Genomic DNA, 72,089 nt, shown 5'->3' with positions numbered 1-72,089 from the left:
AGTGTGATTAAATTTCAATCTGCGGCAATTAGAAACAAATACAAGGTTATTGACAAATGTGCTATCGATCTTTCAATATTCGCTCGTGCTCGTTACATATGAACGACTGTGTGTGGCAAGTGTCTACCTGAGTGTATGTCCAGCTTGATCCCTGCCGAAGGTTTAGCGAGACATTTCCGTCCTTGACATATAGGTGTTGATGGTAGTTCCAGATCTGCCCATTGTCACGCATGCACCAAAACTGAAGGTAGAGACAGATGCAGATAATATTATTATTATTGAAATGTTCAGGTGTGATAATTGTGTGTGTGTGACCATGTGTGTTAACTTCGCAGTCAAGCAATATTCAATATAAAACTATATAATTTTTTAATTTGAACTTTACACGATAAACGGCTTTTCCATTGGACGAGAGGTCGGTCACATGACCGCGAAATTGACGTTCATAAGTGTATGAACGACACAATTTGACGTTCATACGTTTTTCACGAGGCCATGTTCTTGAAATGACGTAAACACTGACGGACTACTTCCACATTCCTGGGGAACCCCCTGGGAATTCCCTAGCACGAAAACATGCATAAGCGTTCCTTCCGATCATTTAGAACCTTTATTCTTGGTCTCAGCGTTTCAGTATACATTGAGAAATGTCAGAGAGCGTGACTACATGATTGTTCACGAATATCCTCGCTACGGCCCATCCTAATGAACAAACGATGAAATGCACATCTAAACTATCGTAGTATCGACTCGATCCGTGCCTAGGCTGACATTGACAGTCTCCAGCAATCTATGAATTTACCTTAGTGTCTGTTTGACGCATCTTTATTCACCTTTCAATGATCGGCCAGTTGATCAATAATGACTAACACATGTAACCGCCACAGGTTCATTAACAACTTCGGAAATCTCTCCCGTCACGTTTATCGTGTCGGCCATTTTGGCGTCTTGTACTTGATGTAAATGTATTACGACGCGCTGTCATTGTGACAGACTTACTTAGGTAGTTCTTTACAGACCTTTCTCATCTAATGAGGATATGATTTGAACACATGTGCTGCGTAAGATGTTTCTGAAGAGCAAGTTGTGCATCCATACGCCCATGTCACCTCTCTTTTTGAGGAACTATTTTACTCCGCGATATAGCTGGATGTTGTATGGCTCTCAGTGTAAACATGAAGTCACACGTACTTAATAAAATTGTGTTTACATCTTGACCTACATCCTTTGAGGTAAGAAATTGTGTTTAAAAATTATAAGAATTGACTTTCACTTTGTGTGAGTTCATTGGAGAATGAACCTTCATAGAGTGAGGGCCAAACATTGTATGAACGTCGTCGCAAGCTCCGACGTTCATACAGTTTGGCCCTCACTCTATGAAGGTTCATACTCCAATGAACTCACACAAAGTGAAGGTCAATTCTTAAATGAAGGTGGCCTGATGGAGTGTCAACCAGACAATCCAGTTATTGATATTACTGAGCAATGATCCTTGTCGTTGTGATACGTTGACACAATCAACCATGTCAACGAGCCTAACCACCTGATGTCGCCTCTTGGTTTCTTTCTACGGACCAGATCTAACACGGAATCCTCATGGCTGCCCAATTGTAGTCGCATCTTAAGCCTAGGAATGGGGTGCTGGGGATACATTCTAGCCCTGGTCACCATGGGTTTAGGTGTGATAGCAAAGGGTTATAATAAGCTAATTAAATAATATTTAGTTTGATGGAATGTGTTTCTGGACAAAGCTACAACACAGAGTCAAAGGAATACATAGTGACGGGCTACAGTCATTATATACCTACTTATGTAGACACTAGTAAATCAATGTCATTTCGCATACACAAACAATATATAGTCAGTACACGACAACCAAATGGAATGGTAACCATGTAGATGTCTCATTGAATAAGCTGCATCAGAAAGTGAACAGAAGCATCAGTTGTCTTATTGATTGGACACATCCATCTGACGGGAAGAACTGACCACCACCTGCCAGCATCCACCACGCCGAACTCTACTGATGAACATCGCAGGACAGAACCACCTCACGGCTTATCGTTGTTAAGCTACAGTAAGAGTAACCCTGAACTAAGTCATGATAATACTTTACTTCCAGTTACACCCTGAATAAGTTTGTACTGTAAAGGCATATGGTTCATTATGATCGTACCTGATTGTAACCCTTGCCCGTGCATGTAAACATATCCGGCAGCAGGGAGTGCCGCCCCATCGAGTCTATACAGTTATTGTAGGCAGCGTTCCGAATCTGAAAATGAAAATAACCTTGAATAACACAGCTTCCTCTTCAATGGTGAACAGCCATTACAGTAAGCGTCCGGTGTTGGTCACGGTGTTTGACAATAAATGATGTCAGTAATGAAATGATATCATGCAAATGAACTCTCGTAGCTTGCTCGTTTGTCCACTTGGATCATTAAAAAAGGAGCACCTCCCATTTTGTCCACCACCATTTTCAAGCTTCAACCACGTCTGTGTAGCCCCACCGGCTGCAGAACGGATTGAAACTTACTTCACTGGAGAATACAGATGGACACTCGTACCTCTCCTACAGTCAGACAGTCTGTTGGCACCGGTAGTTCCGGCAGCACATTATTTAAGTACCACTCAAAGTCTTGGCAGTTTAGGCTGCGCCGCAATTCTTGTCTTTCCGAGATATCTCCAACAACAACCTAAAGAGAAATGATATAATGACATAAGAAAAGCCCCAGTAACTTAAGCAGATTCTGGCCAACAGAAATGTGCAACCTGCCTGGTACCGGTGAATTATAGTTTATGGAGCCACCAGGAGTTGGTCCCAGTCTGTACCCGTTGCAACGGGATATCTACCCTTTCCCCATATGAAACAGATGTAATCCAAGAATGTATACCATACACCTGTCTCTGACTTCAATATTTCTACGTATCACCGACCTCTTCAGTATTTCTACACATGACCAACCTCATCATTATTTTTACCTATCGTCAGCCTTCAGTATTTCTACCTGTCACCAACCTTATCAGTATTTCTACCTGTCACTGACCTTCTTGGTGTTTCTACCTGTCACCAACCTTCTCAGTTTTTCAACCTGTCACTGACCTTCTCCGTATTTCTACCTGTCACCAACCTTATCAGTATTTCTACCTGTCGTCGACCTTCTCAGTATTTATACCTGTCACTGACAATCTCCGTATTTCTACCTGTCACCAACCGTCTCAGTATTTCTACCTGTCGTCGACCTTCTCAGTATTTATACCTGTCACTGACATTCTCAGTATTTCTACCTGTCACTAACCTTCTCAGTATTTCTACCTGTCACTGACATTCTCGGTATTTCTACCTGTCACTTACATTCTCGGTATTTCTACCTCTCAGTGACATTCTTGGTATTTCTACCTGTCACTGACATTCTCGGGTGTTTGTACCAATTACCAACCTTATCAGTATTTCTACATGTCACTGACCTTCTCAGTATTTCTACCTGTCACTTACATTGTCCGTATTTCTACCTGTCACTGACATTCTCGATATTTCTACATGTCACTGACATTCTCGGTATTTCTACCTGTCACCAACCTTTTCAGTATTTCTACCTGTCACTGACATTCTCAGTATTTCTACCTATTACCAACCTTCTCAGTATTTCTACCTGTCACTAACATTCTCGGTATTTCTAGCTGTCACTGACATTCTCAGTATTTCTAGCTGTCACTAACATTCTCGGTATTTCTACATGTCACTAACATTCTCAGTATTTCTACCTGTCACTGACATTCTCGGTATTTCTAGCTGTCACTGACATTCTCGGTATTTCTACCTGTCACCAACCTTTTCAGTATTTCTACCTGTCACTGACATTCTCGGTATTTCTACATGTCACTGACATTCTCGGTATTTCTACCTGTCACTGACATCGGTATTTCCACCTGCAATTGATCTTCGCAGTATTTCCACTGAACCTCACTAATCTACCCATCAACCTTCTCAGTATTTCTACCTGTCACTTACCTTGTCAGATCCAGTAGTCTCATAGAAGAACTTCTTGTAGTCATCCATCCACACCTCGGCTACTCGAGCAGCGTTCCTCCTTACACTGCCGGGGATGGGCCAGTGGATGGGGTTGTTGTGGTGGAAGATGTGACCGACATGTGAGCAGGGCAGCAGCTCCACGCTGCCGTTACACATCCACACCTGCACCACAGACAGAGAGCAAGAACATACATGACGCAATGGATGCAGCCTCTGGCTAACTTGTTGAAACATTCATTGTATGTGACAGAGCTCTACTAAAGAGTTATTGCCATCTATGTGATCTTGTGTACTGTGGTATTAAGGGTGATGTGAGATCGTCTTTACAGTATGCATGCATACCATGGAGAATTTACCACGTTGGACTAAAGTGATTTGAAATCACACCTGCATGTATTTAGGTCAACATTTCCTTTAACCGTTACACATAACTGATGGGTACTCCTTCAGCCAAACCTTGAAAGACAGTTCGATGTTCTCCCCTCCCCAATAGTCCAGCCCTGGGTCGTAGGCTCCCAGCAGAGTGAAATAGGCCCGGGATATCGCGAACAACCCACCAGGCATTGTGGCGGATCTGAAAATACACACGGACACAAGTTTTGGTTGGAACCATCTGAACATCCTGTAACAAAGACATATCTAACCATGTTAGTGATGACTGTAGCCATGTTGACTTACTTGATGGGTGCAGTTTGGGAACGGGCGGGTTTGGTGCGCAGTTCGTGGATGCCTATCCATCTGAAGATGAGATTTGCCCAGGAGAATGTCCCAACGCTGAGGGGAACATGGGGCTCGACAGACAACGTGTCCGGCTTGATAGACTCTATTTTTGGATATGGGACGGCATGAGGGTTCTCAGCAATCCGGTCCAGCAGGGGTTCGAGCCAACCTTACAAGAGATACCAAACCATTCACGATTGTCATGTTATCTTGCATTACGATATCTTTCCTTCATATGTAAATACAGAGACAGGTTACAACAACCACTATGATGATGCAACAATCCGAGTCTACCTGGGAAACACTCGATGTGTGAGTCGAGGAAGACGAGGACGGAGGCGGTGGCGTGTTTGTAGCCCAATAGCCTTGCTCTTGTCAGCCCCTCACGCTGACCTGTCCGCAGTATCTTCACTATGCTCAGCCCAGACATGTACTTCTCCAGGGCTGCGCCAAGATGGTCTGGACAAATATGATACACGGTTAATGTAAAGCGTCAAGATGCGTCAAGCAGCGCCAAGCTGTCTAGATCGTTAATTCTTTACACAAAGTGTGTTTGAATGACAGTGGTAGGCGAGGTTGCACGTTCCTAGTTCAGATCGGCAGTGGTTGACAGTTTTGCACGTACCTTGGTGTGCGTGGCAGTGGTAATGGAAGTGCTAAACGCAATAAAACGTACCTAGGTCGGAGGCGTCGTCAACGAGGATAATCTCCTGGAGGAGGTGTGGTGGCGAGCGGTTGATGATACTGTGCACAGAGCGCAATAGGGTAGACCATGCTTCGTTGTGGAAACACATGATGACACTCGCCCTATGCCTGCTCTGATGACTCAATGACCGACATCTACAACAGAGTATAAGCTATGGGCTGATTCACATTGGAGGTCTTGTTTCAATAAATTTGCCACTGCTCATGAAACCTTGGTACACCTCTTGGTTTCCTGGGTTCCAGGGAACACAACCTGCAACACTTACTGTGGTGGACCTGGATCCGGAAGTCGGCGGGTCACGGAAACGATGTCACTAACAAACTGGTTGAAGCTGTTTTTCTTGAGACCTTCATCAAACGACTGGTTTGTTTTAGCTGAAAGGTGGTTTGGGAAGACAGTCACTGGGCGCCCATACTCACCTATAACCAAAGACAGATTACAATGAGTCAGTGCAAACACCCGCGAGTATAGACAGCGAGTACAAAAAGGTTCGTTTTCATAGTTACTAGTATACATGATATACATGTGATGTATCTGAATATCGTCAGTCATAAAAGTGAAAAGGTTCGTTAGCGCATTTTTCTAATTAATCCTTCACCAAACATGACATGCATGATGAACTGGATGTCTTGTAAACGTTTGTCATTAAAGAAATCTATTTTAGATGTGTGTTTTTTCGTAAAATAAAGTACAGCATATATCTAAGATGTCAACGGTCTATTAAAACTATACCTCTTCCATGAGGGGGACTTTCAGTAACAAATTGAGGATACATGACGTCATCTGGATCATTAGACCAGTTTCCAATGTTCATTAAGGGTTGATGCAGACCGCCCACGTGTTGGTCAAACACGTCTTTGGGTGACGTTCTCCCACTCTCCCCCACCCTCGCCGTCAGCCCGGGCCCCTGAGTTGGACTTGTGTGGGGCAATGTCACTTGGGACGCCGTCAAGTAGATGACCCCGACACACAGACCGCACACGAACATCATCGGTCCCACCAGCCGACGTGGTCGAAGGAACCGCAGCAGCACCATGTCAAACTTGAGTATCTTCATCAGTTAACGGCCGGATCAGCAACTATACAAACTGGGAATAAAGACATATATAACCAATTATGCTTTCAAAACACTAATTCAACCGTTACTCGGAACTATGAGTAAATTAACAACATATCAATAAACGCAAGTCTGATGTATTCGTTTAAATATGATTCTTCTCCGTTTTCTTCTATTTGTTCAAAAAATTCCCACCAAGTGGTTGACCATATTTTACATTGTGTTTAACATATTAACTAAGGAAATCCGTTAAATAAACTCTATTAAACGTCAACACCAGAGAACAACCAGTCTCGATTAAACAGATTTCATGGGCATAAGAGGTAGAGTAGCGGTGATATTATTCTCCATTAAAGATAAAGGTAGTGCATTGCAGACATTCACAGCCAATATTTCTGAGATGAAATACAGTTACCTACAAATTGGCCATTATATCCGTATCAAACATCTGTTTCTTATCAAACTCCAGTATGCAATTTCTGATGAGATCGAACTGGGAGTGTAAGTGAGCACCTGGTTACCCGAGCAACCTATAGCAGTTAGTATCAAGAGTCGGCGACAAGTATAAACGCGCCAACTTTGGGGCTGTTCTATGTTCATACTGTGGTTTACATGACTGCTAACAAGCTTTTCATCTACAGATAAATAATTCACATTTAAATACAATTGTACTCTTTACACGCCCAATATTTGAATGTTTCTTATTACCACTCTTGTACCCTACAAACTTCATTTTGATCACTGTTGAAAGCAGTGTGATATATCAGAATGAAACTACATGGTCCAGATCTCTCATCTAAGCCTTTCTTGCACACTTACTCACCGCCTGTTGACCACTGCAGCCCCCACCCGGAGTAGGCCGGAGTAATGACCACTCACACAGTGGCGCCACTGAGCATAGCCACTACATAAAATCATACTTATTTGACTTAAATAGACGTTATGTCTGCAGACGAACAGAACGTGTCGTAACTAACGCATATATATACCTTTATATATACCTACCATACCTTTACTGTCGCCACAAATATTGAATTACTATTTCATATATCATTAAATGCTGATACAACAGTGAGACTATGGTTGCCATCAATCATGAGACATTGCCCACCCTGACTATGTGTGTGCTCTCTGCGTGTACAGTGTTCCGTACATCTCTACATTCAGCCTGAGAGTGTTATCCATCAATCAGATTACAATGAGTTGTGGCCAAGGCCCCGTTCCTCAAAGCGATCTTAGTGCTACGTTGATCGTAGGCCTATGATGAAGTATGGGAGTTACGACCAACTTAACACTAAGATCGCTTTGTGGAACAGGTTCCTGGTCGCTATTCGTCAAGTGTTGCTTGCATTTTAGCCGTAAAACTACAAACTGTGCCACCAGTTCAAAAGTGGGAAACATCACCTGTACCAGCATGTGTGTGAGAGTACTAGCTCACCTGGATGAGGAGAATCAGACATGAGAGTGATATCGATCAATGAGATTTCAGAGTTGTGGCCTGGTTTCGGGTATTTGTACAAGGCGTTACATCCATTCCTCACTTTGTAGGTAAAACAACAAATCGTGGAACAAGTCTAGTTTAGACTCAACTGATGTGTGACAGTTTCATTAAGGCTGATAGCTGGCTACATAGAAAGGCCACGGAGGAACATTGTCAGGAACCCATCTGTATAGAAGCATCTGACTGCAACACACTAAGGACTCTCCACTACTTTGACATGCACTAAAATAATGTTCCACAAACAGGACGTTCAAGCATCGTGATGTGATAGATATGACAGTACAGTTATCGGCCTTGGTCATTCAGCTGTCTTTGAGTCTCATCCCACAGGTGCTCAATGGGATTTAAATCGGGAATGAGGGCAGGCCACTGCATGATTCTGATGCCATTATGTTGAAGGAAATCTATTGTTGATCTCGCAGTGTGTACACGGGCGATATCAAGCTGAAACTCGTGGTTGCGGCGACGCGCCAAATGAGGTATGCCGTGTGGTCTCAAGACTTGATCAATGTACCGAGCTGCTGTGACACCAATGCCTATCCCTAGACTGCTGTTCTGGAACACCACAGGGCCGACCCTCTGTGCTAGACCAATTCCACCCCACACCACGATGCTCGGACCACCCAACGAGTCTCTCCCAAAAACACAAGCATCCGAATAACGTTCCCCACGGCGTCGCCAGACTCTCCCACTGCCATCTGCTGTTGAGATACAGTAACGGCTCTCGTCTAAGAAGAGGACTCTTCTCCACTGCTGGTGGCACCAATGCTGGTGCTGTGTTGCCCACTGAAGATGTTCCGGCGATAACGTGGTGTCAGGATGGATCCTCGGTGTGGCCTGTGACAGTGGAGGTGTCTGATCGTCCATCGTTGACGCACGGTGTTTGCACTAATGTGTTGCTGGTGTGTCCCCATGGTCTGTCGAGCAGTTTCCGCAGCAGTTACAAAGCGATCTTGAAGATGCTGTCGCACAATCTGACGATCCTATGGTCTTCCACTATATGGTCGGTCATCTGTAGTGTTGGTGGTCTGGTACCGTTGCTGGAGCCTGTATATGGTCCTCACATGGACTTGAAATGCATTGGCTACTCTTGCCGGGCGGTTTGTCCAGCTTGCAATCGTCCAAGGGCTTGGTGTCGCTGATTTCTTGTCAATCTTGGAATGTGGTTGCAATTCTATAACGAATGAATGTTATCCGACCTGGGTGCATCTGCTTTGTTCTTTTTATCATCAAATTTTCATTTTGAGGGGCGACAAGGCGCGGACGTCGGACTAGGAAATCCCTTGAACTTTGTTACAAACTTTAGTCCAGTACCACGTGGCAGCATTTTAACTAACATCAATAATAAGACCATCATTATAAGGTGCAATGTTTGCACTTTAAGAAGATGTTTTATATATGTAACCATCTTCTGTATACAGTAAAGGCCCAAATAGTGTAAGGGAAGTAAAACCCGGTTATGCCTAGGCTGCAGTCTACTCCCTTTGGTTGTGGAAACGTATGTTTAAACTTTGCTTCTGAAATCACCTCAAGTCGCAATCAGTTGCGGCACACTTCGGCTGTGTTTCTACATGTTAGCTATGCCCTACAATGTACTTATGGAATGTTTAGAGCCAGAGATTAAACTGTAACAACTTTCTATGGAGACATGCATTTCCATCCTGTTTCTTGCGGCATGCGATTTGAGATAACCATACCATGTACGGATAATCAAATGTGACTTATTTAACCCACTACTATCCACGTAGTGTTGTTTTATTATGTTTTAAACAAAGAGTGTCTCTTAACGGAGCAGGCAAATTATCATGCAGCAAATCATGCTTTGTTCATCTAAAATATCTGCTCAAAATGTGTTATGATTTATGATAAATCCTTGTGTTGACATGATTAAACATAAAACAAGAAGAAAGAATAAACAATTTAATAGGAATCTTTCATGCAGCAGATCATGCTTCGTTCTACCAAAAAACTGCTTCAAATTTAATATAATTTATGAGGAATCCTTGTGTTGACCTCAAATACTACCAGTATATATTGTATGTCAGATGTGGGCAGGTACACATTCCACACATAGTGTAATGTAGCCACAACAGCCACCACTCACCTGTACGCCTGTAGAGGTAATGGATGATGTATGGTCGGTGGAAGTATTAGCTAATCTCCGTATGTGATGGCAAGAGATAATAGGAAAATCTACTTCATGTCATGTTAACCATGGATTTAGCTGAATAATGTTTGTCTTGTTCATTTTTTTTAAATGTCATCATAAAAAATGTCACCAAGCGACACTTGCCAGTGTGTGTAAGATGGTAGTCAGTTGCAGGCGTTGTGTAGTGAGTGAGTATGGTTTAACGACGCTTTATAGCAATATTCCAGCAATATCACGGCGGGGGACACCAGAAATGGGAGTTTCTTGTGCTGATTTCAACCTTGATAGCTGATCTATTACTGAACAACTAACGCCTGCCTTCATACTGTGGACACAATACCTTCTTTCTTGTATTCATTTATGGTATAAATTGTAATGATGGTGATAATCCATGTCTTTGGACAATACAAGCCTCTTCCTTGACATTGTTCCTGTTCTGTTTTAAAGAACAAACAATGTTGATTGGTAACCTTCCTTTTGCTTGTATTTTTATCAAAAAAAATTACTTGCATGATATGGCTTCCTGAAATTATTATCAATAAATATTAATAAAGTGTTAAAGGCATACCATCTAATGCTCATGTCTCGATGTCAACGATTAGGACTTTGCTCACGAACTACTGCGTATTGATGAGCATAGCTATATTTTTTTAAGACTAATATTTTTTCAAGCAGATAGAGGCTGAGATTTTTATTATTAGCCTCTGTTACCTACCGACACCCTCTATAAACAAATAGTCTGTACGATACAAGACAAGATTAGTACAGTAACTGTATATGTCCCATGTCTAAACTGCGGGCATTTAGAAGGCCTAGAGCATTAAGTATAACGAATACACCGCATATCAGAATCATGTCTAGAGACTAGTGTCACCAGATGCTAACATGGTGTTGGTGATGGTACTGAGACTGTTCCGTGACATCTGAACTGGAGGATGAAGAGGACACCAACATCTTGTCCCATGTCAGCTGATCAATCTGCAAATGACTGAGATATTGTATGGTCCACCCACTATATCTTATCTGTCTCTCTATGTCTGTCACTACATCCTGTTGGAATAATGGGTTCGCCTTGCTTGTAGCACAATCCGATGAACATAGAGTACAGTGACCAGTTTGTGTACTCTTCATGTCATCTACCACACTACTTGAAATTAGTGATACTGTTGTGAAGCCCTCATATGTCCTGCCTAGACTCAATTACTTACATGCAACCGTGAACCAATAGTACAAATACATGTGGCGGTAAACACCGTGAATTGTTAAGGAGTCAATCATGCACTATTTAGCTCTCACGTAAAATTATATATAAATCCCAATTGTAGTGCATGTCAGCCAGCAAGAACACTGATTCAGTATTTTCAGAGGAGAACCACAGCACTGAATTCGAAGCCGAAGAAGGCACTGATTATATCTGCAGTAGTTGTTTGTCCCACTCTCAAAAGTCACTCCAACAGGAGTGAGTGAGTTATGTTTGGATTGACCTCTGCCCTGCTAACTTAATGTTGTCAATGGCGTTGGCTATGAAGGACGTGCTGTGAGCGTCCACACCTGGGACGTCTCCCCTGAACAAGGTTGTATGGTGAGAGTCTTCTTGCCTGCCTGGAGACATCGTCCACTGATTTTTTCATGTAACTGTCCGTCCTGAAACAAGTTGAAGGAGATAATTTCAATCTGTGGCAATTGGAAACAAATATTAAAGGTTATTGACAAATGTGCTGTCACTTTTTCAATATTCGTTCTTGTGTGGCAAGTGTCTACCTGAGTGTATGTCCAGCTTGATCCCTGTCGAAGGTTCAGCCAGACTTTACCGTCCTTGACATATATGTGTTGATGGTAGTTCCAGATCTGCCCATTGTCACGCATGCACCAAAACTGAAGGTAGAGACAGATGCAGAGAATATTATGACCATCTTACAACCGGCAATGGGGTTCTGGGAACAACTTCTATCCCTTGTCACCAAGGGTCTAGGGCATGATAACAAAGTGTAATACCAAGGTGTGGAGAGTATGATGGAATGTGTTTCTGGACAAAGCTACCACAAATGTTTCCCTACAGTCTAAGGAAAACAAAGTAAAATGCCATTTCGCATACAGAAATGATATATAGTCAGTACATGACAACCAAATGGATTGGCAACCATGTAGGCCATGTCTCACTGAATAAGGTTCCTAGAATCAGAAAGTGAACAGAACCATAAGTTGTCTTATTGATTGGACACATCCATCTGACGGGAAAAACTGACCAACACCTGCCAGCATCCACCACGCCGAACTCTACTGATGAACATCGCAGGACAGAACCACCTCACGGGTTATCGTTGTTAAGCTACGGTAAGAGTAACCTTGAACTAAGTCACTAAGAACTTTACTTCCTGCAACACCCTGACTAAGTGTGTTCTGTAAAGGCATATGGTTCATAATGATCCTACCTGATTGTAACCCTTGCCCCTGCATGTATACATATATGGCAGCAGGGAGTGCCGCCCCATCGAGTCTATACAGTTATTGTAGGCAGCGTTCCGAATCTGAAAATGAAAATAACCTGGAATAACACAGCTTCCTCTTCAATGGTGAACAGCCATTACAGTAAGCGTCCGGAGTTGGTCACGGTGTTTGATGGTAAATAGATTCGTTAATAAAAATAATATATTGCTAATGAATTCCCAAAGCTTGTTCATTTGTCCACCTCCCATTTTGTCCATCAGCATTTTCAAGCTTTTCACAACGTCTGTGTAGTCCGACCGGCTGCAGAATATATATAGAATATAATAATGAGAAATTAACTTTCAAAGTTTGCTCGTTTGTCCACTTGGATAATTTGAAAGGGGGCGCCTCCCATTATGTCCAAGAGCATTTTCAAGATTTAGTCACGTCTGTGTAGCCCCACCGGCTGCAGAGCAGAACCAGACTTTCACTGGCCAACTACCGAGAGAATACAGATGGGGAACACTCATACCTCTCCTACAGTCAGACAGTCTGTGGGCACTGGTAGTTCCGGGAGCACAGTCTTTAAGTACCACTCAAAGTCGTGGCAGTTTAGGCTCTGACGCAATTCTTGTCTTTTTGAGATATCTCCAACAACAACCTAAAGAGAGATGATATATTTTAGAAAAGCCCGACTAACTTAAGCAGATTCTGACCAACGGAAACTTGCCTGGTACCGGTGAATTATAGCTTATGGAAACACCAGGAGTTGGTCCCAGTCTGTACCCATTTCAACGGAATGTGTACCTTTTCTATAGATGTAAACAGATAAGGACATGTCACCCTGTGTAAAATGACTCCGAACAGGAACTCTATGGCGTGATTTTGACATCCAAAACTATATAATATATACCTTCTCTGACCTCAGTATGCCTATCTGTCCCCAAACGTCTCAGTACTTCTACCTGTCACTGACATTCTCAGCATTTTTACCAGTCACTAACTTTGTCAGATCCAGTAGTCTCATAGAAGAACTTCTTGTAGTCATCCATCCACACCTCGGCTACGCGAGCAGCGTTCCTCCTTACACTGCCGGGGAGGGGCCAGTGGATGGGGTTGTTGTGGCGGAAGATGTGACCGACATGTGAGCAGGGCAGCAGCTCCACGCTGCCGTTACACATCCACACCTGCACCACAGACAGAGAGCAAGAACATACATGATGCAATGGATGCAGCCTTTGGCTAACTTGTTGCCATCTATGTGATCTTGTGTACTGTGTACTGTGGTATTAAGGGTGATGTGAGATCGTCTTTACAGTATGCATGCATACCATGGAGAATTTACCACGTTGGACTAAAGTGATTTGAAATCACACCTGCATGTATTTGATCAACAATCCCTTTAACCGTTACGCATAAATGATGGGTACTCCTTCAGCCAAACCTTGAAAGACAGTTCGATGTTCTCCCCTCCCCAATAGTCCAGTCCTGGGTCGTAGGCTCCCAGCAGAGTGAAATAGGCCCGGGATATCGCGAACAACCCACCAGGCATTGTGGCGGATCTGAAAATACACACAAACGCAAGGGTTGGTTGGAACCATCTGAACATCCTGTAACAAAGACATATCGAAACATGTTACTGATGACTGTAGCCATGTTGACTTACTTGATGGGTGCAGTTTGGGAACGGGCGGGTTTGGTGCGCAGTTCGTGGATGCCTATCCATCTGAAGATGAGATTTGCCCAGGAGAATGTCCCAACGCTGAGGGGAACATGGGGTTTGACAGACAACGTGTCCGGCTTGATAGACTCTATTGTTGGATATGGGACGGCATGAGGGTTCTCAGCAATCCGGTCCAGCAGGGGTTCGAGCCAACCTTACAAGAGATACCAAACCATTCACGATTGTCATGTTATCTTGCATTACGGTATCTTTCCTTCATATGTAAATACAGAGACAGGTTACAACAACCACTATGATGATGATTCCCTACCTGGGAAACACTCGATGTGTGAGTCGAGGAAGACGAGGACGGAGGCGGTGGCGTGTTTGTAGCCTAGTAGCCTTGCTCTTGTCAGCCCCTCACGCTGACCTGTCCGCAGTATCTTCACTATGCTCAGCCCAGACATGTACTTCTCCAGGGCTGCGCCAAGATGGTCTGGACAAATATGATACACGGTCAATTTAAACCTGCGTTGGTTTCTCATAGTCGTTAATTCTTTACACAAAGTGTATTGTTGTCATGTGAAGCAATTGGATTACGTGGTAGACGAGGTCGCACATACAAAGATGTGAGTTGATGTGGAAGACGAGGTTGCATGTTCCTAGTTCAGATCGGCAGTGGTTGATAGTTCTGCACGTACGTTGGTGTGAGTGGCAGTGATAATGGAAGTGGTAAACGCGGTAATACGTACCTAGGTCGGAGGCGTCGTCAACGAGGATAATCTCCTGGAGGAGGTGTGGTGGCGAGCGGTTGATGATACTGTGCACAGAGCGCAATAGGGTAGACCATGCCTCGTTGTGGAAACACATGATGACACTCGCCCTATGCCTGCTCTGATGACTCAGTGACCGACATCTGCAACAGAGTATAAGCTATGGGCCGATTCACAGTGGAGGTCTTTTTTCATAAATTTGCCACTGTTCATGAAACCTTGGCACACCTCTTGGTTTCCTGGGTTCCTGGGAACACAACCTGCAACACTTACTGTGGTGGACCTGGATCCGGAAGTCGGCGGGTCACGGAAACGATGTCACTAACAAACTGGTTGAAGCTGTTTTTCTTGAAGCCCTCATCAAACGTCTGCTTTGCTTCAGCAGAAAGGTGGTTTGGGAAGACAGTCACTGGGCGCCCATACTCGCCTAGAGAGTACAGATTCCATCCTTGTCAGTGCAAACACCCACGAGAACAGTCAGCGAATTACATAACGTTAGTCGACACGTGGTATATCCGAGCATAGTTAACTTAAGAAGTGAAAATTTTCGTTAGCATAATACATAACAACACCTATGATAAACTGGATCCCTAGTATTCTTTTGTCAATGAATACATCTATTTAGGATGTTTCTTCTGAAGTTTAGATAATTGTTTTACATTTCAAGGGACCATATCTGTCCATACCATACCTCTTCCATGAGGGGGACTTTCAGCAACAAATGGAGGATACATGACGTCATCTGGATCATTAGACCAGTTTCCCGTGTTCTTTAAGGGTTGATGCAGACCGCCCACGTGTTGGTCAAACACGCCTTTGGGTGACGGCCTCCCACTCTTCCCCACCCTCGCCGTCAGCCCGGGCCCCTGAGTTGGACTTGTGTGGGGCAATGTCACTTGGGACGCCGTCAAGTAGATGACCCCGACACACAGACCACACACGAACATCATTGGTCTCACCAGCCGACGTGGTCGAAGGAACCGCAGCAGCACCATGTCAAACTTGAGTATCTTCATCAGTTAACGGCCGGATCAGCAACTGGGGATGACCACATGGATGACCAAACTATGCTTTCACACTAATCGCCCGTTTCGCTTAACTATGACTGAAGACATTTTGATGTAGTCAAGTAAGATCCGATCATTTTTTGGTTGCTTTAAGTATAGTCCTTTGTTTATAACATGTATTTGTTTCGAAATATGTTTCCGTTTTCAGCGCTTTTTAATAATTAACCCCAAACTGGTTGACCATATTTTACATTGTGCTTGTTGCATCTTGACCCATGTCCTGCAGAAATGTGTCTAACTTAGGTTTCATGTCGTGTCTGACAGCATGTGTGCTGGCACAGCCTAAGCTCACAGTTCCAGGGATGTATTGTACTGTAGTTGTCTGGTGTTAGTAGTACAGTCCATCTCAGATATAGGCAGTGCAACTTCAAATCAAAATCACAAAATCACTGCTTCTACGAGTAAGATGAAATACACTTACATGTATCCTCAGTGTTTCCATTTAATCAGTACTAAACATGTATTTCAACTGCCTTCAGTTTTCAATCCCTGACTGAACACATAACCCAGCGAGCTGCGAATCAAGAGTCACCGATAAATATACACGCAACAAGTTTGGCGCTGTTCTATGTTCATATTGAGGTTAAAATAAAATAATTCATTTTGAAATAAAAGTGTCAACCACAAATATTATACTCTTATGTGCAACATTGAATGTTTAAACACATGTGTTTTAGTTCTAATCATGTTTAGGAATATGTTTAAATTCTGAACGGAATACAAATCTGCTGCGTTCTTTATGAAAGAGAATTTAAATATATTTAGATAAAGTGCTTATCCCAGGGCATCAAGTCCAACAGGATTAGGATGTATAATATATTATTATTGAAATTAGATGTACAAGTCAGATTCACGGGCAACTGTATAACAGATATACCACCAGGAGGTACAATGAACTTGGTACAATCTTAACATATGCACAAATAAAACAAGCAAGGTTAATAGAGATGAGGAAAGTTGAAACTTGTGACGACAGCAGTCAGCACAGGTGATAATTTGAAGAACGACAAGTCATGAAATTGCAAGTGCGTATCCAGCCGAGGTTTACAAAGTGTTGTGTTCATACATCTGTTGTTGCTGTCTGACGACTAGTAGCAGGAAGCGGAACCTGACAGTCAAAGTATACCTGATAATTAAGGAACGTGTTTAGGTTTGTGTTTCCTGTGTAAACACATTTTTTACAGAATATAATAGTTTCAGTTTATACTGCGACAGTTGCATAAAGATAGTTCTCTCCAATACCGTTGAAAGCAGTGAGATATATCTGAAGAATGACTTATGGTGTCCAGACCCTTCGTCAAAGCCTTTCTTGCACACTAACCTACCGCACTATTCATCACCCGGAGTAGGCCTTTTGTGGTCAGCTGGCTCCGGTGTAATGTCCACTCACACAGGAGCGCCACTTGCCATAACACGTACATAAAACCACACTTATTTGACTGCAGTGTGTGTGTACTGCCCTCAAGTCTGATAAGAACTCTCAACGAAGGATTTTCAGCGTGTTGTGTTTATGATATAATTGCAAATAAACAGTACGTATAATACCTTTACTGTCGCCACAAATATTGAATTGGTTAAACGCTGATAAGAGAGAGGCTGTGTTTGCCATCAGTTATAAGTCATTGCCCACCCTGACTCTGTGTGTGCTCACTGTGTGTACAGTGTTCCGTACATCTCCATATCCAACCTGAGAGTGTTATCCACAGATGGTATTTCAGAATTGTGGCCTTGTTTTTTTTTTGTATTTGGACAACGCATTGCGTCCATTCGTCACTGTAATATCTATGCACGGAAATCTCACCTGTACCGGCATGTGTGTGATACAACGGTGATATGTTTATCATATGTAATATCTATGCACGGAAATCTCACCTGTACCGGCATGTGTGTGATACAACGGTGATATGTTTATCATATGTAATATCTATATACGGAACTTTCGCCTGTACCGGCATGTGTGTGAGACAACGGTGATATGTTTATCATATGTAATATCTATATACGGAACTCTCACCTGTACCGGCATGTGTGTGAGACAACGGTGATATGTTTATCATATGTAATATATATAAGGAAATCTCACCTGTACCAGAATGTATTTGAGACGATCGGTGTACATGGAAGCTGGCAGGCTCTGGAGTATTAGCTCACCTGGATAACGAGATTCAGTTGTGCCCTGTGACAGCCGTCTGGATGACAAGCAACACCTGTCCACCATATGGTCAGGTAGATTTGCTGTTACTAGTACATGGGGTATATACTATAATATCTACCTTAGTCAGTGGGCACGTGTTACAACTTAATTAAATCATGCAATCACAGTGCTGAACGTGTCACAATTAAACATCGTATCCCGTCTGGATTATGTTTCAGAGATAGGATGCGAGTACGAATTCCTGAAGAGGCATTCACCAATGCATTATCGGCATTACTCACCGGTGTTTTATCGGCATTACTCACCAATGTATCATCGGCATTAATCACCAATGTATTATCAGCATTAATCACCAATGTATCATCAGCATTAATCACAATGTATTATCGGCATTACACACCAATGCATTATCGGAATTACTCACCAATGTATTATCGGCATTACTCACCAATGTATTATCGGCATTACTCACCAATGCATTATCGGCATTACTCACCAATATATTATCGGCATTGCTCACCAATGCATTATCGGCATTGCTCACCAATATATTATCGGCATTGCTCACCAATGTATTATCGGCATTGCTCACCAATATATTATCGTCATTACTCACCAATGTATTATCGGCATTGCTCACCAATGCATTATCGGCATTACTCACCAATATATTATCGGCATTGCTCACCAATATATTATCGGCATTGCTCACCAATATATTATCGTCATTACTCACCAATGTATTATCGGCATTACTCACCAATGTATCATCGGCATTACTCACCAATGCATTATCAGCATTACTCACCAATATATTATCGGCATTGCTCACCAATATATTATCGTCATTACTCACCAATGTATCATCGGCATTGCTCACCAATGCATTATCGGCATTACTCACCAATATATTATCGGCATTGCTCACCAATATATTATCGTCATTACTCACCAATGTATCATCGGCATTGCTCACCAATGTATTATCGGCATTGCTCACCAATATATTATCGGCATTGCTCACCAATGTATTATCGGCATTGCTCACCAATGCATTATCGGCATTACTCACCAATATATTATCGGCATTGCTCACCAATATATTATCGGCATTGCTCACCAATATATTATCGTCATTACTCACCAATGTATTATCGGCATTACTCACCAATATATTATCGGCATTGCTCACCAATATATTATCGTCATTACTCACCAATATATTATCGTCATTACTCACCAATGTATCATCGGCATTGCTCAAGTTGGAAGCAGGAGGACGTGCGTTTAGAGTCATGTTTACCTGAAGTTCATGATTTGAGAAATTGAAACGCAACATAAAGAGGTTTTCTGTCAAGGCTAACTGCTAACGATCCCTCGTTAGAAAAGATATCGATAAATCTGCAAATTTTGTGAAGATTGAAAAGTTAAATATTTTATAACTTGATGCCAAAGAACATGTATTTCTAATTTTGTATGTTAACTAAATTATTTCGCGTCGTTATAAAGTGAAATAATCTTAAAAGCGACGTTTAATCCAATTGCCTCTCACCCCACCTCACCCCTAGATTATGCAATAACATATCACTTGTTTTAAAGTAAGTTAGACATAACACACCGAATCACAGGATGTTGTTGCGTGTTCAGAACTTAGCAAAAGCAGGTATACCCAGATCAGTCAGTACCTCACTGAGTTCATTTCGCGAACACCTGGTGTCATCGCGGATTTTCAGTGATTCATTCATAAAAGTTTTCTTAGTCGTTGGCGTTGTTGAAATGTATCTGTTACTGATATCAGTGGTGCCTGAATGATAATACCACGCCTACAACTGGACAGTACCTCGGATCATCAGGTCATTTACAAACGAGAGTTAACGATTTCTTTAATAACCATGAGATAGATAAACTCTTATCTGAACGTATTCCTCGACAGACCCCCTCACGTAATCCTTTAATTAACTTCCTTGCAATTTTACTACAGTCATATAAAGTTAGTTATGTAAACCGAACGACTTACTTTTAATGAATGCATAACCATTTTGTAAACAGCTTATAAAAGTCAATCGGGTTTATTTTATTATTTCTGTAATTGGTAAATATATACCAGTATTGTAAATGATCGAGTTTCGCCCTGGGCACGACTACGGGAAAAAGATCCTCGAATCAAGATGGTTTGAGACAGGTCTATTCCACTGTAGATAATATTTTTACTTTGTAAGCAATCATTCAGAAATGTCTACGAAAAAGAAAAAAGAAACTGCATATTACTTCCGTTGATTTTAAAAGAAAGCATTTGATTCTGTCACACGCACAAAGCTTTGGCATTGCTTGTATTCAGCTGGTTTAAATGGAACAAAATGTTAAAGGCACTTACTGGTGTATCTTCATCGGTAAAAGTATGTGTAAGAGGTAATAACACATGTTGTACAAATTGGACTAAGGCAATGCTGCATACTAAGGCCATTGTTATTTTCATTTTTCATAAACGAATTATCAAGAGAAATCTTAAGAAAATATGGAGTGCAGTTATTTCCGGGCATGTTCGAAATCTTGCTACTTATGTTTGCTGATGATGTCATACTGGTATTTGACCACAAAACAAGGATTACAGAAGCAACTGCACATTCGTGAATCATACGCAGATGTATGGGGTCTAACAGTCAATTTAGAAAAGGCAAATGTTGTTGCATTTAGAAGAGGTGCTCGCTTATCGGCAAAAGAAGTATGGTTTTATAAAGGGAAGCAAATGTTATCTTTTTAATGCATATAGATATTTAGGAATTATTTTCTCTTGTCCTCTAAAAATATATAAATGCATGTTAAATTTAGCTGCAAGAGGTAAACGAGCTCGAATGGTAGTTACTGTCAATTTAAGCAAACTTGACCTAGTCGACTCTGTGGTATATCAAGTAATATTTGATCCACAAATACAACCAATTCTGTTATATGGTTCTGAAATTGGGATCTGCAAAGATATAACAACATAGAATAGTTACATTCAATGGCTTGTAAGAATTGTCAACATGTTGGACCTCCGATACCAAAGATTATTACCTGGTAAATGCTCTAAGTAGAACTGTTGAGCATTGGCTGATAGAGAGGCATGATGTTAGGATACCAACACAGCTTACAATAAGCTTTTATATTATGATAATTCTGAATATAATAACTATGTATCATATACACTCGATCTTTGTTATGTTCACAAGGATTTGGGTTTGTGTGTTTATCTCAATCGGCTGGTAAAGTATTTAAATATGCACTGATAAATATGTATTTTGAGTCATAGAATAACATCTAGAACAAGTTCCAGGGTAGAGACTGTATTAGAGTCTGAAAATATCTACCTGTAATCTCAGACAAAACATCATAACATTAGCCGGATGTTTAATAAGCAACAATTAATCTATATACTATGACTGCGTAGTTGGTTAACGTAAAAAGTATATTGGAATTTCATGGTTTTTTTTTATAAAGACAGACTGTTCTTCACTCAGTGATTCAGAAAGATTAAATTATGTTCTATAACTGGAGGAGTCAAACATCTAGCATGTCCAGCGTACCATTTCTAATTTGGGGAAAGACTTGGAACATATTACTGAAAAATATAACCAATCCCACAGCTTGACAGCGAAAACTTTACGCAACGCAAACACTCTCCCCAAATGATATTGTGAGTTCCTTAACACAGATCATGTAATCGGTTATATAGATAGTTGAATGCACTGCTTATTGACAGTTATGTGGTCTGTTTATAGCCCCTTAAACAAAGCAATAGAACTAACGAAAAGTAAAAATAATGTGTTTTAGTATTCACATTATATGACCTGCCTGATCAACCAATGGTCTGTCAACACATTGTGTGACCTGATTGATCAACCACTCGTCTGTCCACACATCGTGTGACCTCCTTGATCAACCACTTGTCTGTCCACAAATTGTGTGACCTGCCTGATCAACCACTGGTCAGTCCACACATTGTGTGACCCGATTGATCAATCACTGGTCTGTCCACACACTCTGTGACCTGATTGATCAACCACTTGTATGTCTATACATTGTGTGACCTGATTGACCAATCACTGGCCTGTCTATACATTGTGTGACCTGATTGACCAATTACTGGTCTGGCCATACATTGTGTGACCTGCCTGATCAACCACTGGTCAGTCCACACATTGTGTGACCTGATTGACCAATCACTGGTCTATCCACACATTGTCTGACCTGATTGATCAACCACTGGTCAGGCCATGCATTGTGTGACCTGATTGACCAATTACTGGTCTGGCCATACATTGTGTGACCTGCCTGATCAACCACTGGTCAGTCCACACATTGTGTGACCTGTCTGATCAACCACTGGTCAGTCCACACATTGTGTGACCTGATTGATCAACCACTGGTCTGTCCATACATTGTGTGACCAGGCTGACCAATCACTGGTCAGGCCATGCATTGTGTGACCTGATTGATCAATCGCTGGTCTAGCCACACATTGTGTGACCTGCCTGATCAACCACTGGTGTGTCCACACATTACGTGACCTGATTGATCAACCACTGGTCAGTCCACACATTGTGTGACCTGTCTGATCAACCACTGGTCAGTCCACACATTGTGTGACCTGTCTGATCAACCAGTGGTCAGTCCACACATTGTGTGACCTGTCTGATCAACCACTGGTCAGTCCATACATTGTGTGACCTGATTGATCAACCACTGGTCAGTCCACACATTGTGTGAACTGCCTGATCAACCACTGGTGTGTCCACACATTACGTGACCTGATTGATCAACCACTGGTCAGTCCATACATTGTATGACCTGCCTGATCAATCACTAGTCTGTGCACACATTGTATGACCAGGCTGACCAATCACTGGTCAGTCCATACATTGTGTGACCTGTCTGATCAACCACTGGTCAGGCCATGCATTGTGAGACTCCCAATTGCGTGGATCGATGCTCATGATATTACTCACTGGATTGTCTGGTCCATACCTTGTGTGCCCTTGCTGATCGTCTACATGGCCGTTCCTACATTGGACTTGCTTGGCCTCCCGGGATTGTGACAATCTTATCTTTCAACGGTATACGGGTGTATGCACCCACACACACACGCACGCACGCACGCACACACGCACGCACGCACGCATGCAGCAGTTCACATCAATGACACAATAATGACAGAGAAATGTAAGAGAAACATGAACAATCTGTAATCATTACGATATTGGCGTGACACAGGCACTCATAAAACAGTCACCAGCATCATGCAGCGTTGTGGGTATGCGCGTCATCCTGTTCTCTGTTCTTTACTAATAGCCATTTTCACTTGTATCAATGAAAAAGATACCCATAGTTCTACTGACATGAGAAGAATGGAGTGTTGTTGCAACGTTCCTATCGCAAATCCTTCACAACAACATCAACTTGTGCTGTGCTCACTGTCCGTCTTCACATCTCAACATGTGTTATCTTGAGTAAAATGTACATTGTTATTAATATTTGCAAAGACATCTGACGTCATTAACCCATTCTCTAACGTCCGGGCTGTATCGACCACCACATAGCTCTAGTAGCCCCAACTGCGGCTGTCAGTTATTGCCGTCTCTCCATGATTATGGGAAAACGTTCAATGAACTGTAATACTTTTTCTACAGATGGTTGAACATCAGGTTTTTCCTAGGGTTCAGTCACCTCTGAGTGGGGACAGTCATCCGCTGGATCTGGAGTTGGAGCTCTGTTTGTGTTACCTCTCTCTAAATTCGGATCGCGCATTGGCTCCTCTGTACGTGAAGCTTGATCTAGACGTGGCTCCGTCTTCCCATGGGTTTGGTCGGGACATGGCTCGTCCTTCGTCTGCGTTGGTAGTAGACTTTGCTTCTCCCCCTCGTGGATTTGGTCTAGACTTGGGTCCTCTGCCTTATTTGATTGGTCAAGGTTTCGATTCACCGTATCTTGGGATTGGTCTGGAAATGATTCCTCATTATCTTGTGATTGGTCTGGAAATGATTCCTCATTATCTTGGGATTGGTCTGGAAATGATTCTTCATTATCTTGGGTTTGGTCTGGACTTGATGTCTCCCCATCATTGCCTTGATAAAAGATGGGTTCATTTCTATCTTGATTTTGGTGTGGATTTAACAGGTCAGTATCAATAAGAGGTCGGCGATCTGATTCAGGCCCGTCCCCCGATTGATGCGTCATCTGGATGTGGTTGGTCTGCTGCTGACTATGTTCCTCCTCTGGATGGCGAAAGGGTTCATCCTCCTGGGGGATGTCCACACTGGTGTGGTACATGTCTGCCTTTGAGGAGGACTCAGGAACACGCACTGCCTGAAAAACAAAGCATACGTTGGGGCTTTTATTAGACAAACATGGACATCTTGGATATACATGTAGTGACAAAGCACTTTGACGTGACAACTCACCCTGAATAAACAACAGCAATTGTATTTATATAACAAAGCTCTGGAAACGATTTATCTACATCACTGTAAATCCATGTCCATTATTCCCACATTTATGGTGATGTACTCGCTTCATGCCAGCTCCCATCCAACCATACAATCGCCTCACCATCATATCGTAAAACCAGCATATCATCTCACTACCATATCTAAAACTATAATTTACATGCAAGTATTGATTCAGTAATGTAAGACAAAATCAGTGAACTTGCAGCTGAGTAGTCCACACCACATCTGAAGAAGAGCTTGATGGGTTCCGGGAGACAGCAGAATAACTGATCCACCACAGATACCAAGTACCGAGTGTCTGCCATCTTGGTCGTCCGGCAGCCTGCAACAGTGTCACGCGCGTTCTCCATAATGAACTCTAACTTTGTTTTTAACTTTTTTCACTTTATCACACATCGCGCTCTCCTAAGCATACGATGGTTGTCTTAAAAGTTCTGAGATTATCGAAGGATGTATGATACAACCTTAACAGTTTGCATGTACTAAGTACACTATTTTCCATGCATCAGAACCAAATACATATGCAAGCAACATACGTCTGCAAGCTTCAAAGTGACTAAGTACTCTCTGTTGTGAACATGGACAAAATTGGCTACCGCGCTGTCATCAAGGATCTTCAACTGAAATGCTAACTGAAACAGCCAGCCATAAGGACAAGTATTCGTCTTGTATTTACATGCACCCATACTTTCACTCACCATTGAACATGTAGCTGGCTATGGCCCCAGTTACTATAACAAAAAATATGCCAAGTGCCCCGAACCACATATAGGACATGGAGTACAACTTGTCAAGGCCTTCTCTGTAACATAAATAAGTAATTTGAAATTAACGCGAGTGTGAATTAAATGCGAAAAATGTGAGTGGTCTTTGCTCTCACTATTAAACATCGCAATTATATCAACAATAAACATTTTGGAAAGCAGAAATACCAACTTAGACATACGCTGAAAACAAATAACTACGTATTCCACATCACTGTTTATTGAGCAGCACTTGTACCAAGTATATAAACAATGTCATTACATCCTGTGAATTGTCACTTCAAAAGAACCAAACAATAACAATCTAGAAATAAATCAACCCTACACAATGGAGGAGCTCCTCTACGTAATCCAAAACAGGAAAAAGGGGACGGCCCAAGGATTAGACCTAACCTCTTACCAAATAATTAAAAAACTCCCCCTAAAACTACTCCAGGCACTACTCAAACTATACAATCTCATCTACCTAAACGGACAGTTTCCTACTCCCTGGAAACAGGCCCTAGTCATACCAATCCCTAAACCTAATAAACCAGCTAATCAAGCTAACTCATATAGACCAATATCCCTTACTTCAAACTTATGTAAAGTAATGGACTCAATGGCTAAAAATAGATTACAACATTACCTAACCCAAAATAACATCATAAACCCAGATCAAAGCGGTTTCACTCCTGGCCACTCAACCCTAGATAACCTCGCCCGACTAGAACAAGATATTAAGACAGGACAACTAAATAAACAATATACCACAGGCATCTTCTTAGACTTCTCTAAAGCTTTCGACATCGTATGGCATGATGGGCTAATACAAAAACTTTAAAAAATAGGACTCAAAGGTCAGATAATAAACTACATCCAGGACTTCCTAAACAATCGTAAAATAACCGTGGGTATAGGCCAAACTCTATCGGACCAATGTCCCCTAGAAAATGGCACTCCCAAGGGCAGTATCCTCAGCCCCACCCTCTTCAATATAATGATAAACGATCTATTCGAGGGCCTATCCCCTAAAGTAAACACATCAAAATTCGCGGATGATGGAGCCATCTGGATCCGCACTAAAAGCATGAAAATGGTCCAAAATTTACTCCAACAATCTCTTAATAAAATACAACAATGGGCTGACAAATGGGGCTTCTCCCTTAACTCAGAAAAAACAACAGGAATAGTATTCAAACATAAAAACATGAAACCCGCCTCCCCAATCATCCAGCTAAACAATCAAACAATCAAATTTCAAAAACAATCCAAATTCTTAGGACTTATTTTCGATGAACATCTCACCTGGGATGCTCACATCCAAAACCTAACAACTAAATGCAGTAAAGACCTAAACACCCTAAGATGCCTAACTGGCTCTAACTGGGGAGCCTCCAAAGATACCCTCCTCTCTCTCTACAAATCACTAATTAGATCAAAACTAGACTACGGCTGCGCCATATACAACACCCTAAACAACTCTCTATCTAAAAAAATTGACTCAATACAATATCAGGCTCTCAAACTAATTACACGCACCCAACATGGCACCTCCTACACCTCACTTCAGGCCTTAACAGGAGAAATGCCACTAAGTCTAACGCAGGGAACAGCTAAGCTTAAATTTCTGGGCCGCGTCCCAATCAAACCCTCTCATCTAAAACTTAATAAACCAAAACATCAGCCCCAAAAACCAAGCTCTAGCTCGCAAACACCCCTTACTTACCCCAATATCCCAAAGAATAACAAACTACCTAAATGAACACCAAATTAAAAATCTTAAAAAAACTGCAAACGATCAAATATATGTCTGTAACATGAATATTTGTCTGCAACGTAAATATATGTCAGTAGTGAGTGAGTGAGTATGGTTTTACGCCGCTTTTAGCAATATTCCAGCAATATCACGGCGGGGGACACCAGAAATGTATATGTCAGTAACGTAAATATATGTCTGTAACATAAGTATATAACTCAGTAACATAATGATATCTTTCTGTAACATAACGATATCTTTCTGTAACATACATTTATTTTATGTAATTTGTTGGTATTTCTAGGCAGCATGAACGATTCTGTACATACTGGATCGAGATTTTAAATGAACGCACGGGGAGTAGGCCTGTGTCGTCACAAAGATGTCAGGCGTGGTGTCGCTGATGCCGCTGATGTAAGTGACGTTGTGGACTTGGCATCTGTCTGTCGGGCCGAGGGGAAGCCAGGGCGTCTTCCGCTTTGTAGTAGACATGTACGACCCGATGGAGATCCAGAAGATGAACACTGCTCCTGTGACTGTTGCCACGAATGCCCCCTAGCAACACAAACCCTATATACATGAAAAACAGTTCGGAACACATTGCCCAAAGACACCAATGCATGGTATCTCAAGGAAATTCACGTGCTGCATGTCAGAAGCGGGTAAAAATGACTTTATTTAGTGAAATTCCCTGCACGTGCAGGGAATCAACCGTATGGAGATCGGTTATAAAACCCGTTGGAAACTGTTCTTTGCAATCATCAGCGTCTGAAAACCGCACAGAACATGCCTAGATTAACCGTGGAACAGAGACAAAGAGCGATTGGAATGTTGGAGATGGGGGCAACTCACGACCATGTTGCAAGAATAATGGGCTGCGCAAAAAGAACGATTGGCAGACTAGTCACACGTTACAGACAAACTGGCAGGACAGCAGAAAGACCAAGGAGCGGTCGACCAAAAGTCACTACGCCACAAGAAGACCGTTATCTACGTACGCTTCATTTAAGGAACATATTCCTCACTGTGACGTCATCATCAGCGCATAGCCTTGGTCATCGTGTCAGCAGGTGGACAGTCTCGAGACGACTCCGTGAGCGAGGAATCAGAGCCTACAGACCGTTCAAGGGCATAACGTTAACGCTGGAATAACGACGTCGAAGATTGGCATGGGCAAGACGTGTTTGTCAGTGGCAGCAACGAAACTGGCAAAGAGTCTTTTTCAGCGACGAGAGTAGGTTCCAGTTGAACAGAGCTGACGGCCGAAGACGTGTCTACCGCCGGCGTGGGGAACGGACGGCACGTTGATGCGTTCAGGAAACGGAACCATATGGTTGAGGGCGTGTGATGGTTTGGATAGGCATTCGTCGGAACACCAAGACCTCATTATCATCGATGGCAACCTGACAGCCCGTCGGTATATTGATGAAGGTCTGCAGCCCCATGTCCTGCCTTTCCTCCAGCAAAATCCAGGAACCTTGTTTCAGCAAGACAATGCCACATCACACACCGCAGCTGTCACAACAGCCTTTCTCAACGCCAACAACGTGCCCGTCCTGCCTTGGCCACCAAGGTCCCCAGACATGTCTTCGATAGAACCCTTGTGGAACCATCTTGGACGTCGGATTCGACAACTGCCACGCCCTCCGTTGACGAGAAATGCACTGGCTCAGGCACTGCAGAGAGAATGGCGTCAGATCCCGAATCACGTGATCAGAAGACTTCCACACTCGGCCCGACGACGTGTTCTGACATGTATCGACGCTAGGGGTGGACATACGCGGTATTGACAGTCTGCATTACAATTTTAACCTCTGTGTTTTTGTGATTTGCCGCTTTGGCTTGTGCTCGAATACTGGAGAATCGACCCCCTTGTGATAAGATTGACTCTACAGCTGTTCCATTTAACATGTTCTTTTTACTTCTGTCACACATGCTTTACATACCTTTTTGTTATTCATATAAAACGTCATTATCTATTCGTGTTTGTGTTTGTGTTGTTTGTTAGTTGAAATGTTTGGAGACGTTTCTTTTGCACGTGAGTTTATATACACACGCACTCACGCACGCACTCAGACACGCACACATACATATATACCTGTTGCCAAGCTATGTCATGTTGCCATAATGCATTTACTCGTTTACCTGGATATTCGCCCACGGTATGATTGCTCCCAGGATAAACAGGCCCGTGGCAGGGCCGGAAAAGGCAGCCAGCAGGCTGAAGGATATCTTGAAATATAAAACAGTAGGACAATGACATACTAGACATTCTAATAAAACAGTTCACTGTTTCTTGTGGTGTAGCCTTCTGAACTTTCTAGATAGGACAATGCCCTGGTTGGCTGAATAAATACAGTGTCTTTCGATAGTAAGCTGATCTGTGGCAATAAAATATATATTTATCCAGCAGTTGTGTAAAATCCGCAACATTTACCTGTGACAGTGTCCCGCCGACCTTGGCGATGAGCAGCGAGATGGCTACACACACACCTCCACACGCCACAACTGTCAGGATAGACGCAACACCGTTGGTTACAATTCATTGCTTATAACTTCCCAAACTTATACTACAGTACGAGTATCTACCTCTGGACCCGACGTACACAAACACAGAAATAGTACCTACACATTGCAATATACACACTGAACTACTGTTGTGCATATTTTGTAACCCCATTTTAGGTTGTTTTTCTTCCAATTTATTAAAGCATAGCTGTTACAACAACATTCACAACAAGATGGTGAGATCGGATTGTGTTGAACTTAATACACTAATCACACCACATCAATAAGTTGCGGAGGGTCCTGCTCAGTTACGGTCCTACCTGAACACTTGGCTATGATCGTGGCCTTCACCTCGGTAGGATTCTTCACATACGGTTTGACGTAGTCCTCCCAGGTCTGTGCAGACAATCCACTGAGGCCCGACGACAGCGTGCTGCAACACACGGGCCTTAACTGTGTGAGGGTGTCGAGGTGGGAGTGTGCATTGATAAAGCATTGGCTATCACAATGTTAATCCCCCATACACGATGGCCAGTCATATATGACTCTTTGAATTTAATTTACCATCCATCCTACAAACTACTGGAGCTGAAAGGATCAAACGGGTAACACTATCAGAGTACCCACTTACTACGAAAATTACCTCTTCCGAAAAACCTGCTAAATGTTACTTAAATACTGTTAAAATTGACTTGAAATTGTTTTGTATCGGAATAGGTGGAATACTGCTGCAGGAGCCGTTGTCAATAACTACAGAAGTAACAGCTTTCAGGGAAAATATAACTTGAAAAATGGCCGACTCTGTTTGGGTTTGATGTTTATGTTACGTAGATAAGAAACAATGTGTTTTTGAAACTGCTGGTGCTCCCTACCTCAGAGAGGCGCTGAATAAAGCCGCCATGAACAGTCCCGGCATGCCTGGCAAGTTCCGGAAGATGTCCATCACCATAAACGGAATGATCTGCAGATACCCAGAAGACCCCACTATATAGATACACATGACACCCCACTTTATAGATACACAGGACACCCCACTTTATAGATACACAGGACACCCCACTATATAGATACACAGGACACCCCACTATATAGATACACATGACACTCCACTATATAGATACACATGACACCCCACTATATAGATACACTTGACACCCCACTATATAGATACACAGGACACCCCACTATATAGATACAGAGGACATCCCACTATATAGATACAGAGGACATCCCACTATATAGATACACAGGACACCCCACTATATAGATACAGAGGACATCCCACTATATAGATACACTTGACACCCCACCATATAGATACACATGACACCCCACTATATAGATACACAGGACACCCCACTATATAGATACACAGGACACCCCACTATATAGATACAGAGGACATCCCACTATATAGATACACAGGACACCCCACTATATAGATACACAGGACACCCCACTATATAGATACACAGGACACTCCACTGTATAGATACAGAGGACACCCCACTATATAGATACACAGGACACCCCACTATATAGATACACAGGACACCCCACTATATAGATACACAGGACACTCCACTATATAGATACACATGACACCCCACTATATAGATACACATGATACTCCACTATATAGATATACTTGACACCCCGAGATATAGATACATAATTATGACACCTCACTATGGAGACAAAGGACACCTCACTAACTCCTCGCTGTATGGAAACATACAACCTTAAACCCAAATAAAACATAGTGACAATGGGTTACCCTCATACCCATTGGGACCTGTACCTGGTTAGGGTTTGTGATTTGTTTGGACTTGAGAGGATCACAGCCTTTGTCGTAGTAGTAGGCGAAGGCCACCAGCCCTTCCAAGGTTGCCAGGGACAGGGTGATGAAGAAGGCGGGACCAGTGATGAGCAAAACTCTACAAGCAGCAATCAGTTAGGACAGCTTCTATTGCAACAATTCACTGAATTGTTATAGTGTACCTAAGAATGTTCCATATTTTCATCAGTATTTTACTCTCTGTAATATATTGCTGTACATAACCGCAAGATTGAATATCAAGAGTCGATCAAAGTTTTTACCACCGTTGTTATTTTATCACTGTATGTCGGATTTCTAGTGGACGTGTTACCTACTAGACTCCATCGGCCCAGCGTATATACTACTGGACTAGAAGTGAATAACATAGACTTCTATACACAAGCGACCCGTGAAGTTCCGGGGTCCAATAGGTCTTCAGCAACCCATGCTGCCGTAAAAGGCGACCATGCTTGCCGTAAGACTAACGGGATCGGGTGGTCAGGCTCGCTGACTTGGTTGATGCATGTCATTCCATTACTGGATTGATTGGTCCAGACTCGATTATTTACACACCGCCGCCATATAGCTGGGATATTGCTGAGTGCGGCGTTAAACAACGAACCAACCAAACCAACTATACATGTAGATAGATAGATAGATAGATAGATAGATAGATAGACAAGATGTCCTACATATTTCATTATAACATATGTTTCTAAATATGATGCATAGTCTCAATTATGTATTAACTGTAGTAGTTGACATCTCCTCTTGTCTTACTTCTTGGCCTGCAGCTCGGTTGGCGTGGAGGAGATACGCTGGATGGCAGCCTGACCGATGGTCAGTCCGATCATCCTGACGCTGGACCCCAGAAACAAGCTCCAGAAGGTGTGGCGAACTGTTGGGTCGGGGTTGAAGCTGGTGATAGGACACACTTAACATTAAACACATTGAACCCTACATGGAAACCTGACTGCGATCAGTGGGGTCAAGTCTGAAGCTGTGGGTGGGGCATACATCTACATTAAACCCTACACGGAAACCTGACGGCGATCAGTGGGGTCAAGTCTGAAGCTGTGGGTAGGGATATGTGTACATTAAACCCTACACGGAAACCTGACTGCGATCAGTGGGGTCAAGTCTGAAGCTGTGGGTGGGGCATACATCTACATTAAACCCTACACGGAAACCTGACGGCGATCAGTGGGGTCAAGTCTGAAGCTGTGGGTAGGGATATGTGTACATTAAACCCTACACGGAAACCTGACGGCGATCAGTGGGGTCAAGTCTGAAGCTGTGGGTGGGGCATACACTTACTTTAAACACTACACGGAAACCTGACGGCGATCAGTGGGGTCAAGTATGAAGCTGTGGGTGGGGCATACATTTACATTAAACCCTACACGGAAGACTGTGAACTGTTGGGTCGTGGTTGAAACTGGCGGTTGCGGCCAATTTACATTATGCACCTCCGGTGAGGGTTTACTCTAAGCCAGTGTTTTCCCACTATGGTCTAGTGGTAGAGCGTCTGCCGGGGGTCGCAAGGTCCGGGGTTTGACGCCGGCCGCGTCATACCAAAAGAAGTTAAAGATGGTACTTGTTGTTACCCTGTCTGGCGCTCGGCATTAACAACATTACCGCTACAACAAGGACTGGTCGGCTCGGAGTCAGTTTACCGTGTCTGAGTGGGGTATTCATGTTAGACTGCGGCATGATATCTCAGTGTGCTAGCACTATATATCGGCAACACACACACACACGTGCATGAACATCGCTAGATAAGTGCAATCATCTTGGACGCGACGTTAAATCCCATTTCACCTCACCTCACCACCTGCTTCCCACTGAGCCTCCGGTGCAGGTGGTGAAGTAAAGGTTTATGACATCGTGGGTCGGCCACTGGTTGGTGCACGTGCCAATGCCGATACGGGACGTGCTGGCATATCAATGAACTTTAAGCGAGCCTGTTGTAAACACGGGTCTTGGTATCAAATAGATATAACATATTTGGTTAATACGTGTATCAATCTAAGAAGATGTCGGTTTGAAAGTCGGTTCACGACCTTGAACTTGGAATTTTGGAGAGTAGTATGTCCTCGGGAAAACAGGTCGAAAAGGCATTTCGGCCTTCGGTCTTACGTTTTCACCTATCCCCCTCAGGCCTACTACACCCACCAAGACCTCATTCCCAGTTTTTTCCGACCCCCAGGTCATGCTCTGTCTACCAAAACCTAGGGAAACAGTGTTTTTCCATACTTATAAACCCTCTAAATTGATTAAATGTTATAACGAGCATCTATAAATGAGGCGCTTCATTATAGCGCTTCCTTGAAGACGTTATATCATAACTTGCACGTGAAATTCATTGACTTGCCAGGCGTTCAAGAGCCCTTGGATGTGTCAACAACAAAACACAACTAAAATACTTACTTTTAAATAAAAGTGAAGTCTTCGGTTTCTAAATGTATGTGTTGCAATATTCCACTTCTTTTAAACTTTTCAAAAAGAAAATTCGCAAATTTAAAGGTGTTTTTTGCTTTACAAGATTTTCGACTTTAAACAATCCAACTGTTACATAGAGGTAGTTGTAACGTAACGGCTAGCAGTTACTGCACGTGCAAATTGTGCAGCATTGATAAGCACTTGTTTAAGAGCACGTGTTTTGAAACCGTGCTGTCCTTTCACCAGAGACTGATTTGGAAAGATGAGCGACGACGACGACGACGACGACGACGACTTTCATTTTGTTACGCAGTCTTCATTCACTGAAGAAAGCGATGACTTTTCTTATCGATTTGGAAAGCCATTAACCGAAGAAGAACTTGATAAACGTTTGGAAATATGTGTATCGAAATCAACAACCTACAAGAATGATTGGGCTATAGGAGTGTTTGAAAGGTGGCAAAAGGAGCGGTTACATCGGCCTATGGGGGAAAATTTGGGACTATCGTCATCAATTTTCAATCAAAAGTTTATGCAACTGAGCGCCGGAGATTTAAATGTTGGCTTAAAGTTTTTCCTTTTTGAGGCCAGAAAAACCAATGGAGAACTATATCCCGCTACAACTGTTTATGGGCTCTTTACCGCACTAGCATCAGCTCTAAAAGCAAGTGGCTCATCCTTCAAATTGATGGACGATGACATATTTCAAGACAGTCGGAAAACTCTGGACGCAGTCATGCGTGAGCGATCCGCCGCAGGATTAGGAGCCGATTGCAGAAAGCCGACCGAGGTGATAACAAGAGGAGAGGAGGATGCTCTGTGGAAGAAAGGTGCTCTTGGCGACAGCTCTCCTCAACAGTTACTGGATACAGTTTTATATCTTACAGGTAAAAGCATTAATTTTCGTAATGTTCTATTTTAAAGGTACATTAAAATGTTAACCATAATTTTTTACAGTTTGACGAAAACAACCTCTTGGAGGAGGCTCATTTGGTAAATATAAAGATGCTGAAATGCCATTTACATGGATGAAATTTGAAAGTTAGTCATTAGCGTTCCAAAACATTTTCGTTGGTTTCTTTGAAAGCTCTAAATTAAGAGTGGCCGTTCAAAGGAGTTTTAAAATTTAAAAGTTGGGTCTTGTATATCTTATAAATTGGTTTTAATTGATTCCGTTTTAGGTCTTCATTTTGCTTTACGAGGCGGAAATGAGCATCGTGCTCTGAGGCTTCACTTGAATCCTCAGATCACCGGCCCTTACACTGATCAGAATGAGCGCAGGTATTTAGAGTACGTTGAAGATGTGTCCAAAACCAACCCGGGTGGTATTTGGGAGCGTAAGGTGGAGAAAAAAAGGGTCCGGGCATACGAGAACACGGAACATCCGGAGAGATGTTACCTGAAGGTTTTTGAAAAATATAAATCCTTGTGGTAAGAACAATGGTCATATAAATTTATTTCTAACCCAGTTATATTTACATATTTTAATAGAATAATATATAGGACCTTTTTTCAGTATCTAGTCCCTATATTGTTCAAAACTTTGGTTATTAATACTTTCATGAAGTAATGTCACGAGGTAAACATTTCTTGTCCCACTATTGGCACGTCATGAAAGCACGAAAACAAATACTGCAATTATGCAATACTATGAGAATGCCGTCAGAAATTATTTGAAGTTTTGGCTGGGTTAGTATCCAAAAGGTCCACTTTGGAACGAAGGTCAAACGGCAAGTCGTTTAATGAATATTGTTAATTTGAAAGCCCCAAAGGTCATGTTAAGCTTTTCTAAGAGGTTCATAGTATAATAAAAAAATTTATCTCGAACGATTTTTGATTAACTATTACTATTTATCTACTTTTCAGCCCCCAGTCGCCTACACGGCCGAATGCTTTCTACTTCGCTGCCCCAAAAAAACCAAGAGAGGAAAAGTGGTTTTTGGAATCGCCAGTGGGTCATAATACTCTACAAAACACAGTGAAGCGGTTGTGCCAGATGGCCGGACTTACTGGCAGAAAGACGAACCATTCCTTGTGATCAACAGCTGCCACCCGCCTGTATGAGGCTAGTATTAACGAGCAGCAGATTTGCAAACACACAGGTAGGCATAAATATTGAGGTTTTAACAGAAGATAATGTAGGTGTTAGATTAATTTTATCTGACCAGTTTTCCTTTTTTTAGAAATATGCATCCCTAAACTTCAAGATATTAGTTGTAAATACATATAAATATTTGTATATGTATAGTTTGAGGTCAAACGTGTCCTTCAAAACTAATTTGATAGACATTCAAGTATTCACGCAAAATCGAGGGTCCATTTTGTAATTTTTTACAAAAATTATCTTTATTAACTTAAAATTGCTATATGAAAATGATTTTCGTAATCGGTGGTTTGTGGTTGCAAAGGCGTCATAACGTATATTTGATTATTTGTCATAAAAACACACTTTAAAAAAACATTTTAATACTTAAACCATGAAGAAAGTAAGAATATAAAAGAAAAATCTGATTTTCAGTCTGAAGTATAGTCTGCAGATTTAATATAAAAAATAGATTTGGATCCCCAAACCGGTGTACAGCACCTCCATGATTGTACTATAATGATTTTTATCTGCATGTTTGTTTATTCCAGGTCATCGTAGTGATGCCGTTCGGTTATATAAACGTACCAATGATGACCTCAAAGCCAAAGCATCAGATGTCATTTGTGCCAAGAAGGGGAAGAAGGACATAGAACCAATACCATCTACATCTGCATCTGTTGAACCACTACCAACTACATCTGCATCTGTTGAACCACTACCAACTACATCTGGAACCTCCAAGTCAAATAATGTCGCTTTTCAATGTCCACGCCGGAGAATACACATGGCATTCAATTTTAATTGAAAAACAATTTTGAATTGCTACTTGTTGTCATTTTTTCAGTTACTTGGTTAAACCTGGGATTGGAGGTTTTACATTCAAAGTAAAAACCCCCCGAACGAAAGTAAAACCTCATAATAGGTTTTAATGCCTATAGAAAGAACTCTCTTACTTAATAGAGATCCCAATGAATAGGTTTATAAAGATAGTTAATGCTCTGATATTTTACTGCAATATTGCGGCGCGTGGCATCCTGAATGGGCTTCAACACACTGAACCCACGCTGCAGAGATCCATCCCATCTGTCGCTGTTTAGCATTTCAAGGTGTGGCGATGAGCTATATTTGAAAACATGTCTGGTACTCACTCGAAAAAATTAAGTCGGCCATTTTGATAGTTGATGTTCCACATTTCAGTTGGTCCCCCAACTTCCATTGTCCCCTACAAGAAAACAACACGTGTGCTAAACTTAACCGCCCCTGCCTCCAATGAACTCGCTTGTATTGATATTTACACTTAAATGATAAAAAAACATGTAAACATTCTAAATACGAGGGGCGTTCAATACGTTTTGCAACTTCAATGTAAGATCAAGTCACAGAATATCTTATACACTTTTATTTTTCAATATAATCTCCTTTCACCTCAATACATTAATTCCATTTGTCCTTCAAGCTTTAAATACCACTTTTATAGAAATCCGCAGATTGGCCCTCTAACCACGCCTCTGTGGCAGCCTTTATGTCCTCGTCATCCTGGAAGCGTCTACCATGTAGGGCAGATTTCATTTGCTGGAACAAGAAATAGTCACTGGGGGCTAAGTCTTGACTGGAGGGTTGGTGATTTAACTGTTCAAATCCACATTCACATATGGCGGCCTGTGCAATTCTCGACTCGTGAACCAGATCGTTGTCATGCAAAAGTAGAATACCACGTGTTAACATCCCACGGCGTTTCTCGCGAATAGATTTCGCAATTCTTTAATTACATTAGCATGATACTGTCCATTGATTGTAGTTTTTGGTGGCATGTAATCAGTAATATGCCTCTTGCATCCCAAAATATGATGGCCATTACCTTGCCAGCCGATGGTTGAGTGCGAAACTCTCTCGGAGGCAGAGAATTGGGGTGCTTCCATCGTATGTATTCCAATTTACTTTCTTGGTCCCAGTGGTGGATCCATGTTTCGTCACCTGTCACTAGACAGAAAGAAATCCGGCTTCATCAGCAGTATAGAGTTCCAGGAGGTCTCGAAAACGTTCAGTTCTCTGATGGCGATCTTGAGCTCTGAGGTTTCTAGGTACCCATCTTACAGATACCTTGGACATACCAAGATGCTCATGAATAATGGTTCCAACAGTTCCAACTGCTATTTGGAATTCCCTAGAAAGTTAAGATACTTTCACTCGTGGGTCAGACAAAATTCTTCTTTCTATAGCAGCAATGGTTTCTGGTTGGGTGTCATCTGAAGGCCTGCTTGACCTTGGGTCATCGTCTATGGACTCCCTACCCCTTTTAAACTGTAGAGACCAACGACAAACTGTGGAATAGTCAGGAACATCCTTACCCATCAATTTACTCATGCGATCATGGATTTCTTTTGCTTTGCATCCCTCCTTGGTGAGGAACTTTATTACAGCGCGTTGTTCATGTTTGAGAGAATCCATGATTGTGACTACCCTTAGGCGAATGAAGCCAGCACATCTAACTTATTGTTGTGTCTGGAACTTGTTATGACACGTGTCAACCTGATGTTATGACTAGTGTCACACCTGCCACCAGTTGACATTGTTTGTGTAAACACAAATGCCAAAGTCGCAAAACTTATTGAACGCCCCTCGTACGATACGATAGCGTTTGGTCAAATCTTCCGACGATACAGATTAAGGACGATGTTATTAGCTGCACATGGGGACAAACTTGGAGAAAGGTTCCACATGAACCTTACCTGTGACAGGGCTTTTCCATGCAAGGAAGGACGACATACCTAGATATGACTGCTTACTACAGTTGATGATGACAGCCTCCCCACAAGCTTGGACTACATACCTACATTTAATGATGACAGCCTCCCACAGGACGACATACCTACAGTTGATGATGACAGCCTCCCCACAGGGTATGACGACATACCTACGGTTGATGATGACAACCTCCCACAGGACGACATACCTACAGTTGATGATGACAGTCTCCTACAGGACGACATACCTACAGTTGATGATGACACACTCCCTACAAGCCAAAAGGACATACCTACATTTGATGATGAAAGCCTCCCACAGGACGACATACCTACAGTTGATGATGACAACCTCCATACAAGCTAGGACGACATACCTACAGTTTATGATGCAGTCTCCCCACGAGCCAGAACAGTTGATGATGAGAGTCTTCCACAGGACGACATACCTACAGTTAATGATGACAGCCTCCCCACAGGGCATGACGACATACCAACAGTTAATGATGACAGCCTCCCCACAGGGCATGACGACATACCAACAGTTAATGATGACAGCCTCCCCACAGGGCATGACGACATACCTACAGTTAATGATGACAGCCTCCCCACAGGGCATGACGACATACCTACAGTTAATGATGACAGCCTCCCCACAGGGTATGACGACATACCTACAGTTGATGATGACAGCCTCCCACAGGACGACATACCTACAGTTGATGATGACAGCCTCCCCGCAGGGCAAGACGTCATACCAATAGTTGATGACGACAGCCTCCCCAGAGGGCATGACGACATACCTACAGTTGATGATGACAGCGTCCCCTCAGGGCATGACGACATACCAATAGTTGATGACGACAGCCTCCCCACAGGGCATGACGACATACCAACAGTTGATGATGACAGCGTCCCCACAGGGCATGACGACATACCAACAGTTGATGATGACAGCGTCCCCTCAGGGCATGACGACATACCTACAGTTGATGATGACAGCCTCCCCACAGGGCAAGACGTCATACCAACAGTTGATGATGACAGCCTCCCCACAGGGCATGACGACATACCTACAGTTGATGATGACAGCGTCCCCTCAGGGCATGACGACATACCTACAGTTGATGATGACAGCCTCCCCACAGGGCATGACGACATACCAACAGTTGATGATGACAGCCTTCCCACAGGGCATGACGACATACTTACAGTTGATGATGACAGCCTCCCCACAGGGCATGACGACATACCTACAGTTGATGATGACAGCCTTCCCACAGGGCATGACGACATACCTACAGTACTGTTGATGATGACAGCCTCCTCACAGAGCATGACGACATACCTTGATGAGAATTGCGAACATTCCGGTGAGCATGACAACCGTCTGGAAAACGTCCGTCCAGATAACAGCCTTGAATCCTCCCTGACCAATTAGTCAAGTCAGTGAATTACCACAAAAGTTCAATGAATTATAACACAAGTACTATGAATAATAAACAGATCACATTGAAACACACAGTTTCAGATAAGTGAAAACAGCAATAAGTACCAGGCCCTCGAGCACACTCACGATAGTTCAGAATAGTGCCACTATCAAAAGTCTTGAAAGAGGCGCTGCTCTGTCGTGAAAGACATGGAAGAACCAACTTTGTCTCTCCTAGATAGGTACAACAGACCTTCACGAAACTGTCACATCACGAAACTGTAACTGCACGAAACTGTCACATCACGAAATTACTCGAACGATTAAGTTGTCCTGTGTTTGCCACTGTCTTCTTACTGCTACAATCTGGCCACGACTTGATATTTTACGAGAGTGTCAGTCATTTGCTGCCACTGACAGTGACTACGCGTAAACTTACATCAATATCTACTGCCACAAAACAAGGGAAGGATATACACATACACCAGTCTCCACTTACGATCGTTGTATAACACACCGAGGCGCACGCTACTACCGCCATGGAACCAGCAAGAGGAAACCCTGTCACTGAAATAGAAGTCCAAGATTATTGATAACCGCTGTCAGCATATCTAGATGGCGTAATTCAACACTATATACACAACTGCGATGCCATAATATGTCGACTCCCTTGTGAAGCCCTAAATATCCCATCCCACTTCCGCACATGGAATACAGACGTACTGATCATATGGCTGGTGAGTCATTACTTATGATACACACGATATCCATACATTCATGATACCTACCCAGAGTGTGGACCCCAAAGTCATGATACCCACTTGTTAAACCCAGTGTGTCGACCCAAAAGTCATGAAACCCACTAGTGATACCCAGAGTGTCGATCCTACAGTTTTTATACCCACTAGTGTCAGCCAGTGTGTCATTCCCATAGTTATGATACCCACTAGCGATACCCAGTGTGTCGATCCTACAGTTATGATACCCACTAGTGATACCCAGTGTGTCGATCCTACAATATTGATACCCACTTGTGATACCCAGTGTGTCGACCCAAAAGTCATGACATCCACTTGTTATACCCAATGTGTCGACCCCAAAGTCATGACATCCACTTGTGATACCCAGTGTGTCGATCTTACAGTTTTGATACCCACTTGTGATACCCAGCGTGTCGATCTTACAGTTTTGATACCCACTAGTGATACCCGGTGTGTCGATCCTACAGTTTTGATACCCACTAGTGATACCTAGTGTTTCGATCCTACAGTTTTGATACCCACTAGTGATACCCTGTGTGTCGATCCTACAGTTTTGATACCCACTAGTGATACCCAGTGTGTCAATCTTACAGTTTTGATACCCACTAGTGATACCCAGTGTGTCGATCCTACAGTTTTGATACCCACTAGTGATACCCAGTGTTTCGAGCCCAAAGTCATGACATCCACTTGTGATACCCAGTGTGTCGACCCCAAAGTCATGAAACCCACTAGTGATACCCAGAGTGTCGATCCTACAGTTTTTATACCCACTAGTGTCAGCCAGTGTGTCATTCCCATAGTTATGATACCCACTAGCGATACCCAGTGTGTCGATCCTACAGTTATGATACCCACTAGTGATACCCAGTGTGTCGATCCTACAATATTGATACCCACTTGTGATACCCAGTGTGTCGACCCAAAAGTCATGACATCCACTTGTTATACCCAATGTGTCGACCCCAAAGTCATGACATCCACTTGTGATACCCAGTGTGTCGATCCTACATTTTTGATACCCACTTGTGATACCCAGTGTGTCGATCTTACAGTTTTGATACCCACTAGTGATACCTAGTGTTTCGATCCTACATTTTTGATACCCACTTGTGATACCTTGTGTGTCGATCCTACATTTTTGATACCCACTAGTGATACCCAGTGTGTCGATCTTACAGTTTTGATACCCACTAGTGATACCCGGTGTGTCGATCCTACATTTTTGATACCCACTAGTGATACCCAGTGTGTCGATCCTACAGTTTTGATACCCACTAGGGATACCCGGTGTGTCGATCCTACATTTTTGATACCCACTAGTGATACCTGGTGTGTCGATCTTACAGTTTTGATACCCACTGGGGATACCCAGTGTGTCGATCCTACAGTTTTGATACCCACTAGGGATACCCGGTGTGTCGATCCTACAGTTATGATACCTACTAGTGATACCCAGTGTGTCCATCCTACAGTTTTGATACCCACTAGTGATACCCAGTGTGTCGATCCTACAGTTATGATACCCACTTGTGATACCCAGTGTGTCGATCCCAAAGTCATGACACCCACTTGCTATACCCAGTCTTTGGAACCCAAAGTCATGACACCAATTTGTGATACTCAGTGTGTTGACCCCAAAGTCATGACACCCACTAGTGATATCCAGTGTGTCGGTCTTACAGTTTTGATACCCACTAGTGATACTCGGTGTGTCGATCCTATAGTTTTGATACTCACTAGTGATACCCAGTGTGTCGATCTTAAAGTTTTGATACCCACTAGTGATACCCAGTGTGTCGATCTTACAGTTTTATACCCACTAGTGATACCCAGGGTGTCGATCCTACAGTTTTATACCCACTAGTGATACCCAGGGTGTCGATCCTATAGTTTTGATACCCACTGGGGATACCCGGTGTGTCGATCCTACAGTTTTGATTCCCACTAGTGATACCCAGTGTGTCGATCCTACAGTTTTGATACCGACAAGTGATACCCGTTGTGTCGATCCTCTTGTTTTGACACCCACTAGTGATACCCAGTGTGTCCATCCTACAGTTTTGATACCCACTAGTGATACCCAGTGTGTCGACCCTACAGTAATGATACCACTACTGATACCCAGTGTGTCGATCCTACAGTTTTGATACCTTCTAGTGATACCCGGTGTGTCGATCCTACAGTTATGATACCACTACTGATACCCAGTGTGTCGATCTTGCAGTTTTGATACCCACTAGTGATACCCAGTGTGTCGATCCTACAGTTTTGATACCCAATAGTGATACCCCTTGTTGTGTCGATCTTACAGTTATGATACCCACTTCTGATACCCAGAGTGTAGAACCCAAAGTCATGACACCCACTTCTTATACCCGGTGTGTCGATCCTACAGTTTTGATACCCACTACTGATACCCAGTGAGTCGATGCTACAGTTTTGATACCCACTAGTGATACCCAGTGTGTCGATCCTACAGTTTTGATACCCACTAGTGATACTCGGTGTGTCGATCCTACAGTTTTGATACCCAAGAGTGAAACCCAGTGTGTCGATCTTACAGTTTTGATACCAACTACTGATACCCAGTGTGTCGATGCTACAGTTATGATACCAACTACTGATACCCAGTGTGTCGATCATACAGTTTTGATATCCACTAGTAATATCCAGTGTGACGATCCTACAGTTTTGATATCCACTAGTAATATCCAGTGTGACGATCCTACAGTTTTGATACCAACAAGTGATACCCTGTGTGTCGATCCAAAAGTCATGACACCCACTTGTGATACCCAGTGTGTCGATCCTACAGTTTTGATACCCACTAGTGTCACCCATTGTGTCATTCCCATAGTTATGATACCCACTAATGATACCCAGTGTGTCGATCCTACAGTTATATACCCACTGTAATACCCAGTGTGTCGACCCAAAAGTCATGACACCCACTTGTTATACCCAGTCTGTGGAACCCAAAGTCATGACACCCACTAGTGATACCCAGTGTGTCGATCCTACAGTTTTGATACCCACTAGTGTTACCCAGTGTGTCGACCCTACAGTTATGATACCCACAAGTGATACCCATTGTGTCAATCCTACAGTTTTGATACCCACTTGTGATACCCAGTGTGTCGACCCCAAAGTCATGACACCCACTTGTGATATCCAGTGTGTCGATCCTGCAGTTTTGATACCCACTAGTGTCACTCAGTGTGTCATTCCCATAGTTATGATACCCACTATTGATTCCCAGTGTGTCGATCCTACAGTTTTGATACCCACTTGTGATACCCAGTGTGTCGACCCCAAAGTCATGACACCCACTTGTGATACCCAGTGTTTCGATCCTACAGGTTTGATACCCACTAGTGATACCCGGTGTGTCGATCCTACAGTTATGATACCCACTTGTGATACCCAGCGTTGATTCTACAGTTTTGATACCCACTAGTGATACTCAGTGTGTCGACCCCAAAGTCATTACACCCACTTGTGATACCCAGTGTGTCAGTCCTACAATTTTGATACCCACTAGTGATACCCAGTGTGTCGATCCTACAGTTTATATACCCACTTGTGATACCCAGTGTGTCGACCCTACAGTTATGATACCCACAAGTGATACCCATTGTGTCAATCCTACAGTTTATATACCCACTTGTGATATCCAGTGTGTCGATCCTACAGTTTTGATACCCAATAGTGATACCCATTGTGTCGATCCTACAGTTATGATACCCACTAGTGATACCCGGTGTGTCGATCCTACAGTTTTGATACCCACTAGTGATACCCATTGTGTCAATCCTACAGTTTATATACCCACTTGTGATATCCAGTGTGTCGATCCTGCAGTTTTGATACCCATTAGTGTCACTCAGTGTGTCATTCCCATAGTTATGATACCCACTATTGATTCCCAGTGTGTCGATCCTACAGTTTTGATACCCACTTGTGATACCCAGTGTGTCGACCCCAAAGTCATGACACCCACTTGTGATACCCAGTGTTTCGATCCTACAGTTTTGATACCCACTAGTGATACCCAGTGTGTCGATCCTACAGTTATGATACCCACTTGTGATACATAGTGTGTACATAGATCACCTACCTGCCTCCAGTGCTATTGCCGGCCCAAACAATACAATGCCCATATAGAACAACTGAAAATAGAAACCGGGATAAGTGTACAATGTCGTCAGTGACAATCATTTAATATTCTGTGGGGAGCCCGGGATTTTGTATCGAGATTAGATACTTTTCAACTACAGATGTAAAACAATAAAAAAATATTTTTAAGAAAAACACACCACACACACACACACACACACACACACACACACACACACACACACACACACACACACACACACACACACACACACACACGTCACACACGTCACACTTACACCACCCCTGTAGCAAAACGTACGTACTGTACTGAGACATGCCATTGTACGCCACCCCCTGGAGCAAAACGTACATACCGCACTGAGATATGCCGTACTGAAACATGCTACCCTTACTCCATCCCCTGTAGCAAAACGTACGAACCGTACTGAAACATGCCACCCTTACTCCATCCCTGTAGCAAAACGTACGTACCGCACTGAGACATGCCATTGTACGCCACCCCCTGTAGCAAAACGTACGTCCTGTACTGAGATATGCCATCCTTACCACGTATCCTGTAGCACAATGTACGTACTGTACTGAGATATGCCATCCTTACCCCGTATCCTGTAGCACAACGTACGTACCGTACTGAGATATGCCAGCGTGGTTCCGAGTTGCCGTATCATCCTGGACTTGAACCTCAGCTGTAGGTACTCGTAGGCGCTGGTTAGCCTGAGTGGATGCACCATGGGCACGATCAGGCGGGTACCGATCAGGTTGGCGAACATGAAGCCGAACGTGCTGAGCCAGAACATGATTCCATAGATGTACACTTCAGCAGGGAACCCAAGCATCATGATGGAGGACTCGAAGGACACCATGAGAGACAGAGCAACAGGAATGATCTTCATCTTGCGTCCACCTACTAGGTATTCAGAAGCACTGGCCTTGCGTCGTCCCTTCACGGCATAGTACACCCCTATACCCAGTGATACTACGATAGTCAAACTAAACACCACGTAGTCTGCTAGATGAAACTGATGCGTAGGACTCACCATTGTGATGTTGCACACAGCTGACTTTATGTTACTGGAACATGAGTAAATGTAGTTACCAGAACCGGTCATACATGATAGAACATGCTGGAAACCTGCCTGAACATGCTTCCGACTATTGAAAATATTTAAAATTGCCAAGCACAGAACTTACACTGCTGCAAGGTGTTCTTCTTGGAAAACGATTTCAGGCTCCTAGTTTTAAATTATATGTTATGTCGAGTCTCGGTCGTAGACCCCCTTACTGAAAAGTTTGCGTCGCGGCCCCTGTTCGTAGATCTTCAATAATATTCAAATGTTGCAATTTTACCTTAGTTACTTGGTTACTCACGGCTTGTCGGCACGGCCAGGGACTGGGGTGAATAGTTCTGGCTGAGCAAAGACAACATGTATTGAGACTTTCAGCGTCTTTTCCTATTGGACCAAGTGCTAGGCACGACCATCCAATGACCACGCGTGTGTGTACATATCATCCAGGCACGACATGTATCAGTGGCTTAACTGTTTTTCGAGGCTTAAAAATTCCTGGTGATGTTCTGGGATGATTTCTATATCTCATAGAGGTTGTGTCATAGCTTTATGTTACACATATAGGTTGTGTCATACCTTTCTGTTACACATATAGGTTGTGTCATAGCTTTCTGCTACACATATAGGTTGTGTCATACCTTTCTGTTAAACATATAGGTTGTGTCATAGCTTTTTGTTACACATATAGGATGTGTTATAACTTCCTGTACCTGATATAAGTTGTGTTATAACTTTCTGTACCTCATATAGGTTGTGTTATAACTTTCTGTACCTCATAAAGGTTGTGTTATAACTCTCTGTATCTCATATAGGTTGTGTTATTACTTCCCGTACCTGTATAGGTTGTGTTTTATCTTTCTGTATCTCATATAGGATGTGTTATAACTTTCTGTAACACATATAGGATGTGCTATAGCTTCGTGTAACTCATATAGTAAGTATTACAGATTGCTGTAACACATATAGTGTGTGCTATGGATTACTGTAGCTCATATAAGATGTGTTATAGCTTCCTGTAGCACATACAAGATGTGTTTTACTTCTTGTAACACATATATGGTGTGTTATAGCGTCCTCCAGAGCATCAGGTTGTGTTCTGGGCGTGGGAGTAGGGACTCAGCACTTTCATTACACCCATGCTACAACCATACGCATGTATCTACACATCAACTTAACAGTCGTGTCATAATGAGAACGGCCCACATATAACATGTTTGAATGGAGAAAAGTAGGGACGCGTATCAGTTAAACAATGCGTGGTCATGAACGTAACGTCCCCGTGGTATCATGAGCTGTATGACGAGGCAGTTTATCTATACACATGGAAATTAGTTAAGCAAGACCAGTATATTCTCAGACTGAGCAATTTTAATGAACTAGTGCCTGAAATGTGTAAAAGATGTCCATACCGAATAAATTATTTATTGAAAAGAGAGGGTTGAGGAGGAACATAGCCAAGATTACCATGAAATAATGTGGTTGTTTTTGGAGATGTTACATATTTGGAAAATGACTTAATTTCATCCAAAAAAAATATTCAAATGTCACTTTTGTTGCACAGACAAAGCTGTCTGTACCATGCACGCTTCTGGTGCACGGAGTTGAAGAACAATGTCCTTCAAGTCCAAATATTGACTTTCTATCAGTATCTTGTGTAACCTCCCTGTACCCGAACAACTGCTTCAAGACGCCTCCTCATTCTTTGGATTCTGAGGAATTCTGTCCCAACCTGTCCCATTTTAGGCCGTCGTGTGCGACAATAGAGACCCACCTGTCCATATGGTCAATGAATTGACTGCTACTTTGCATGAGAAATGGGATTAACTTGCATATGGTTGCCCTTGGTATTTCCCGCCTGAAGAGCGTGTGCTGGGTCTCTGGTGTACACTCTCTGCCCGACAACATCCTACAGATGCTCTATTGGGGACACGTCAGGGGCTTAGCGGACCAGGCCAATGTCCATATGCCTTCTCGGCGGGGATAATCGGTGATGACCTCTAGCCACGATGTCGTCTGGCATGTGTGATACCGCGCCACACCATGACACTACCACCCCCATCATGGTCAAGAATTGTCCTGGCATACTGCATACTGCTACGTCGCTAACAACATTTTCTAACATCTGTGAATCAGAGGAAAACCTTGATTCGTCTGTAAACATGGCGTATCCAACCCGCCCCTAGAGTTGCCTTGTCCACCCAAGTAGTATAGGTAATGATGGTTCTGGACCACTTCCACTGGAGCCAGATTCATATGTTTTATGTCAAAACAATGATGCGCATCAACGATCGTCATGAGTCGTATTAAAAAATCATCAATATTAATTAATAATGAATACAATTTACTATAGCTCACGAGGATATTGGAAAGGTATAAGAAAATACAAAAATTAGCCACTGCGACTAAGGTATCTAAAGATATGGCCAAAGATTGGTAAAGAGACAAGCGATGTGGCAAATATACTTACTGGCAACGCGTTATATACCGAGGAAGAAGTTTGATATTGTAACAACGAATGAAGTTCATCAGGCTGACCTCTTGTTTCTTCCCCATGATAAGGTAAGACGCAAAACATATAAATACGCTTTAACCGTAGTGGATGTGGCTAGTCGATACAAAGAGGCTGAACCATTAACCTCGAAAGAACAGAAGTAGCTAATGCACTAAGTCGCATATATAAACGCGGATCACTAAAATGGCCCAAGTTATTACAAGTAGATCCTGGGCGCGAGTTTATGGGATCGGTAACTAAACTGTTAACAAACCACGATGTCGAAATCAGGCCTGGTGAAAAAGAGGCCCGCCATAGTCAAGCTATCGTTGAAAGATTTAACCGGACATTAGCGGAACGTTTGTTTAAATATCGGAACGATTAAGATCAACCGAATGGGTGACACGATTATCAGCTGTTGTATCAGCGCTGAATAATGAAGTAACGAGATTAATCGGGAAGAAACCATACGATGCAATTAAAATGAAATCCGTGACTTCCGAATCTTCAGCACCGAGGAGAGGCAAAGAACAAAAACTTCCGGATAGAGTAAGGGTAAGATGTTTATACCAGCCCGGTGAACTCGAAGGAGGCATACGTCGTGCAACCGATCCGATTTGGTCCCTTAAGACATATAACATTAGTCAATTGGTTATGAAAGAAGGAGAGCCTATTCTTTATTATCTTAAAGATGTACTTTACGAGAAGAGTTGCTCATAGTGCCCAACGATACAGTATTACCACCATAACCATAAGCATAGGTAGTTACACCATTATTATCAATCCATCTCTTTGTATCTAAGGGGGATAATGATGTCTTGTTCATTCTTAATCCATATATCCTATGATTGTAACTTCTCGTGTTTGAATGTTCTACTGTTGAATAATGCTTCTTTATACTGTTCGTGTTTGATATGCTTTTTTACAACATAATTCTTAACACCCTTAGCTTTTCTTATCTCTCCATTATGGGACTTTTTTATGGAATCTTAGGTCTTAATCCGACATACTCCGCTATAGGGGTCCCAGCACATTCATCCTTCATCTTACCTAACACCTTTTTATTTACTACGCTGTGCAGTGGATTAGCTTTTGGGTAATCGCTCGTGTCGTACATACCTATTTCTTCTGCCATATCTTTATACACATCCTCGGTTTGTATTTCCATCAACGAAGAATCTGTGTCGGTATATAACACCTCGCATCTATCGCCGTATTGCTTCTTAAGTTCGTTGTAATAAAAGTCATACATTAAGTGTTTTGACAAGTCGAGAATACTCATACCAACGTACACCGGTCTGTTGAATTTTACATTACTCTTCTGAATATGTAGTGCGGCTTAGTCGTTATCAAATATCTTGCTTCTGTTAAAAGCCGGACTGGCTATAAATTTCCTTAGTCTTTCTTCCTCATTAGACCTGACCAATTTAACATCAACACGCTTCCTTAGATTCTCCATAGTTTTACCAAATACTGAGTTATTCATGAGCTTATATAGATTCTTTTCAAAATCGCTGGTAGCTATCTTTCTTAAATCTGTGTTCAGCCTTATATAGGGCTCCATCCAAGGGCTTTGATCAAACTTTAGAACTCTGTGTATTTTCTTTAGGTTCATACCTAACGATAGATATAACTGGAGATTTCTGTAGTGAACTATATATTTTGTCTTATCCATCAAATTTGGTACGAGTTTTTCTACGTTAGCTAAACTAGTATTACTCATCAAGGAGTGTTGATATTCCGACATCCAATCTTTATTAACCATATATGTTACGGGAGCTAGAGGATAACTGTTATGATCTGTATGTAACAAATTTGGATATTCAAAGTCAACTTCTAGTATGTACCCTTTATTCACATCAACCTTGTTGATGTCATTCACTTCGATATCATTCACATCGACCTACTCAAAACCACCCGTGGGTAAAGGTTGACTCATAGCCCATCCGTACAAATTATTGGCGTCGACATATGATATATGCTTGTCGGGTTTACTCGGATCATATCCTTCCACTAATTTATTATTAGCCTTAGAATACCTTTTCGCTACCATTGATATACCACCTCTTAATCCTTTCTCAACAAACAAGTGCATATCGTAATCGGTGAGTAATTTTAGTTCTATGCCGGTCTTCTTCAACAATGCATCCCACGATAGTCCGGGACTGGAATAGTACCATGCCGGGTCCAAGCCGTATTGTTTTAAACATGTCTTTCTAAATATCTCGAATATATCGTCAAGTAACAGTACATCAGTTTTTTAAGTACAGATCGTGATAATCGCCTAAATTCTTACAACCTAATTTATCCCAGACTGTCAGAGCGTGTTCATAATCTGCATCGGTTAGTTTAGATTCTGTTAAGTTACTATAGAATGATTCAAGGGGTGGTAATTTAGTTTCGTCGAATCTAGACCAATTATTCATATATTCGTAAGCATATACACCTTTTCTCAGCAACAAATGACGACACCGATGGGTATATTGATTTGTTATTGCAAAGTCATCGGGATTGTTCGCATTAGCTAAATTGTCCAGGGAAGATAACAGAAACTGTACGGAGTCTATGAATCTAAGCCCATTACTTTGCTTTATCCTAGCTTTCCCAACCTTGTCCGTATAATGTATAGTTTTAGTCAACGAGAATGATATATATTTTTCCATATTATTAGGAATGCATGTTAAGCCGCCGTCGGTCTTTGAGATAGCTTGCATGATGAGATGAGAATCGTATCCTCTAAGGTTACGAAACAAAACGGGGATGGGTATTGTTTGAGAATTCATTTTTAGTTTCAAGTTACATTCGTTATGCGCGGCTCCGCGATAATTACCCGAGACATGGCAATGATCTCTTACGGAATCTTTCCTCTGCTGACCCACTGCATGGCCGTCCAGTAGACGCTGTCTGCACCACTGTAGACGTGCTTGACGGTGGTTTCCTGTCAAAATGGGACGTCTGGCGGGTCTTCTGGCAACAATCCCTGCACATCTGAGGCGACGACGTACGGTTTGTGACGATATTCGTCGAAGGCCAGGGATGCTTCTTGCAGTCACTGTTGCTGGCTGGAATCGATTTCGTCGGTGTGTTGTTCGAATCCAGTTGTCTTGTCGATCATGGTTAGGCGTGGCCTGCCACTCTGAGGATGGTCCCTGACTGCATTCGTCTGTTGCCAACGTTGCCATAAACACCAAATGGCGTTTCTGAGGACGTTAAATTGTCTTGCAACATCACGTTGACTCGATCCTGCTTCAAGCATACCAATGGCTCGCAGACGCTCATTGTCGGACAGGCGTGGCATTTCGTAATGTTAATCAATTGCGTAATTTTGTTGTTTTTGTGTGGTTGTTGTCAGCATGATGCTAAACAATGTATATGGAATCCCGTTAAGCACATGTTGTTATACCCATTCTTGGGTGGTGAAATGCATGGGGCCTGCATAAAAGTCAACATTTGCATGGAATGCATGCTTTTCTGTAGCAGTTGCGTTTTTGTGACTTGATTCCATACATGTACTACAATATTGAAAACCAAACTTTACTTTTTTAAAAATACACTAAAATATTGGTATCACAGGAACTTTTGTTGTTGAGTATTATATATGTGTCTGTATGTATATGTGTATATAAAGACTTGCCAAGAGCAGATGTTCTTTACTTTTGTTCCACACCACTAAATCTCTGGAATGTGCAGCAAGAAACTAGCAGCTCTGATTGGATTATATTATTTCGGATTTTGCTGTTTTCTTAGCATTCACCAAGTAAGAAAAACTGACCATGTGTTGCGTGTAACCTTCTAAACAGGAGCAAGACACTGAAGCCGAAGGACACACATTGTCGGGGGAAAGTTCTCCGGTTTGATTTGCTATGCTTTAAAATGACCTTGAAACAACTCTTCATGAAGAGGCTTGTGGTGGTGTAAGAGTACTTCCTAGTGAGTACAACAGCTGTTTTGGCACTGTTATAAGCCGACGACACGCCTCTTATCCTACCATCCTACTTATTTCCAGAATCTGTTCATTTCATAGGTACAGTGATAGTTGGCAGCTTAAAATCAGTTATTCGAAGACAACAATAATATTTGGCGAGACTAAAAAGGATTAACGGTAGTCCTTCAAATTTATGATATTATAATGTTGATTCTTATCATTACCTTGGCGTCACCTATCAGAAAAACAAAACACATTCACAAAGACTAAGCAAATTCTAAATGAAAAGTCAACCAAGTCTATGTTTTTCGTTTTAAGCCAAGGTAGAAAACTAAATCTGCTGACTAAGATGTTTTAATACTTTAGTTAACCCTCGCCTTTAATTATGGCTATTATTATGGTACCTATTTCCATGTCAAGCATTGAAAAGATCGGAACTGTTTTGTTCCTAAATATTTTTATGTTAAAACAAATGTATACAAAATGTAAAGTGAACCGCAAAAGAAACCTCACCATGGATAGATAACTTGGCAAAACTGATCATCAAGGTTGAAATTAAAGTGTCAAATATTCTTAAAGTCTCTGAGAAAATTGCATCACAAGTCAGTATCTCGTGTGTCCGCCATATACATTGATGACTGCCGTGCAACGTCGATACATGGAATGGATTAGGCAGTTGATGAAGGCCATAGGCACTTGAGCCCACACTCTGAAGAACGTGTGAAGAGGAAGGGATTGCCTAAAAGTCGGGCCGGGCCGGGCCAAGACGGGCCAAAGTGTTACTGGCTAATTACTTCATTATCGGCGATCATACCTACATATAATTGATGAAACATACACACATGACATAAATAAACAATCATCAAACAAAAAAGTGCACCATAAATAAGTAATTCGGAGTAAATCGCTTGAAAACCAGAAAGTGGAGCTGTGTGTAAGCGTCGCTGATCTTGGTAACATGTTAAAGAGCAATCGTTAAACGAAATAAGATCAAATACTTCTAGCTATCGTGATACAAATTTCCATCTGTCGGCATAGCGTTTATATTTATAGGAACGTACTATATATAAGTAAATACTACAGTTATAATGTCACTGATCGTCGTATTTAAAGCAGACACGTTGGTTAAAGTAGACCTCTTCTCCCTATACTCTCAACAGTCACACAAGTGTTCGGTCCGACTTGGCCCGGGCTGTCAAAATCAACTTTAAACTCACATATGTATCATCAAATGGATTCACATCTATAAAATAATATAATATCCACTTTATAGTGTCTCAGATCGCTGTACTTAAAGAAAACAAGGGGCTCAAAGTGAAGCCCTTTTCCCTCTACATTCTCAACATAGTCTCTATCAGAAGTGTTTTGCTTGTGTTGGGTCCGACTTGGCCCGGGCGGTCAAAATCAACTTTAAACACACAGATGTATCTTCAAATGTGTTTATATCTATATATTAGTGTTATATCTACCTACATACCACTTTATAATGTCACGGTACATCGTATTTAAAGAAAACAAGGGGCTCAAAGTAAAGCATTTTTGCTGTATTTTCTTAAGAAAATCCAAGTCAGAAGTGTTCGGTCCGCCTTGGCCCGGGCTGTCAAAATCAATTTAAACCTCACAGATGTATCATCAAATGGATCCACATCTTTCGATTAGTATTATATCTACCTAAATACCACTTTATAATGTCTCAGTACATCGTCTTTATAGAAAACAAGGGGCTCAAAGTGAAGCCCTTTTCCCTCTACATTCTCAACATAGTCTCTATCAGAAGTGTTTTGCTTGTGTTGGGTCCGACTTGGCCCGGGCGGTCAAAATCTACTTTAAACACACAGATGTATCTTCAAATGTGTTTACATCTATAGATTAGTGTTATATCTACCTATATACCACTTTATAATGTCACGGTACATCGAATTTAAAGAAAGCAACGGCCTCAAAGTGAAGCATTTTTACTGTCAAAATCAACAGATGTATCAAATGTATTAACATGTATACAAAGTGAAGCACTTTTTCGCATACGCTCACTCTCAAAGTAGTGGTTGTTTCGCCTTAGCCAAAATTCACCATAACCTAAATAGATTTAAACTGACTGACTGATATAGCAGATTTAACGTGCGCTTTCCGACTGCAGCGTATTTCGCACACGGGCCTGGCCGGACCATTTAGTGTATTCCAAGAAGGGTGAAAGTGGTGTGTGCAACCCAAGAGGGGGCTTTTAGGGGTTGCTTGTATTGGATTTTTGAAATTTTGAAATTTGGAATAAATGCTGAGGTGGATGGAGGAGGGAACTAAGGGAGCCGGGTGAGGTGGGTGTTTGTATGTTTATTGGATTTTGGATTGGTAGATTAATTAGTTTTTAGATGCGCTTAATTAGGTCTGTTTTGATTAGGAATACGCCTAGGGCCTTGAAGTTTTCTAGTTTATTATGAGGGTTTAGTATTTCATCTAGAGTAGGAACCTTATTTAGATTGAGGGTAGTTTGTAGTGTGGTTCTGTGTGTTTGATAGTGGGTGCAGTGGATCAGTGCGTGTTCTATGGTTTCGGGTTGTTTGCAGTGGGGGCAGTTGCCTGTGGTGTGTCTTTTATGTTTTTTTAGGTGGTTATTTAGGTTCGTGTGTCCTGTTTGGTGTTTTGTAATTAATCTGTCAATTTTTTTAGAGGGGTGTAGGATTTTAGGTTTGGCATTGGTTTTCTGAGCACTTTTTTTGATTTGGCTATTTGAGTTTTGATATTGATTATGCCATTTTTTGGTTATTTTTTGTTTGTTTACACTTTTAATTTCTGCTTTTGAGATGGGTAGGTTTATGCTTATTTCTGGTATTTTGAGAGATAATTTAGCTGCTTTATCGGCGCTTTCGTTGCCGTAAATTCCTACGTGGGCGGGGATCCACAAGAAGGTTATTTGTTTGCCTGCTTTTGTTAGGTCGTTGGAGCTTTTAAGTATTTGGTTTATTAATTTAGGTCGTGTTTTGGTATTTTTCTTTTGGAGGGCTTGTAGTCCACTAAGGGAGTCAGTGAGAATTAGGATTTTTTGTTGTTTTTAGATTGTTGGTTATGCAGGGCTGAGGCCATGCCCATAAGTTCGGCCGTGAATATAGATTGGTTGTTAGGGAGTCGGTAAGATTGTGTGGATATAACTGGTTGTGTGGTATGGACTCCGAAGCCTGTGTGGTTGGAGATCGGGTCTGAAGATCCGTCAGTGTATATGTGACACCAATTTGGCCAATTTTCGTGTATGTATGCTAGTGTGGTGGTTTTAGCTATGTTTGGTTCGGTTTGTTTATTTATTTGGTTAGCTAGCGTTGTGTCTATTTGGGGTATTTTGAGTTTAGGTGTGAAGATATTTGATTTTTTGCAGTTTTGTTTGAGATTTTGTGTTTGGTGTTCATTGAGGTAGTTAGTTATTCTTTGGGATATTGGGGTGAGTAAGGGGTGTTTGCGAGCTACTGCTTGGTTTCTTGGGCTAATGTTTTGGTTAATTAGGTTTTGGATGAGAGGGTTTGTTTGGGACGCGGCCCAGAAATTAAGGCTTAGATGTTCCCTGCGTAGATTTAGTGGCATTTCTCCTGTAAGGGCCTGAAGTGAGGTGTAGGAGGTGCCATGTTGGGTGCGTGTAATTAGTTTGAGAGCCTGATATTGTATTGAGTCAAGTTTTTTAGATAGAGAGTTGTTTAGGGTATTGTATATGGCACAGCCGTAGTCTAGTTTTGATCTAATTAGTGTTGTATATAGTGAGAGGAGGGTATCTTTGGAGGCTCCCCAGTTAGAGCCGGTGAGACATCTTAATGTGTTAAGGTCTTTGCTGCATCTAGTTTTTAGGTTTTGGACGTGAGCCTCCCAGGTGAGGTGTTGATCGAAAATAAGTCCTAAGAATTTGGTTTGTTTTTGGAATTTGATTGTTTGGTTGTTTAGCTGGAGGATAGGGTAGGCAGGTTTCATATTTTTGTGTTTGAATACTACTCCTGTTGTTTTATCTGAGTTAAGGGAGAAGCCCCATTTGTCTGCCCATTGTTGTATTTTATTAAGAGATTTTTGGATTAAGTTTTCTGCCATTTTAATGCTTTTAGTGCGGATCCATAGGGCTCCGTCATCCGCGAATTTTGAAGTGTTTAGTTTAGGGGATAAGCCCTCGAATAGATCATTTATCATTATATTGAAGAGGGTTGGGATGAGGATGCTGCCCTTGGGAGTGCCATTTTCTAGGGGACACTGGTCCGATAGCGTATGGTCTATACCCACGGTAATTTTGCGATTGTTTAGGAAATCTTGGATGAAGTTTATTATTTGACCTTTTAGTCCTATTTTTTTTAGTTTTTGTATTAGCCCGTGGTGCCATACCATATCGAAAGCTTTAGAGAAGTCGAGGAATATGCCTATGGTGTATTGCTTGTTTAGCTGTCCTGTTTTTATATCCTGTTCTAGTCGGGCAAGGTTATCGAGAGTTGATCGGCCAGGAGTGAAGCCGCTTTGGTCGGGATTTATGATGTTGTTTTGGTCTAGGTAGTGCTGTAGTCTATTTTTAGTCATAAGTTCCATTATTTTGCAGAGATTTGAGGTTAGGGAGATGGGCCTATGGGAGTTTGCCTGATCTGCTGGTTTATTTGGTTTAGGTATTGGGATTACTAGAGCTTCCTTCCATGAGGATGGGACCTGTCCGTTTAGGTAGACTAGGTTGTATAGTTTAAGTAAAGTTTGGAGTAGTTTGGTAGGTAAGTGTTTGATTATTTGGTAAGAGGTGAGGTCTAGGCCAGGGGCTGTTCCTTTTTTTCTATTGTTTAGTACGTGATTTAGTTCTTCTATGGTGTAAGGTTGATTTATTTCTAGGTTGTCTTGTCTGTTTTCTTTGGAGAATTTGGTTTCTTTATTTAGTTTATCTTGGAATTTCTTACTGAAGTTACTGTTGCTGCTAACTTTAGAGAAGTGTTTGGTTAGGTTGTTGGCCTTTTGGGTGGGGTTAGTTGAGTTGTTTATATTGGGGCTTTTTTGTGCCGTTTGATGCCTCGGATGGCGTGAATTTTTCGCCACACCTTCCTAGCGTCGGTGTGGTGGTTTAGCTCCTCACAGAATGTTTTCCAGTTTTTGGTTTTAACTAGGTTTTGGACGTTAAGTGTGGAATTAATCCAAATTATACCTGTACCCAGCTTGCTTAATTGCGATCAAGTAGGTGTTGCGTAATCAATCAACCATTTGCCCTTAATTAGCTGTCCTGAGTTTTTAGTGGTAGAAAAGGGCTTCAATTTGAGCCCCTTGTTTTCTTTAAGTACAGCGATCTGAGACACTATAAAGTGGTATTTAGGTAGATATAATACTAATCGAAAGATGTGGATCCATTTGATGATACATCTGTGCGGTTTAAGTTGATTTTGACAGCCCGGGTCAAGTCGGACCGAACACTTCTGACTTGGATTTTCTTAAGGAAATACAGTAAACATGCTTCACTTTGAGCCCCTTGTTTTCTTTAAATACGATGTACCGTGACATTATAAAGTGGTATGTAGGTAGATATAATACTAGTCTTTAGATATAAAGAATGTTAGGAACTTTAGAAGTGCTTGGACAGTTATTAACACGTGTCGTTTGACATTCGCAAATATCCACTTCCAGGAAACATCCTGTGTTGGTTTAACACGAATTAATAAAGGTTAATTACCTTAACACGTTAATTAATGAAAGAAGAGTAGTCAAAACATTGTCGTTTCCTGCCCAGGACATCACACCCCTACACGCTAAGGTCGGTGAGAAGCATTCTAATCAAAGAATACACACAGTCAAGACGCTGATTTTTCTACGAGACTCGCGGTATGTAGTCATAATCATCAGTTTATTACATTGTTGAAGGTGCATTTTTATTCAAACTCAATCAAATGAGCAAAACTATACGTTTGTGGACATTTGAGATCTGCCTAGATATGCGCGTTTCGTTTTATTATTCTGCAATCCATTTTTAGTATTACCGACTTTTAGGCAATCCTGAAGAGGAAGCAGACTCCATGTTTGACAATATCATAACATTATCAAGTTTATCCTTGACTCAGGGACCCGTGAAGATCCGGGGTAGAATAGGTCTTCAGCAACCCATGCTTGCCGTAAAAGGCGACTATGCTGTCGTAAGAGACAGCTAACGGGATCGGGTGGTCAGACTCGCTGAGTTGATTGATGCATGTCATCGTATCCCAATTGCGCGGATCCATGCTCATGATGTCAATCACTGGATTGTCTGGTCCAGACTCGATTATTTATAGACCGCCGTCATATAACTGGACTGTTGCTGAGTGTGGCGTGAAACAACCATCCAACCAACCTCGACTCAGGAAGTGGAACAATAGTAGAAGCACGAACAGTTGTACATGAGACGTGATTCAGAGTCAGATACATAGTTCAGATTCGGGTAATGGGACAGCCACAAGGGACTTCAGGGTGGCGCTGTGTCAACAAAAGTAAAATGTCAATCTTGCATAACTATATTGTTTATTCTAAGCAAATACATGTTCATATATAATATTAAAATATAATAAAAAACAACGCATCTTTGAAGTTGAGCAAGAAACAAATATTTATATGTACATTCATATGCAAATGTACTGGTGTCTCAGCATCGTATCTCTACAACCTGCAGTCAGATATATGCTGTCCGAAAGCTGGGCACAGTACTTGTATGTCAAACACTTCGCTTTTATGTCAAACACTGTACTTGTATGTCAAACACTATACTTGTATGTCAAACTTCCTCTCCGAGTTGCCGTGACCATGTCTGACATTTATCTCTTTGACTAGTTGTGCAAGTTTATTACTGTTGGCCCACTAAGAAAACTCCAAAGTAGTTCTTCCTTTGGCCGGACTCGATGGCTTCATCTGTCGCTGCCACTGTGACTTGGTCCCCTGCGTCCAAGTGGAACACTCCCTGCAGCTCGGACACATGTTCGTTCTCTCTGGCCCTCATGGACAGCAGTTTTTTCTCGGTGTCCTTTTTAAAATTCTTCACGACCTGGTGGATGGCTTGGAATCCTGCCTTGAGCTGCAGATGGCTGTAGATGTAGTAGTAGCCGGTGTGAAGCACCTGCAGGTGTTTCTGCTCCCTCATCTTCATACTACCCACCAATAGGATGTCTACACCCCGTGTCTCCCATCGAAGTGGTCTCACTTCCGGACTCCTCTCTACAACAGACACTTACATACAATACCCAGAACCAAAAGCTATTGCAAGAACGCTAATGCACCATGTCGTGTCTAATCTCATGTTGTTGTAACACATGCACAAAGACGTGATGATATATGTATCTCCATGCATACCTGTAACACTACCCCTAACCCTGACCAGCTGACTTACCTTCCTTGGTGTCCTTGTAGTACATGTGAGCCAGGGCTACTTGGCGGGGGGCGGGCGCCCCTGTCTTCATGCCAGTGGTCATGTTGAATGTCACCTCATCACGCACTATGTGGGGGAAATACATCATGATTAATGCTTGTGCATTTACATTCTTCAACCCTCCCAACCTCAACCCCCCCAGCCCCAACCCCAACCCCACCGCACCACCGAAGATCTGGATGCCATGATGAACAACTGAGGCATATATAAATATAATATTCACGTGGTATTATATGGCTCGACTGTTACTTCACCTGCTATGTTTATTAGGAATAGTGATGGTAGAGCCCTGCATGGTTATATGAGAAGTAATCAATCTGTACTTACCTTTTCCTACTTCTTGGTCGACATATATCTCGGCATACTGAAACACAGGACATTTTGATATTTGCAAAAGCAAGTTAACAGCTAACAATAGTTATAGCCACCTCCATCGAAGGTTTATATACGCCAAGAAAAAATGAAGTAGCATATCTTTACTTTCATATCTTCCGAACTTAAAAGTAGCTGTTTGAAAAACGATAATGATATCACCGGTACTTGATGAAAAGTTTGTTTAAGAACCCTGGTCTTCCCCAGATGACCACTAGGACAGGGAGGCAAGTGAAGGGGGAGTTCGGTAAATATTGCCATGGAATAGTTCCTAATTGTGTCCTCAAACCATCGACTCTGCATTCAATTTGAGTGTGTAAACAAAGATTAGCACATTGTTTTCGAAAGTATTGCCTGATGTGGAAATATTTACTTGGTGGATATTACTGTCCGGGTGTGTATGATATTACCGACTTGTAATTAAAACATAAGAAACACAATCTCATGTGAATAAAGAATTAATTTGCATCCAACATTATCGGTGCTGGTATAAATCTATTGACTTCACTACGTACCCCATCAATCAGCTCGAGCAGCTGGTCAACCCGTCGGAAGCAGCAGTGGTCTGGATACTTGGTAGATTTGATGTCACGTAAGAGGTCAAAGCCAGCCTTGGCCTCTAAAGGTTGACACTTGGTGCACAACTTGAATGTTTTAGGCTGGCCACTCTCCGTCTCAAAGAAATCGTCTTCTTTGTCATCGGAAAAGAAGGGTCCGTATTTAGGATTTGTGAGTATATAGAACACAAACATTAACACGTTGAGAAAACACAGCACTGCAAAACATATTTCCAGTTTCTTGTAGTTGTGTTTGACATCCTCTACACGACTCTGTGTACCAGAAGAACCCCGGCGATGTTGCTTTCTTCCCTTGCCATGCTTGGGTTTGTGCGAGGTAAGAGAGGAACAAGCGTGCGAGTTCTGAGCATTTAGATAGCTGGAGGTCAGTGCCAGCTGGTTTGAGTGTGGGTAGATTGCCACACTGGTCTCTGTCCGGGCGGGCGTGGATATCAGGGACATATACATGTCCTCACAGTCGCCAAGTTGCTGACAGGTCGAGTCGAGAACCTGGCATGTAGAGGTGTCACTGCCAGGAACCGTTTCAGTAGATGTATCAACCCTCTCTAATGACGTGTCTGGGGTCGGTTCTGACGTCATGTCATCAAACAAATGTTCCATCAAAACCGTGGTATTTTCAGTGCTCATGTTGGTGTCTGAGAAGTGTAACGCCTGCCTTACTGTGTTCCGCGTAGGTACATCATATGCGGGTCTGGCAATTCTGTACTAACTTTTTATATTACCGAAATATTTCCTTGTTAAACTGACGCAGGATTGAAAGTAACAGCCAGCGATGTGACTCATTAATGTATATTTAGCATCATTATAGCAATGAATAATTCAAGCAGGAATTCTTTCATAAGGAACGTTTCTTAATAAGTGAAAACGAAAGACACACATAGACTATCGGCCCATAAGGTATAACCACGTGCTGCATCAACACACTGTACACACACACACACACACACACACACACACACACACACACATTATACCTAACAGCACATGTACATAGGCACATCGGCGTTCTGCGTTAGAAGCGATCATGTGAATCTCCTTTTATTACTATACAATACAACAGGACTGGTATTGCTGACAGTGTTGTACTGTACGACACAGCAGAACTGGTGTTTCTGTATAGTACTGTAGAATACAACAGGACTGGTATTGCTGACAGTGTTGTACTGTGCGACACAACAGGACTGGATTTTCTGTATAGTACTGTACAATGCAACAGTACTGGTGTTGCTGACAGTGTTGTACTGTACAATACAACAGTACTGGTTTTGCTGACAGTGTTGTACTGTACGACACAGCAGTACTGGTGTTTCTGTATAGTACTGTACAATACAACAGTACTGGTGTTGCTGACAGTGTTGTACTGTACAATACAACAGTACTGATGTTGCTGACAGTGTTGTACTGTACAATACAACAGTACTGGTGTTGCTGACAGAGTTCTACTGTACGACACATCAGTACTGGTATTGCTGACATCGTTGTACTATACGACACAGCAGTACTGGTATTGCTGACAGTGGTGTACTGTACGACACAGCAGGACTGGTATTGCTGACAGTGTTGTACTGTACGACACAACAGGACTGATGTTGCTGACAGTGTTGTACTGTACGACACAGCAGGACTGGTATTGCTAACAGTGTTGTACTGTACGACACAGCAGTACTGGTATTGCTGACAGTGTTGTACTGTGCAACAAAGCAGGACTGGAGTTTCTGCATAGTACTGTACAATACAACAGTACTGGTATTGCTGACATTATTGTACTGTGCGACACAGCAGTACTGGTGTTTCTGTATAGTACTGTTCAATAAAACAGTACTGGTGTTGCTGACAGTGTTGTACTGTACAACAGAAGCAGGACTGGAGTTTCTGTATAGTACTGTACAATACAACAGTACTGGTATTGCTGACATTATTGTACTGTGCGACACAGCAGTACTGGTGTTTCTGTATAGTACTGTTCAATACAACAGTACTGGTGTTGCTGGCAGTGTTGTACTGTGCGACACAGCAGTGCTGGTGTTGCTGATATCGCACTGAACAATACAGCAGTACTGGTGTTGCTGATATCGTACTGCACAATACAGCAGTACTGGTGTTGCTGATATCGTACTGCACAATACAGCAGTACTGGTGTTGCTGATATCGTGCTGAACAATACACCAGTACTAGTGTTGCTGATATCGTGCTGGACAATACAGCAGTACTGGTGTTGCTGATATCGTACTGCACAATACAGCAGTACTGGTGTTGCTGATATCGTGCTGAACAATACAGCAGTACTAGTGTTGCTGATATCGTACTGGACAATACAGCAGTTCTGGTGTTGCTGATATCGTACTGGACAATACAGCAGTTCTGGTGTTGCTGATATCGTACTGGACAATACAGTAGTACTGGAGTTGCTTAAATAGCTCTTCTACTGGTGAGCGCCTACAGCTCAGCTACCTTGCCACAAAGCGTCATCGTGTATGACGTCACAATACTTTGACAGTACCTAGATAATAATAGTGATACAGTCTACGGTGAATATATTCTAATAAATCTAGTTTCCTTAGCTTCTAGCAGTTTGTCATTGATAAAGTTAACAATGTTATGTTTTGTTTGTTTGTTTGTTGTTTTACGCCACACTCATCAATATTCCAGCTATATGACGGCGGTATGTAAATAATATAGATGGGGCCAGACAATTCAGTGACTGATATCATGAGCATCGATCCACGCAAATGGGATACGAAGACATGCGTCATCCAAGTCGGCGAGTCTAACCCACCCGATCCCGTTAGTCGCCTCTTATGACAAGCATAGACGCCTCTTATGACAAGCAACAGACCTATTCTAACACGGGTCTTCACCAGTATGTTTCTGATGTAGTCAAGTGTTGCTGACACAGTTATAGTACTTGTGTTGCCATATATAGGGCTACACAACACAGCAGTACTGCTGTTGCCAAATGTAGGGCTGTATAACACAACAGTACTGATGTAGCCATACATAGGGCTGCCCAACACAACAGTACTGATGTAGCCATATATAGGGCTGCACAACACAACAGTACTGATGTTACCATATATAGGGCTGTACAACACAACAGTACTGACTGATGTTGCTATAAATAGGGCTGCACAACACAACAGTACTGATGTAGCCATATATAGGGCTTCACAACAGAACAGTACCGATGTAGCCATATATAGCGCCGCACAACACACCAGTACCGATGTAGCCATATATAGGGCTGTACAACACAACAGTACTGATGTTGCAGTATAAGGGGCTGTACAACACAACAGTACTGATGTTGCCATATTTTGGACCCATGAAGATCCGGGGTAGAATAGGTCCTCAGCAACCCATGCTAGCCCGAAAAGGCGACTGTGCTTCTCGTAAGATGCGACTAACGGGAACGGGTGGTCAGGCTTGGTTGATGCATGTCATCGTATCCCAATTGCGCAGATCGATGCTGATGATTTCAATCACTTGATTGTCTGGCCCAGACTCGATTATTTACAGACCGCAGTCATATAGCTGAACTAGTGCTGAGTGCGGCATAATCAACATGAAACTGAAAAACTGCCATATTTTGGGCTGTACAATGCAAGTTCTGCAGTTGCTCCTGACTGATGTTACATGTTGGCACAGGAGAAGTTCAGGAAGAACATAGTACGGGCCCTGTAACCCTAATTATACACAGCAACTATGTTCCTGCAACTGCACTAGTCTATGTCAGCCATCAAAGTCAAAATACGCTATGTTTTCATGGAGTAGGATTTAAACTCTAAATAATAGAAACTGGAGTACTGTGTGCCACTGGTTTATTTCCGGCAGTTGATCGCGAGTATTGCCTGAATTGAGTCAACTGTATTCTCCTCTCCCCCCCCCCCTCCCCCCCCCCCCCCCCACCTCCCCTTGTCAGTAAGCACAATCATCGTGCACAGTCCACAGACATATCAACTAGTCACCGTTGTATGTGTTGTACATGGTCGATAGGTGCATGCAATTGTTGTCATTCAGCATGTGAGTGAATGAGTTAATGAGTAAGTGAATGGGTGAATGTGCGTTTGCAAGAAGTTGTAATGGGTCAGGGTGGGAGTTTAGTGGATTTGGTTGGGTGTTGAATGTTGGTTATATAGGTCAAAAACACACTTGATGTATCCTCCAAAATATTCAAGGGACATATGTGCTTGTTTAACACATAGAGTTTAACATAGTGTCCCAATAGTGAAAGAAACAAACACGTATACGTGTATGTGTAGGTGGTGCGTGTGCGTGTGCGCGTGCGTGTGCGCGTGTGTATGTAGGTATGCATATAAGTACGTAGGTTTTTGCTTGTTTGTTTGTTGTTTTAACGCAGCACTCAGCAATATTCCAGCTATATGACGACGGTCGTTAGAAAATCGAGTCTGGACAAGACAATCCAGTGATTGACATCATGAGCATCAATCCACACAATTGGGATACGCTGACATGCATCAACCAAGTCAAGCGAGCCTGACCACCCGATCCTGTAAGCCGCCTCTTACGAAAAGCATAGTACGTAGGTTGGCAGGTGGACATATAGGTAGGTAGCCAGGTAGGTATGTATACGAGGGAAGGTAGGGTGGCTCGTGGACATGTAGGTAGGTATCCAGGTAGGTATGTATACGAGGGAAGGTAGGTTGGCAGGTGGACATATAGGTAGGTAGCCAGGTAGGTATGTATACGAGGGACGGTAGGTTGGCAGGTGGACATTTAGGTAGGTAGCCAGGTAGGTATGTATATGGGGGAAGGTAGTTTGGTAGGTGGACAGGTAGGTAGGTAAGTAGGTAGGTACATTGGTGGACAGTATTGTAAGACATGTTTTTAATAAACAACTAGTAACCCATCAACCAAATATATGAATAACAATAGAGAATAGGCACATCTTGGTGCATGTTGAAATACTGCAGAAACATCATCACGTGCCATTTCAAGCACATAGTCCCAAAGTCATGTGTTCACGTTCTGTGCAGCGACTTAAAAGTCCGATGGTCCTGCCATGAGGATTAGCTGTGAATGACGCACTCTTCACAGCACAACCACTGTCATGAAACTGTCTTCTAATAGCGTGTGTTGACTTGGGAGATCAATAGGCCTGTTACACACACATAGCCTGGACTAAATCAAGTGTATATAGAGGTTGAGGTCAGATAACACGCGTCCCAGGACACGTGATGGGAGCCACGTGATCAGTGCACAGGTCAGATTCATACGGCGGCGTCATTTACGTGAAAGAACCACCACAGCCACCTCTACAACTACGGCAATACCAGATTTGCGTAAGATATCAGCCCAGACAGCAAGGAACCGTTTACGCCCTTAAAGGTATTCGCCCTAGATGAGCAGTTCGAGGTGTCATTTTGACGAATCTGCATCGTCGGGTGCCAGGCCAATGGTGTCAACGTCACAGAGTATGGTAACTATTGCGATGGCGACAAGTTTGGTTTAATGGCAGGGCACGTTTTCTTCTTCGCCGTGGGGATGGTAGACGTTGTGTTTACAGGCGTCGCGGGGAACGTCACGCACGAAACTCCATGCAGGAAGTGGAATGATTTGGTGGTGGTAGTGTGATGTGGGCAGCCACTGGTAGAACAGACTTGGTGCAACTTCTGTGGCATTTAACGGCACAACGTGACACAGACGAGATTCGTCGGCTACATGTCCTTTCCATTATGCACCAAGCGAACATCATTTTCCAACAAAACAACGCCCGGACTCACACTGCAAGACTGACAACTGCCTTTTTCAGGAATCACAACATCCAGGTCCTGCCATGGACCTCAAGATTTCCAGATTTAAACCCCATCGAACATTTATGGGGTCCACTTGATCTCCACCACCGCAGCAACAACCACAGACCCTCCAATAGTTGGCGCAAGCAAAACAGTTAGAGTGGGTGAACATTCCCCAGGCCTAAATTCGGGATCTGACTGCTTCCATTGGACGGCGATGCCGGTAAGTTTTGGACCCTGATGGTGTCCATACAAGATATTCCATGTTTGCCATATGGAACCTGAGTCAATGACAATGATGTGTGCCAATCTTGAACAATCGATTACACTCAATTGATTATTTATATGATATATGAAATATACATCTGAAATCACTTTTGCGTTTCCTTTTTCGCAGAATATATTTCACATGTATCAGTGGGCTGTTGTTCACCTTCCTGTGCTGACATCAGTTAGATTTTTGCAGAGTCTTCGACAGTCATGGGATGCGGTTGTGGCATATATTGCGCCAACTTACTTCCCTGTATTGTTTACATAGTGAAACACTCAAATAACTCCACATTCGGTAAATTATCCATTAAGAAATAAAAAATTACAATGAAAAAAATCAAAATCTACGAAATAACTACTTCTGATTTAGTGAAGTTGAACCGTAAAATCGCTGCTCGAGCAGGAAACGGTTATGTCCCTTTGACTGTGACACGCGTGGAGCCCCGAGTTCTTTCAGCTGTCTGTGAACTGTATTGCCGAGACATAGATACAAACTGGCTGGACTGAAACAATTCTCCCTCCCTCCCTCTCTCACTCACTCACTCACTCACTCACCCAACCACCAACCCACACACTCACCCAACCACCAACCCACTCACTCACTCACTCACTCCCGCTCATTAAGTTACGGTAGTTTTCAGTGAACAGAGTACCCAAGTGACGTACATAGTAAGAAGTAGTGAACTGTGAACGCTGCCATGTACATATAGCGTTTACATCATCTCGATCAGGATCAGACGCCTTCCACATGCATTCGTCATACGCGGAAATTATTACTATTGTGACTCGGTGTATTTTGTGGAAATACCAGTGTATTCGTTACTTGGTAGCTGCAACTGTCACGGCGCTGAGCAACACGCACAGGCGACACACGACACTGGCTGACCTGCGGCGGGTACTCTGGATGCTGAACGCTCGGAATCAAGTCAAAATACTGACTGACTGACAGTTTCCTGGTCACTACTCTCCACACACTCATGTCCGGACCTGGCTTTTGCCTCGCAGACACATTTACCGACGACGCCATGGCCATGAGAGATGTTGCAGACCAAGGGGGGCTCGGTGCCAGACCACAAGACCACACCTTCGCTATGCCCACTCGTGGTGGCGGGAACATGCTACAGTACGGTCACCGGGCCCGACTGTACACTCACCAGTCTGTAGCCAACAGTGAGTACTCGGACTACTACGGTTACTACGAGATGTACGCCCCGGTTACTGCAGCGGACATAAAGGAGGTGAAAACTCTTGGTAGAAGTTTATTCAAGTTGAAGATTGCCTATGTTGTTTTGACCCTATTCATTGTGCTCAGTATTGTAGCGTTCATTCTCATGAACCCATCTGTGTCGCCCTTCCTGCACCGCGAGGAGCCCATACGCTCGGTGCGCCTGACGTGTGCATTCCTGGAGAGCGTCTGCGGAAGGGAATCTTCGGCTATTGAAGACCTCCGACTTCCCACAGATCTAAACACGTGCCAGCTGAAGAGTGTGGAAGAAATTATCAAGCTTATACCTAACGTGAGTATCATTATATAGACTCCTTGGAGTCAGCATTAACAATACAAACGTTAGGAGTCCTGTGGTATTCGAACCACCTAGCTTCTTATTGGAGGCCGGACGCCTTGGACACATGACCAATGAGACTGTTATACCGTCATCAAGGTACAAGGTAAGAATGTCGTCTGTGGGGTGACCCCACGCCCTGCTACATATTCCCACATCAACAAAAGGCACGGTCCGAGCGCATGTTATGGTACTGAGACATATTTTGCTGAAATTCTATACGAAGGTACCCAGCCCCACAATGAGCGCCAATGTCGCGACCATCTTTGAGAGGACTCCACGTCCTGGCAAAGGGTACATGCATATCAATATATACATCCCAAATATTTCAATTTGGAAATAATAATGTAAAATCGTGGTTCCATTTGTTCTAAAATTCTCTCTCTCGGTCTCATTCTCTCTTGTTTTCTCTTCTAGACTCCTTTTATTGTCAGACCGCCGCCATACACATGAGGTACTATATTACGATGTGCGGCGTTAAACAACAAAAACACAATCACCTTTATCTGTAGATCTGCCCCATCTCTCTGGACATAACCTCTCACTAACATATGTGTACCCCCTCTCTCTCTCTCTCCCCCCCCCCCCCCCCCCATCCACTGAGGATGTCCTGATCTTGACCAATGTTTACTATGTTTTAGTGTATGGGCCCGAACAAGAGCTGAACTGAACTTTGTAAGTATCACACATAACCGTTACATTCATCGTCAAAATCAAAGTAATACAGTTATTGTCATCTTTTGAATGAGAGCATTTAATTCACACACATCATCACATTTGTTTGGAACATTTTAAACGTACTGTTAAAAAGAACATTTGCTTGCTTCCATGTCTCACATGCTTTGTCCTCATGCGTCTGTTTCAGTGACCTGGGCCTGTGTGCATCTGTGATGTGACGCTGGACACAGTTGCGTGCATCTGTGATGGGACGCTGGACACAGTTGTGTGCATCTGTGATGGGACGCTGGACACAGTTGTGTGCATCTGTGATGTGACGCTGGACACAGTTGTGTGCATCTGTGATGTGACGCTTGACACAGTTGTGTGCATCTGTGATGGGACGCTGGACACAGTTGTGTGCATCTGTGATGGGACGCTTGACACAGTTGTGTGCATCTGTGATGGGACGCTTGACACAGTTGTGTGCATCTGTGGTGGGACGCTGGACACAGTTGTGTACATCTGTGATGTGACGCTGGACACAGTTGTGTACATCTGTGATGTGACGCTAGACACAGTTGTGTGAGGTGGTAGGGACAGCCATTGGATTGCTCTGATACTACAGTTATTTTCAATTTAGGAGGAAGTTTCTCACTTACTCATAATCAGTACACTACAAGGAACTCGATACTGAAGTAGTACCGACATTATGCTCTGTGAATGAGAAGCCCCTCCCCTCATCTCCTCATGTGACATCCTAACACTGATCACGTGGCTCCCTTCACGTGTCCTGGGACGCGTGTTATCTGACCTCAACCTCTATATACACTTGATTTATGCCAGGCTATGTGTGTGTAACAGGCCTATTGATCTCCCAAGTCAACACACGCTATTAGAAGACAGTTTCATGACAGTGGTTGCGCTGTGAAGAGTGCGTCATTCACAGCTAATCCCCATGGCAGGACCATCGGACTTTTAAGTCGCTGCACAGAAAGGGAACACATGACTTTGGGACTATGTGCTTGAAATGGCACGTGATGATGTTTCTGTAGTATTTCAAAATGCACCAAGATGTGCCACTTCTATTTTGTTATTCATATATTTGGTTGATGTATTACTAGTTGTTTATTAAAAACATGTCTTACAATACTGTCCACCAATGTACCTACCTACTTACATGGCAACCAACCTACGTACCTACCTAAATGTCCACCTACCAACCTACCTTCCCCCGTATACATACATACCTGGCTACCTACCTAAATGTCCACCTGCCAACCTACCTTCCCTCGTATACATACCTACCTGGCTACCTACCTATATGTCCACCTGCCACCCTACCTTCCCTCGTATACATACCTACCTGGATACCTACCTACATGTCCACGAGCCACCCTACCTTCCCTCGTATACATACCTACCTGGCTACCTACCTACATGTCCACCTGCCAACCTACGTACTATGGTTTTCGTAGGAGGCGACTAACGGGATCGGGTGGTCAGGCTCGCTTGACTTGGTTGATGCATGTCATCGTATCCCAATTGTGTGGATTTATGCTCATGATGTCAATCACTTGATTGTCTTGTCCAGACTAGATTTTCTAACGACCGTCGTCATGTAGCTGGAATATTGCTGAGTGCTGCGTTAAAACAACAAAAAAACAAGCAAAAACCTACGTACTTATATGCATACCTACATACGCACGCGCACACGCACACGCACACGCACACGCACGCGCACCACCTACACATACACGTATGCGTGTTTGATTCTTTCACTATTGGGACACTATGTTAAACTCTATGTGTTAAACAAGCATATATGTCCCTTGAATATTTTGGGGGTACATCAAGTGTGTCTTTGACTTATATAACCAACATTCAACACCCAACCAAATCCACTAAACTCCCACCCTGACCCATTACAACTTCTTGCAAACGCACATTCACCCATTCACTTACTCATTAACTCATTCACTCACATGCTGAATGACAACAATTGCATGCACCTATCGACTATGTACAACACATACAACGGTCTGTGGACTGTGCACGATGATTGTGCTTACTGACAAGGGGAGGGGGGGGAGGGGGGGGGGGTGGGGGGAGAGGAGAATACAGTTGACTCAATTCAGGCAATACTCGCGATCAACTGCCGGAAGTACTCCAGTTTCTATTATTTAGAGTTTAAATCCTACTCCATGAAAACATAGCGTATTTTGACTTTGATGGCTGACTTGGACTAGTGCAGTTGCAGGAACATAGTTGCTGTGTATAATTAGGGTTACAGGGCCCGTACTATGTTCTTCCTGAACTTCTCCTGTGCCAACATGTAACATCAGTCAGGAGCAACTGCAGAACTTGCATTGTACAGCCCAAAATATGGCAGTTTTTCAGTTTCAGGTTGATTACGCCGCACTCAGTCCTAGTTCAGCTATATGACTGCGGTCTGTAAATAATCGAGTCTGGGCCAGACAATCAAGTGATTGAAATCATCAGCATCGATCTGCGCAATTGGGATACGATGACATGCATCAACCAAATCAGCGAGCCTGACCACCCGATCCCGTTAGTCGCATCTTACGACAAGCACAGTCGCCTTTTCGGGCTAGCATGGGTTGCTGAGGACCTATTCTACCCCGGATCTTCATGGGTCCAAAATATGGCAACATCAGTACTGTTGTGTTGTACAGCCCCTTATATTGCAACATGAGCAGTGTTGTGTTGTACAGCCCTGTGTATGGTAACAACCGTCCGGTTACATCAGAACTGTTGTGCTGTGAAGCCCTATATATGACTACATCAGTACTGTTGTGTTGTGTAGCCCTATATATGGTGACATCGGTACTGTTGTGTTGTACAGCCCTAT

At 42.7% G+C, this 72,089-nt stretch overlaps 4 protein-coding genes and 1 pseudogene across 4 annotated transcripts in view; 2 read left to right on the top strand and 3 right to left on the bottom strand.

Annotated features, from left to right (window-relative positions):
* LOC139448891 (uncharacterized) overlaps positions 1 to 16,045 on the bottom strand; it is a 16,211-nt gene extending 166 nt beyond the window's left edge. Inside the window, exons 1-19 of the mRNA XM_071230409.1 lie at positions 15,721 to 16,045; positions 15,303 to 15,456; positions 15,009 to 15,172; positions 14,588 to 14,752; positions 14,260 to 14,470; positions 14,038 to 14,155; positions 13,598 to 13,780; positions 13,126 to 13,254; positions 12,599 to 12,694; positions 11,718 to 11,810; positions 6,192 to 6,510; positions 5,725 to 5,878; positions 5,430 to 5,593; positions 5,048 to 5,212; positions 4,712 to 4,922; positions 4,490 to 4,607; positions 4,013 to 4,195; positions 2,568 to 2,696; positions 2,177 to 2,272 (exon numbers count right to left, since the gene is read on the bottom strand). Coding sequence (XP_071086510.1) covers positions 2,177 to 2,272; positions 2,568 to 2,696; positions 4,013 to 4,195; positions 4,490 to 4,607; positions 4,712 to 4,922; positions 5,048 to 5,212; positions 5,430 to 5,593; positions 5,725 to 5,878; positions 6,192 to 6,510; positions 11,718 to 11,810; positions 12,599 to 12,694; positions 13,126 to 13,254; positions 13,598 to 13,780; positions 14,038 to 14,155; positions 14,260 to 14,470; positions 14,588 to 14,752; positions 15,009 to 15,172; positions 15,303 to 15,456; positions 15,721 to 16,045 — 3,177 coding nt within the window. The remainder of the gene's footprint in view (positions 1 to 2,176; positions 2,273 to 2,567; positions 2,697 to 4,012; positions 4,196 to 4,489; positions 4,608 to 4,711; positions 4,923 to 5,047; positions 5,213 to 5,429; positions 5,594 to 5,724; positions 5,879 to 6,191; positions 6,511 to 11,717; positions 11,811 to 12,598; positions 12,695 to 13,125; positions 13,255 to 13,597; positions 13,781 to 14,037; positions 14,156 to 14,259; positions 14,471 to 14,587; positions 14,753 to 15,008; positions 15,173 to 15,302; positions 15,457 to 15,720) is intronic.
* Positions 16,046 to 23,939: 7,894 nt separating this feature from the next.
* Positions 23,940 to 46,210, bottom strand: LOC139448490 (sodium-coupled monocarboxylate transporter 1-like). The gene is made up of 15 exons (XM_071230037.1): positions 45,797 to 46,210; positions 45,148 to 45,199; positions 40,766 to 40,833; positions 40,186 to 40,266; positions 37,242 to 37,315; positions 32,346 to 32,483; positions 31,548 to 31,683; positions 30,619 to 30,707; positions 30,067 to 30,179; positions 29,676 to 29,746; positions 29,384 to 29,470; positions 27,594 to 27,793; positions 25,435 to 25,538; positions 24,936 to 25,058; positions 23,940 to 24,589 (listed from the first exon to the last, which is right to left on the bottom strand). The coding sequence occupies exons 1-15, from the start codon at positions 46,208 to 46,210 to the stop codon at positions 23,940 to 23,942; spliced, it is 2,400 nt and encodes a 799-aa protein (XP_071086138.1).
* Positions 34,540 to 36,126, top strand: LOC139447825 (zinc finger MYM-type protein 2-like; annotated as a pseudogene).
* A 12,978-nt stretch (positions 46,211 to 59,188) lies between the features above and the next one.
* On the bottom strand, positions 59,189 to 61,665 carry LOC139448223 (uncharacterized). Its single transcript, XM_071229742.1, has 4 exons — positions 60,913 to 61,665; positions 60,353 to 60,389; positions 59,987 to 60,091; positions 59,189 to 59,814 (listed from the first exon to the last, which is right to left on the bottom strand). Exons 1-4 carry the CDS (start codon positions 61,600 to 61,602, stop codon positions 59,447 to 59,449), a joined length of 1,200 nt encoding a protein of 399 aa, XP_071085843.1. The 5' UTR covers positions 61,603 to 61,665; the 3' UTR covers positions 59,189 to 59,446.
* A 6,139-nt stretch (positions 61,666 to 67,804) lies between these two features.
* Positions 67,805 to 70,326, top strand: LOC139448183 (uncharacterized). Its single transcript, XM_071229705.1, has 3 exons — positions 67,805 to 68,515; positions 69,202 to 69,235; positions 69,426 to 70,326. Exons 1-2 carry the CDS (start codon positions 67,976 to 67,978, stop codon positions 69,223 to 69,225), a joined length of 564 nt encoding a protein of 187 aa, XP_071085806.1. The 5' UTR covers positions 67,805 to 67,975; the 3' UTR covers positions 69,226 to 69,235; positions 69,426 to 70,326.
* Positions 70,327 to 72,089: the final 1,763 nt, after the last annotated feature.

The sequence above is a fragment of the Haliotis cracherodii genome, unplaced genomic scaffold (genome assembly GCF_022045235.1).
Source record: "Haliotis cracherodii isolate W230 unplaced genomic scaffold, xgHalCrac1.p SCAF_7, whole genome shotgun sequence".
Lineage (NCBI taxonomy): Eukaryota > Metazoa > Mollusca > Gastropoda > Lepetellida > Haliotidae > Haliotis > Haliotis cracherodii.
This window is presented reverse-complemented; position numbering and strand designations above follow the sequence as displayed.

Excerpts from the sequence above, each read along its gene's own strand:
- LOC139448490 (XM_071230037.1), bottom strand. The coding sequence starts at position 46,210 with ATGGTGAGTCCTACGCATCAGTTTCATCTAGCAGACTACGTGGTGTTT. Across the intron at positions 32,484-37,241 it reads GGCCGACTTAATTTTTTCGA|CTTCAACCCCGACCCAACAG; the intron begins GTGAGTACCAGA and ends TCCTATCACCAG. Across the intron at positions 25,059-25,434 it reads AGCCAGCTACATGTTCAATG|GCTGCCGGACGACCAAGATG; the intron begins GTGAGTGAAAGT and ends ACACTGTTGCAG.
- LOC139448223 (XM_071229742.1), bottom strand. The coding sequence starts at position 61,602 with ATGAGCACTGAAAATACCACGGTTTTGATGGAACATTTGTTTGATGAC. Across the intron at positions 60,390-60,912 it reads TGCTCGAGCTGATTGATGGG|TATGCCGAGATATATGTCGA; the intron begins GTACGTAGTGAA and ends CCTGTGTTTCAG. Across the intron at positions 59,815-59,986 it reads CTACAAGGACACCAAGGAAG|AGAGGAGTCCGGAAGTGAGA; the intron begins GTAAGTCAGCTG and ends TGTCTGTTGTAG.
- LOC139448183 (XM_071229705.1), top strand. The coding sequence starts at position 67,976 with ATGTCCGGACCTGGCTTTTGCCTCGCAGACACATTTACCGACGACGCC. Across the intron at positions 68,516-69,201 it reads TTATCAAGCTTATACCTAAC|TGTATGGGCCCGAACAAGAG; the intron begins GTGAGTATCATT and ends ACTATGTTTTAG.